General features: G+C 44.0%; 5 protein-coding genes across 5 annotated transcripts; 1 reads left to right on the plus strand and 4 right to left on the minus strand.

Moving 5' to 3' along the window:
* Positions 1–958: 958 nt before the first annotated feature.
* Positions 959–16924, minus strand: ptprnb (protein tyrosine phosphatase receptor type Nb). Its single transcript, XM_080520193.1, has 23 exons — positions 16794–16924; positions 11376–11426; positions 9258–9368; positions 8743–8839; positions 8248–8398; positions 7775–8168; positions 7074–7217; positions 6954–6988; positions 6675–6868; positions 6410–6496; positions 5348–5427; positions 5203–5267; positions 4610–4822; positions 3733–4062; positions 3510–3657; positions 3340–3413; positions 3181–3258; positions 2584–2703; positions 2351–2517; positions 1546–1599; positions 1398–1462; positions 1229–1302; positions 959–1149 (listed from the first exon to the last, which is right to left on the minus strand). The coding sequence occupies exons 1-23, from the start codon at positions 16873–16875 to the stop codon at positions 1078–1080; spliced, it is 2886 nt and encodes a 961-aa protein (XP_080376319.1). The 5' UTR covers positions 16876–16924; the 3' UTR covers positions 959–1077.
* Positions 16925–23334: 6410 nt separating this feature from the next.
* Positions 23335–25994, minus strand: LOC308147563 (tubulin alpha chain-like). The gene is made up of 4 exons (XM_080519784.1): positions 25950–25994; positions 24822–25044; positions 24593–24741; positions 23335–24512 (listed from the first exon to the last, which is right to left on the minus strand). Exons 1-4 carry the CDS (start codon positions 25950–25952, stop codon positions 23535–23537), a joined length of 1353 nt encoding a protein of 450 aa, XP_080375910.1. The 5' UTR covers positions 25953–25994; the 3' UTR covers positions 23335–23534.
* A 1149-nt stretch (positions 25995–27143) lies between these two features.
* Positions 27144–33810, minus strand: dnpep (aspartyl aminopeptidase). Its single transcript, XM_080519605.1, has 14 exons — positions 33730–33810; positions 33200–33290; positions 32504–32592; positions 32262–32375; positions 30975–31100; positions 30749–30873; positions 30384–30468; positions 29924–30031; positions 29752–29829; positions 28889–28969; positions 28493–28653; positions 28353–28392; positions 27996–28265; positions 27144–27288 (listed from the first exon to the last, which is right to left on the minus strand). Exons 1-14 carry the CDS (start codon positions 33733–33735, stop codon positions 27238–27240), a joined length of 1425 nt encoding a protein of 474 aa, XP_080375731.1. The 5' UTR covers positions 33736–33810; the 3' UTR covers positions 27144–27237.
* A 3177-nt stretch (positions 33811–36987) lies between these two features.
* Positions 36988–45567, plus strand: desmb (desmin b; the record flags this gene model as incomplete). The annotated part of the gene is made up of 9 exons (XM_080519839.1): positions 36988–37580; positions 41455–41515; positions 41602–41697; positions 42541–42702; positions 43999–44124; positions 44210–44430; positions 44621–44664; positions 44882–44970; positions 45526–45567. 9 exons carry the CDS (start codon positions 36988–36990, stop codon positions 45565–45567), a joined length of 1434 nt encoding a protein of 477 aa, XP_080375965.1.
* Positions 45568–48293: 2726 nt separating this feature from the next.
* tmem198ab (transmembrane protein 198ab) lies at positions 48294–51373 on the minus strand (the record flags this gene model as incomplete). Its single annotated transcript, XM_080519842.1, has 4 exons — positions 51128–51373; positions 49665–50246; positions 48559–48755; positions 48294–48446 (listed from the first exon to the last, which is right to left on the minus strand). Exons 1-4 carry the CDS (start codon positions 51282–51284, stop codon positions 48294–48296), a joined length of 1089 nt encoding a protein of 362 aa, XP_080375968.1. The 5' UTR covers positions 51285–51373.
* Positions 51374–60948: the final 9575 nt, after the last annotated feature.

Below are 60948 nucleotides of genomic sequence, written 5' to 3' on the forward strand. Positions count from 1 at the left end.
CTTAAGCGATTAGAATCACGAAATACTCAAAAACCTACAAGTTTAACGTACACGTTTCAGTGAAAGTGTTCATTTTCTTTCTTCATACGTTTCGGCAGGGAAAATGTTAATTTTTCTTCACATGTTTCATCTGTAAAAATTTAAATTTTCTTTCTTCACATGAAGAAATTTTTCGGCTGTAAAAATTAAAATTTTCTTTGTTCTGTGTCTTGTTCTGAGAATTTGAGTTCAACTTTCGACTCCTTCCAGCCGTTTCAGCAAGTTACCATCCTGTTTTTCCTCATGTTCAAATTAAAGCATCTTAAAATATTCCTGTCTTGTTTCTTCAGAGGTCAAAAGTACTTTGGAGTTTTAATCCACATGTTTGGTATCAACAGTTCACATTTGTAAAGAAGTGCTCCAATAACATCCTGGACACGAACACGTCTTGCAAGCGAATTTCATGACTCAAATTTAAATTTCAATATGGTTTGAGGATCCGGTTCAAACATGGACGTCAACCTTCATCGCCACAAGATTTCTATACATCTTGAACCAATTTAACTGCGGATGTAGAAAGTCACAGAGGTCACGTGAAGTGGTTGCAGCACTTGAACACTAAATGATTTATTTAAGGTCTCACATATACAAAATAGCTTTTATTTGATTATTTTTTTTCATAGCATGAATAGCATATATTTTTTTCTTTCTTTTTTTTTTTTTTTTTTAACTTGCGTGAGGTAAACGACGATATCCAGAGACTTGAAATGATCTGAATGGCACAGGGACACTTTCTGCAGAGGAAGCAGCATGGTTGGAGATTTAGCCTTCACACTTGGTTTTTTTGTTTTTTTTTCTTTTTTGAATTTACCTTGAACAGCGATTTCAACAAACTCCCACAGGAAAATACGTTTTTGCTTCAGTTTAGACTAAATTGGTGTAAATCTGATGTTTCAATAGTTTGTGGCACTTTGTTTTTTGTTTTGTTTTTTGAAATTTGGACATACTGCTTCTCCGGAAGGTCCCTGAACAGCCGTACCACTAACATGTAAACATCAGACGGGCGCTGGGGGGGGGGGGGGGGTGGGTCTTCTGGTTTCACTGAGGCAGGGCTTTGAGGATGGCGTTCACTTCCTCGGCGACCGCGGTCAACGCAAACTCAAACTGGTCCTGCGGAAGGAGAAGAAGCAACGGCGGCGTCTAAAACGGGGGCGAACCTGAAGGAGGGAGGGGGTCGTATTGCACCCACCTTTGTGCAGACCATCCCGGGCCTCTGGTCCCGGACGTGCTCCAGTGTGGCGGCGATGTCGATCTCTTTAACTCCTGGGGGAGGGGGGGGGGGGGGGGGGGGGGGGGGGACATGTCATCGTCAGACACAGCAACGCGGAAGACGGGCAAAACGCAGGTAAACCCTTCACCTTTAGCCATGCGGTTCAGAACCATGTCGATCAAGATGTACGTCCCAGTCCGGCCGGTCCCGTTGCTATGGGAACAAAAGACTTTCACGACAACATTCCCAAGCTTTTCTGCTGGTAAAAAAAAAAAAAAAACGCCGACGTACGGTACCTGCAGTGCACGATGATGGGGCAGGACCGTCCGCGGTAGCACTTGTTTACTTTCCTGAGGAGAGACGCCACAGATCACTTTGAAGGAAATAAAGAAACGTCTCGTGGGACTGAATTTGACGGACGGATAGAGGACGGGACGGCGATGGACGTCCTGCTGCAGCCACATCAGTCCGTGATCATTTTTGTGACTATGCAACTGGACCCAGAACAACTAGCTGCAAAACCACAAGAATGACACAGACAGATATGTTTACAAAATTAAAAACCAGGGGCTCCTGCTGACCTTCACCGCTCAGGGTGGGGGGGGGGCGGGGGGGATATTATTGTCACAGATGCTTTTAGATATCTTACAGTGGTAAAAGCAACCACAGTCACACATATTCCACTCCTTCATTTAGGTTCAATCTGATCTAAATGGGATCGTTTTGCTGAAAAATGATGGAAAAAAGTATTAATGCCCTTCATTATAATGTGTTGAATTGACCTGAGGGAACCAAAAATGGTTCATTCAATTTCAATTAATAGAATATTTTACTGGAATCATAGCCCGGGTTTGAAACCCTTTAATTGTGAATCTATTTCCCCTTTAATTCCCCCCTTTTTGATTACACGCTGAATCCACTGTGCAGAATTGAAGTTTCGCTGTTTTTGTTTGACCTTTACCCTCCATGTTGGAGTAATTAAAGTATACCCGGAGAGCACATTTCACACAGACAACCTACAATCACCTCGACGTTCACGTTTGCGTTGATGAAAGAAGTGTTGAAGGTGCTCCCAGTGTGAACAGAGGAGTGGTGCAGTACCTGCGGAAGTCCAGCAGGGGGCGCGTGGCGGTGGGGATGCCCTGAGCCGGCCAGCTGAGGAAGTGGAACTGGGTGAGCGTGCGGGTTTCCTGCGTCTGCACGTTCTTCAGGTAGAAGCTGCGCACCAGGAAGTCGTTGCACCAGATGTGCTCCGACACCAGGTTCACCTGCGGGAGGTGAAAGGAACCAGTTGCAGACTGATCACACACACACACATGCACACACACACACACCTCGTAGATGTGGTAGAGGGACGAGCCTTCGTCGGGCCAGTAGCGGTCACACTGCTTCTCTCCGTCCTCCACCAGGGCCGTCATCATCACGATCACCGTGCAGCCGTTCTCCCAAACCATCTACACCGCAATGCCACGCCATTTAATACAAACACACTCTGTACAGCTCGGCGCAACGTGACGACGATGAGGACGACTCCAGTGATTTTTTTTGTCCAAACATAATAAAAATCACACAGGAACGAAATAGAATTATCGGCGAAGATAATGGAAGAAGTGAACAGTTACAAGTCAAAAAAAAAATGCAGGACAAATAGAACCTACGAAACCTAAGAGAAATAATAATTAAAATACATTTGTATGCTATTTAAAAAAAAAAAGAAAAGATGATTCTGGTGCAAAGTAAAGGAAAATGTTGGGAAAAAACCCTCACATACTTGAATCTTCCACCTTCAAATTCTATATATATATATATATATATATAAATGTCAGATTAAATAACGGTCGGAAGTGATCCACTGTTTTCGAAAGCAAAAAGCAGCTTATTTTTAAACGACTTCTCGCCTCGATGACGTAACGACATCTCACTGGTCTGACCTGCCAGAAGTCGGAGATGGTGTGTGACAGGGGGCCCTGGGTGGCGATGTAGGCCGGCATGCGGGGGTCGTGCTCAATCTGCGGGGAAATCAAAAGGTCAGAGGTCAGCGCTCGCGCCCCGGGCGCTTTCCACGCTGCTTGCGGGAGCGGCGATCTCACTATGGTGCTGGCGTTGACGTAGTCCGAGCGCGAGGGGTTGATCTCCGCCTTCAGCTTCACTCTGGAGTGGTCGTCTGAAAGCGGCGAGAGAGAACAACAAAACAAAACAAAAGTTCAACACGCGCAGCCTCCTCCGTCCCGACAAACGCTGGCGAGGACGCGGGGCTCACAGGGCACCGAGTCGGCGCAGCGGTTCTTCTTGGCGTTGGCGTCGCTCTGGGCCTCGGCGACGGCGCTGGGCTCGGCCTGGTAGGAGCACAGAGCGTCCCACTCCTTCATCAGGCGGTCCTTGTTCCTCAGGTGGTCTTCCATGTACGCCTGGACGGAGAGCACAGGACACGTCAGGACGCCTCCGACGGACGTCGCCGCCGCCCGCCGCCGCCCGCGTCTCACCAGTATCATGTGTCCGGTGGAGATGTCCATGTTGGCCTGCGCCGGCTCCTCGCACCACGACGGCGTGCTGCTGTGCGAGCTCGGGCTGGGCTGCGCGCCGTCGCTGAACTGCGACGACACGCTGCTCACCCTGGAGTCGGCGCCGCCCGACGCCGCGCCGCACGCCCCCCTCCCGGCTCCGGCGGTGGTGGCTCCTCCTCCTCCTCCTCCTCCTCCTCCTCCTCCGCCTCCTCCTCCTCCGCCGCCTGTTGCTCCTCCCACAGCGCCCAGGGCGGCGGCCTCCAGGCGTCCGAAGGCGCCTTTGGAGGCCATGTGCTGGCGACACAGGTCCTGGTGAGCCAGTTATACATAAATATATATATATATATATATATATTTACATATATTTGGGGCCGCGTGTATTTATTTATTTACTGGTAGTCACGGGATGCATTTGCCTAACTTTTCCCAAGGTGAAAAGCATTTATTTATTTATTTATTTTGTCATAAGGCGGTCCGTTTTAATTCCACCGACGTCAAACCGACGGCCAAAACGTTCCGTTTTCAATTGCATATCCTCCGACATGGTGAGTGGTTTCCATGGTGACAGATGGAGGGCTTATCGGCCGTTCTCACTCAGCGACTCCAGCATCTTCCTGTGATCTTACTATTGATTTATCCTGCTTATTTCTAAGTGCCCATGTTCCGTTCTGTGCTTTACTTTAGGTCTTATACCCAGATATTCGTATATTTTTTTACTTTTATTTTTATTCTATTGTATTTTATAATATTCGTATGGACCAGATTGCTGCAACAAAACAATTTCCCTTCGGGGATGAATAAAGTAATTATCTTATCTGATCTGATCCAGCCTCCAGTGTCGCCCCCCTCGCCTCACCTGGTACTCCTGGTGGGTGTACGTCCCCCCCTCGGGGCCCAGGCCCAGCTTCTTGGCCGCCAGCCGGTGCGCGTGGTGCCGCAGACAGGCCACCGTCATGGCTGCCACCAGGACGCTGCCCATGCTGGCCATGGCCACCAGCGTGGCGAACACCCAGCGGGAGCCGGGCGGCTGGACCCTGGTCGCCAGGGGCAACGCCTTCACGTCGTCCCTCTGAGAGCGGGGGGCGACATTGAACGGCGAGGGTGAGACGTTTCCGACAAGCTCACGTATGCATTTATTTATTTAAGCGCTCGTCTTTTCCCTGGGCTTTGCTGGTTCAAAAAAAAAAAAAAAGGAACTTTAATCAATTCATCATAAGATTTATATGAACAAAGATACAAAAAACAAAGGTTTTCTTTGTTTTGGCGCAGAGCACACGCGATGAAAATGTCAAAGAAATTCCCCAAACGACTGCGGAAAATGACACCCAGACGTGAACGGAATTTTGATGACGCAATGCCGATTACGTGGAGCCCAAAACCGAGGCACGAGAACAATTACGCAAACTAATAAATGGTTTGTAATTCTTAAGCTGAACCTGCGTCGCTCACCTGTCCGCCGCCGCTCTGCAGCACCGTCAGGCCCGTGTCGGCCTCCAGGAAGCTCTTTTCGGCAACTGTTAAAGAAAATGTAAAAAAACAGTGAGAAAAACGCTTTAAAAGCGTCCCCGTGTTCCCGAAGGTCGACGGTACAAACCGGCTTTGTCGGCCACGTCTGCGGCCGTCAGGTTCTTGGCGTTGGGTTTGATCCTGAAGGAGATGGCCGGTCCGACCACGCTGCAGGAGACACAGCAGAGGAGAGGAGAGGAGAGGAGAGGAGAGGAGAGGAGAGGAGAGGAGAGGAGAGGAGAGGAGAGGAGAGGAGAGGAGAGGAGAGGAGAGGAGAGGAGAGGCGGCGGGTGAGATTCACCGTGACATAATCTGGAATAAGCTCTGATGAAAACAGCAGGATTGATGGGAAAGGCTGGAACGTTTCAAGCTTTTCAGAGCAAAAAAAATCTTGAGGACGTTTTGGACTCTTTAGTCTCATTTCCACTGTTTGGTTTTTTATTTATATTTTTGATAGATGCAATACCACAATATTTAAATATTCCACAATGTTCTTTTATTTCACTTTAAAATGATGATGCATTCCTTTTACCTTTATTATTAGTAGTAATAGTTTCAAATTAAAATACACTATTATTATTTAATATATTGTAAAATTATCACGATTGCTTTGCTGATGAATATTATGATTTTTCTTTATTTACTTTTTGTTATTATTATATTATACATTATTAGTATTATTGTTTCATTGTGTTTTAATGAAGAAAATGGTCAAAATAAAGACACACCATGATCTAATCCAATTTAATTTAATCCAATTAAATTAAATTAAATTAACTTTTGGAGTTTGAGAGATTTTACTACAGGTTTGACAAATCTATTTAAATTTAACTGAAATTGAAATGGTGTTTTTAACTTACAAACTTGTCTAAATGAGCAAAATGCGTTTAATTGTAACAATGAATAATTGTGTGCCTTCACCTTAATTCTGTGGCAAACAGTTTATAAAAAAAAGTGACTTTCATGTCAACAATAAAGTTGATGGGACTGAAGACCCGGGAGACAAAATTGACCGAAAGAGGAGATTTGTGCAGGTTGCCCAAAGGTCAAGGGGTCACTGGAGCAGAAACAAGGCGGGGAATCCAACCCGCGTGCAAGAAACGCTCCTCCGATTGATCGTCCAATCAGAGGACGGCGCCCTACGTCCTACCTGACGCTGGTGAAGGAGTCGGTGGAGAGGCCCGTCCTCCCCGCCAGCCGCTCCAGCAGTCGCACCCCGTCGTTCAGACCGAGGGGGCTGAAGACACACACACGCACACACACACACACACACACACACACACACACACACACACACACACACACACACACACACACACACACACGTCACACACACTCCAGTCTTCCACGACATTGACGACACGTCTCTCCCGCCCCCAGTCGCCCTGAACAAACAGGAAGTAAACCCGCCGCACCTCTGGTTGGTGACGATGTACCCGAACTCCCCGGCCTTGCTCGCCGCCGCCGCTGCCTCCTCCTTCTTCTTCTTCTTCTCCGGTTCCTCGGCTGCCGCGGCGGGAACCGCCTCCTTCTGAGCTCCGCCTTGTTTCGGCGGCTTGCTGGAGGAGAGCAGCGCTTCCGCTTTATAATCCATCGAACCCTCTGTCACCTGATGGAGGCGGACCAAGAGAGTCAATGTGAAACCGTCATATTTTCCTTTTTTTTTTTTTTTAATCACGTCTCACAGAACTCACCTTTTTCCCCGAGGCGGCCATATTCCCGTATTTATCTAAAATAGTAAATAAGAACAAACGATTATTCACGAAGTGAAGAAAGGAGCGAGCGTTCCCCGGCGCGGCGCGGCGCGGCCCCACCTTCGGTCTGCTTGGGCGCGTAGGAGCTCTCCAGCTGCAGCCGCTTCAGCGTGGACGGCAGGTTGTCCCTCTGCTCGGGGGACAGGTCCTTCACGTCCAGGCCGTAGTGGTCCAGCAGCAGGGCCAGCCTCTGCAGGGAGCGCTCTGGAGACGCACGGTAGAATGGACATTTTTAAACAAAAGTAATTAAAAGATGTACAAATGACTTCGGAAATAAAACAAAAATACACAAATAAAAACCAAATCCAAGCAGGAATGATGAAAACTGACCACAGACACAAAAGATAAGTACGGAAAAGACTATAAAAAAGTCAAGATTTGACAATAAAGAGATGCTAAATCCAAAAAGTAAGGTCTCAAAAAACGATTATGTTTATTATAAACATATATCTTGCTTTTATCTCGTGCTTATTTCTCCGTTCTGTGTTTTACTTTATGTCTTATACCCAGATATTTTTACATTTACTTTGATTTCTATTCTATTGTATTTTATAATATTCGTATGTACCGGATTGCTGCAACAAAACAATTTCCCTGCGGGGATGAATAAAGTAACTATCTATCTATGTAAGTGGACAAAAAGGGACTATTAAGAAGCTGCTGAATGACTGAAAAGACTCAAGAAGTGAGAGAAAATTCCCGCGAGGACGGAAACGACGAGAACTCAGGACCAAACCACACAAATAATGGAATCGTCTCACCGTCCAGCCCGGAAAGAGCGTCGTACTCCTTCTGGGCCTTCGTCTCCTCCTGCTCCTGCTCCTGCTTCTGTTTCTGCCGCTCGCCCAGCTGGGCCACCTGGGAAGCGTAGTCCTCGCCGTAATCCAGAGGGAAGTCCAGCTCCGGGAAGAACTGGGACAAGGAGGAGGAGGAGGAGGAGGAGGAGGAGGGGATCGCCCCTCTGTGACCGGACAGCGTCTGCACAGGCGAGGAAGAGGAGGAGGACGAAGGAGAGGCGAGGTAAAAGGACAGCAGGTCCTGGAGGAGCAGGCGGTCCCGGTCCAGGGGGTCCTCTCCGGGTCTGGAGCGAGTGAAGGCGGGGTTCTCGTCCAGGGAGTTGAGGGAGCGCTCCTCCTCGTCCTGGTAGCCGTACTGCTGCAGCAACAAACAGAAGATGAAGAAGAAGAAGAAGAAGAGGGGGAGGAGGAGGATAGGAGGTCTTGGTGGTTCTTGCCTTGTGGTAGGAGTACGGGTCCAGTTGGGGCTTCTGCATGTGGACCGAAGACCTGGACGGGTCCAGGACCATGTAGTCCAGGTACTGCTGCATCATCTCCGGCCCAGCTTCAGGGTCTTGACCCCGGCGGGGCTCCAGCAGCCTGGACGCCCTGGGGACGGGGGAATGTCCCGGTCATTGTCCAACTCTTTTGTTCACATTTTAGTTTTTGTCTTTCTATTTTTTTTTCCTTTTTATTTTTAAATATTATAATTTGTTTTTTTTGTTTTTTTTTTTTTTAATACATCTTTACATTTTTTAATTAATTTTTCGATTTTTTACATTTATTTTTTAATATTAAAATTTATTTTTTACATTTTTTATATTTATTTTTCAATTTATTTTTCAATGTAATTTATTTTTCAATTTTTTCAATACATTTTTTTTATTCACTTTTTTAATTTATTTAAAAAAAATAAAAATATTTTTTTTAATTTAACGTATTGTAGTTCTTACTGTTTGGGCGATCTCTCGACGGGTTTGGAGACGGTGGGAACGCGACTCAGCTCTCGGCTGATGATGGCCTGGGTCACGTCGTCCCTCCAGGTCAAACCTGGGCACACACACACACACCCACACACACACCCACACACACACCCACACACACACACACACACACACACACACACACACACACACACACGTCTACTGAGATTTATGCCGCCACACTCTCCTGCATCCACCCAGTTTTTAGTCAGTTTCAGGGCGTTTATCACTATTTTTAGCTCAACAATCAAGCTTTGTAGTCAGATTATGTTCTTTTTTTTTTTTTTTTTTTTACCGAGAACGACTACCAGTCTTAAAGGTGTAGAATATGGAGGAGTAATGGTGGAGGTGTGTTGTTTTGTTGGTAATCTGTAAATCTGCAATTTTTTTTTTCCCCACTGATTTGACTGAAGATGTCTGCTTTCTCACTTCAGTGCAACTCTGAATCGCACACCCGACACCCGGTGAAAGCGGCGGAGACTCACCCTGCACCATCAGGTCCTTGAGGACGTCCTGGAGTTTGTGCAGGACGGGTACGGACACCTGGTACTGGACGGGCTCCTGGCGGGGGGCGTGGCACTGTCCGAACAGACCGTCTGCGCAGAGAGAAAAGACGATTCCTCATCCTCCCTGAACGCAACGACTCAGTGTAGTCTGGCACTCTTCGCCTTCGCCAAGCAACGTTTTCGCAAAAAACTATTCGCCCGGATTGCAGGAAAGTCTTCAGGCATGATTCGTCATCATCCAAGGACCAATCGAATAGACGTTGGGATGATGGCGGTTAACCGTTTCCGAACAAACCCCCCAAAAAGCCGTGGGGAAAATGTCCCATACAAAGCGGATGGGAGAGGCGCCGAAAGGGGGAAATCGGCTTCTGCAAAAACTATTTACCTGAACCGCATGACAGTTTCAGGGATGAGTTGCGTTTATCCAAAGATGGTTTCATTGAAGTTTGAGAGTGATCGGGTCAAAGGTCAAGGCCCCGGGTCGCAAAAAGGTAAAAAAAAAAAAATGCATTTTCATTATAACGCGGTCAGTTTTGAACCAATTGATGTCAAACGGACACCAAAATCTCCACTTTGCAATTCCCCATCCTCTGATATGCCACATAAAGCAGTGATGTCATCACTCTGGTTAGCGGTTGGGTGGGGGGGGTCAAAGGTCATGGGGGGGGGTCACGTGGAAAATGTGTACATCAGTGTCAAACAGTGAGAACAGGAAGCAATTCAATCAACCGTGACAAATGATGGGAGGAGTGTTGTGGTTGGGTCAAATAACCTTGCAATCCGTTGGTTTCCACGGCGACAAATGTGGCGTTTGGCGAAGGTAATGCGTTCTGCCGAGTGGTTTTTCGGATTAATCTCTCTATTCCCGTAAATGTTGACCAAATGGGGTTTGTCACGCACACATTGGGGGGGAAAACAAGGGCAGACCCAGAAAACGTCTGCACAAGAAAAACACAAATGTAGAGAAACGCACGAAAACAAAACACAGAAAAAAAAACGAGAAAAAAAACAAAAAAACACTCGCATACAACAGATAAAACATTAATCTGACATGTGTGCACAAAAACTCCTTAAATCAACAGAGAGAAGACACACACCTGTGTGTGTGTGTGTGTGTGTGTGTGTGTGTGTGTGTGTGTGTGTGCGCGTGTGTGTAGGCCACGGGTGAGTCATCACCCTTGTCTCGCTCCATCCCTCATCAAACACACACACACACACACGGGAGACACACAGTCGTCAGGCAAGTGATGTCACTGTTGTCATGGAGACGGCCGGATGGAGCCGCGATTGGCCCGAGAGCAGCTGACGGAGGGAGCCCTTGTTTACGTTGCTCCCGTACTCCTTTATCCTCTCTTTTGCTTCCCGCACTCTCCTCCTTTCATCCGCCCGTCCATCATCCCTCGCACCCCCCCCCCCCCCCCCCTCTCTCTCAATCAACTCATTCTCCCTCCACCTCAGCTCACGGAGAAAAGGATCCACTCGCGTCACTTCGGTGACGTCTCACGGTAAACGGGTGGTTTCAGTCACGTACTGCTTCAGAATGTGGGATAATGATACAGAATAAAAGTACGTCAAGGCTCAAAGCTACAATTTAACCATCTCGTGTCTCGGCCAGGTGAAGCCGTCTCATTATAAAACCTGACAAGCGTGGCCCCGGGAGGAAATCAACTTCTATTCAACTTCTATTCAGAAAAGTTGTACATTTCATACCTGATTTGTTGCGGTTTTGCTCCTTTTAAGCATTTAGTTTTTGACATAATTCATATCTTAGCAGTTTTAGCCATTTGGACTGTTTTCTTCTTGTTAAGCCGTTTTATCATTTTATTTTTTTTAACAAAAAAACACAACCTGCTGCGCTCCTTTCCTTGCAAACCCGCATCAGATCACACAGTCTTCAGCGGTGCATGATGGGAAGCAGACGATGGTTCAGCGTCCCCTCCACTCCATCCGAGGGAACCAAACATCCAGGAACACGCCGCCGTCGTTATAGGCGGCGGCGCTCAGGCCACAAGCGTCAATATGAGCGTCTCGAGCCCGGAGGCCTCACGAAGCTCTATTTACCGCCACAGGTTCAGCGGCTCAGATTGCAATACTCACCGTCGTGGCACAGCTGTTCTCTCGGGCAGAGGTTCTTCTCAAACAAACAACCTGCAAACACAGAAAAACAAAGAATTTCACTTAACCTGGAGATGAACTTAAACCACGGTGCTTTAAAAGAAACCTATAGAATCTTATAGATCAGGGGTCGGCAACCTTTAATGCTCAAAGAGCCGTTTGGTCCCGTTTCCCACTGAACTCGACACCCAGAGACACGCATTTTATTTTGACAGTCCCACAGGAAGACCATGCCAGGAGGACACGACACACAAAACCTTCTTCACTGCTGGTCGACAACTTACAACTAATAAACTAAACTACATTAACTAAGCAACACTACAAACCTAATATAACCCCCAATAATTACATTTAAAACCCGACAAACAGAAACTCCCATAATGCATTGCAGCTCTCAGCTCCTTTATCACTACACATTATTAAAATGGAAGATCTGGATTGTTAGAACCATGAGTGTGATGGTGTGTCTTTAATGTCCTGTAGTTGTTGTGTGATTCACTAGAATGTTCCGTCACTCTCAACAAGTCCGCAATGAACCTCCTGGAACTGTCGGCTTTTACTGTGAAAGGTACAGGAAGCTCCCAGCTTCAGACACCAGTTGAGCCGCTGTCATGACCTGCAGCCGCAATTCTACGTTCTTCATGCCATTATTGTTGTAAAGACGTGACATCGCTGCGTCGTTCACGACCCTACATTTGACCGCTCACACGCCGCCGAGCGCCACACCAACGCCGCGTTGCCAAGGGAGTCTGCAGATGTAAGCGGGGGGGCACGCGCGTGTTTCCAGGTGACCTTTCCTCGGCTTCTAATCAGCGGCGAGGCGGTTAAGAGAGCGCTGCCCGCTCTGTTTGTTTACGTGTGTGTTTGAGCCGGGCGCTCGTCGAGGATCTATGTAACCCTGAACACTCCGTTTCCATTTGAATCGTCGACAAACTGACTTTTCCCCCCCCTCCACCTGAAGACGAGAAAAAGCGGATGGCGCTCCTGTGCGTTCTCTCCATACGCCTCGCCCGGCGTCTTTCCGACGATGACTAATCTCTCTCCTCCAGCCCACGCGTCCCTCCATCCCTCCATCCTTCACTTCGGCAAGACGTCCAATCTCCATCCGTCACGGCCACCGAAGCGTGAAAAATCCCCGGGTAATGAGGAGGAACTGGAGCGATCAAACACCTCCAGAGTGATACTTGATATGTTGAGTATTTGCACTGATATTATTATTATTATCTCGTGAAATCAAAGAGTTTTAAGCAAAGTTAGTGTCCGTATCCTGAAACCAAAAAGGAAAAAAGGAGGCCGTTTGACTGAGCTCTGACTCAGAAGATTTTTTATTTTATTTTTTTCTCATTAGCTTCACTAAACGTGGCCTCGCTCCAACGCCAAGCGCCGGATCCCTCCTCCTTCCTCCCACAGCGAGTCCAACAGGCAGCTCTCGCGCGAAACAGAGACTTAATTTTAGCTTCCCTCCTCTGCGCGGACTGACCAATTTCTGCTCATTACACCGAGGGCAAAAACAAAATCCAACCAACTTGATGACTCACATTCTCTGCCTTCGGTTTTCCTCGAAGTATCAGAAGTGCACAGTTTTCATAATGATCTTATTCGAGGGGCTTAAAAATGGAGAATCTTCCAATAATAATAAAGAAAGTAGTATTTGTGTACTTGACACTTTATTAGCGGCTGCAAACAGCATGAACACGCACCGGCAGCGCTTTAAAAGCTGGAATTAGTTGTCGGGGGTGGGGATGATTGGCGGCGGGTCACAAACCCCCCGCGGCTCGGTTCACCTTTCAACTTCCACCTTCACGCCGCCTCGCGCAAACCTCAAGGCTGTGTAATTGAGCCGATGAGACTCTACGTCCGGAAATCGATTTTTCTTCATTCCAAAGTTCAGTAAATGACAATTGTTTTTTTGTTTTTTTTTCATCGATCGTCTTCTTTAACACCAATTTTATGGAGGTAAAAGATTCACTAGACACAACTAGACAATGTAATAATGGCCTAGAATGTGAAGAATTACACCATTTTAGATACAATAAAGCCAATAATAAGTGTAAATTTATATTTGATTGAGGATTTCCCAGGTCTGCTCTGAGCCATGCTGTCAGCATGTAAAAACATTCACCGTATTTTGCACCATTAAAATCAGCTTTATGTTGTCATTATAGTCATTTTCATCAATAATTGTGTTTTTGTTGCCAAAATGCATCAATTTTCATCACATTTTAAATCTAAAAGGTTCTCCTGACACTATTTTAGCAGTCCAGCTCACTCAACGTGACATTTCAGCTGGACTGAGAGAGAGAGAGAGAGAGAGAGCAGGGGAGAGAGGGAAGGAGAGAGAGAGAGGGAAGGAGAGAGAGATAAATAGAGATAGATAAATAGAGAGATGGAGAGAACAAGAGATAGAGAGAGAGATAGAGAGCGAGAGAAAGAGGGAAAGAGAGCGAGAAAGAGAGATAGCGAGAGAGGGAGAGAGAGAGATAGAGAGAGAGCGATGGAGAGAAAGAGAGAGATAAATAGAGAGGGAGATGAGAGAGATAGAGATAGAGAGAAATAGAGAGAGAGAGAGCAAGAAATAGAGAGAGAGAGAGAAAGGGGGATAGAGAGCGAGAAAGAGAGATAGCGAGAGAGGGAGAGAGAGAGAGATAGAGAGCGATATAGAGAAAGAGAGAGAGATAAATAGAGAGGGAGATGAGAGAGATAGAGATAGAGAGAAATAGAGAGAGAGAGAGAGAGCGAGAAATAGAGAGAGAGAGAAAGAGGGATAGAGAGCGAGAAAGAGAGAGATAGCGAGAGGGAGAGAGAGAGATAGAGAGAGAGCGATATAGAGAAAGAGAGAGATAAATAGAGAGGGAGATGAGAGAGATAGAGATAGAGAGAAATAGAGAGAGAGAGAGAAATAGAGAGAGAGAGAGTGAGCAGGAGAGAGGGAAGGAGAGAGAGAGCAGGAGAGAGTGGGAGAGAGTGGGAGAAAGAGGGAAAGAGGGATAGAGAGAGAGAGAAATAGAGAGAGCGAGAAGGCTAGAGAGGGAGGGAGAGAGAGATAGATAAATAGACATAGATAGAGAGATGGAGAGAGAGAACGAAGGATAGAGAGCGAGAAAGAGAGAGATAGTGAGAGAGAGAGATAGAGATAGAGAGCGATATAGAGAAAGAGAGAGAGATAAATAGAGAGGGAGACAGAGAGAGAGATAGAGACAGAGAGAGAGATAGAGACAGAGAGAGAGATAGAGACAGAGAGAGAGATAGAGACAGAGAGAGAGATAGAGAGCGAGAGAGCGAGAGAGCGAGAGAGAGAGAGAGAGAGAGAGAGAGAGAGATCCAGTCGCTGTCCGTGGTGCTGAAGCGTCCTCCGGTGTGAAGCTCAGCTGGTCTCATCACTAAAAGCCAAAGGGGTCAAGTCCTGAGTCCCGACCGGGAGCAGTGACACGTTTCACCGCTCTCTGTTCCCAGCAGGGATCCTGTTCACGGCCCCTCCTGCGACGCCATGTTGGGCGAGCGGCGTGCGAGCGGCCTCGCCGCCGCTCGCCTCTGAAGCAACCAGGGCCGAGGCGTCACTGGAGGTCTGGACCGTCGTCACGGCCACTGGGATTGCTTTGTGTTTACATCCGACATTTTCTGCTCAATACTCCAGATTTTCCAACCTTGTTTTCTTCTTCGCTCTACATTACGTTGGCGTCTCAGATATTTTGCACCTTTGTTTTTGTGGATTCCGTCCCTGTTTTTGTTTCTCATTTCTCACTTTGCGTCTCTTTTAGCACTTTATTTTCCACCCGTTAAATCCATTTTGCAAGTCTAACGCATCCATTTCTTACTGATTGTATTGATTCTCTTTGTTGCTTTTATGCGATCACTAATTACGGCAAATGTCTTTTCCCTTGGTTTTGACCCCAGTATTCTTGTGTGTCATACTTCTATTAACTTGTCCTTCCTTCCCGGCGGCTGGATGTTTCTCCCTCGGTTCTGTCTTTCCCTTCTCAGCTTTATTTTCGCGTCTCATTTCAACTCTCTTTTGAGGGGCTTTTGTCGGCCACTTCAAAGCGAGTCAAAAGATCAGACACATAATCCCTTTACGGGGGAAACCTGCAGGAGAAACGGGGGGATTTTTTCTGTCTGTATGACGCGGCACAATATTGTGCTTGGTTAAGAAATACTGTTTGACACCCCTTGGCTTTGAATTGACATGTTTGTTAAGTAATCTGGGCCGTCTTTGATGTAGACTTTCAACTGAATGCCTAGAGCAGCACATACATACACCCACATGGGTAACTGACTTTTTTTTTTTTTCCTTTATTGTTTATATTTGCATAGCAGCTTTGGCAAGATCTTGTAGGATCTTTAGGGATTCGGGGATAACTCATATGAGTTCAAACTTTTGGAGGAGTTTGAGAGCACTGCAGTATTTAATATAAATTTAAATATATATTTTATCTCTGGCATATGTTTATTTTAAACTTTTCTCTTTCCAAATATAGACGACTATATATAATAATATAATAAAACAATGCATATGCTAAAAATAATGAGGGGGAAAAACATATGTGTATATTTTTCTAAACATACAACAGTATAACAATATTAATATGGAGTAGGGGGAAGCAAAATGCTGATCTCGCCCCATCTGTATTATCTATCTCGATTAGGGAAAATTCAACAACAAATCAGTCACAACGCTGCTTTAATTGCAATTGTTAAAGTCCCTATTTCTAGTAGACATTACAAACAGTAGAGCGCTTTAGAAGACGCTTGCTTCTCCGAGAATCATGATTATGATGCTACTGGTCTATAATTTCCCCTCTTCATATCACTGTCCAGTGGATTGCGCTGCAGGAGAAGGTATATTCCGCTACTTTCTGCTCCCGTGCAGGCGCAGATCTTGCACACTCAACAACACTATGATTCATTCAGGCAGGCGACCTGCGGTCACAACGCTTGCGTCAGTGACGCAATTTGGCACGGATGCAAACTGATCAGAGGAATATATATATATATATATATATATATATATATATATATATAGTGCTCAATAATGGAGTAATTTCATTATTGCGCACTTCCCGCACACATTATAACAACTGGTTTCCAGTTTTTTTCCCCCCCAACGCTGTCACAGCACACAATACAGTGTAGAAACTTCATTTTACAGGCGTATTTTTCAGCTTCAGCAACTTTGACGCACGGGAATAAAAATGCGCGCTCACTTGCAGAATGGTGCGCGAGAGATCGGCGACTTGTTCGAAGCAGACAGGTTGAGGAGAAAGTGTCGCTGCCGCGGGCGTTCGTCGCTCGGAAAGTCGTGATTTACGCGCCGCGCCTCTCCGCAGTTCATTATCAGGGGGGGGTGAGGAGGGTTGGGGGGGGGTGGAAAAGTGCGTCCGTCTCGGCCGGCGGCTTCCTTACCGTGTCGGGCGGCCGCGCACAGCCGGCAGGAGGCGGTGAGGAGGAGGAGGCACAGAGCCGCCCAGAGCCGCGGAGACTTCATGGTTCATCCAACCATCCGACCAGCCGCTGCTGCTGCGCTTCTACCAGCTCTCCATGACCGAGCTGAGGGGAGGCTGCTGGAGCACTGAGGAGAGAGGGAGGGAGGGAGGGAGGGAGGGAAAGAGAGAGAGAGAGAGAGAGAGAAGGGAGGTGAGTGTTAGATTTGGACCACAGGAGGCGCTATAGAGTCAGACCTCCATGAAGACGTATACAATATTGGCACACATGCAATCTAATAATGTGGAATATTTCCTGAAATAACTTTGTTTTTATTATTATTATTATTTTTAAAGCAAATAAAAACAATCCCCCCCAAAAAAACAACCCAACTTTGGAACTGTCGAACCTCACTGTTGCCGCTCACAAACTGTCTGCGGCTCTCGAGTCTCTCTGCTCGGTGAGCATGCGCACTACGGTTGGTTCAGGGACCGTTTGCGGAAGACGTAAATGTAAAGAATGTCAACTCTGAAAAGGAAAACATAGAATTTGGGATCTATCCTGGGACCTCTTTTGTTTATTGTTTCCGTGATTGTCTTTGTACATTGTTCTACTGACATGGGAAATTGTGGATAAATACATAAATAAATAAAATAAGGTTAAAAGGTCAGCCCTCATCTTGACTCCATATCATTCAGGACATCAGACAGAAATCTGGCTGCAATTATGGAATAGAAACAAACACACTCGCTTCTGTAAAAAAATCCAGATATAAAACATTATTTGCGTGGGCTTTTGAATAATCAAGACTTATTTTAATACCTTCATCTTATTTATTCAAATTTGTATGCTGTTTTCAATCCCTTCAAAACACATTTGGAACTGGGATTCACTTGCAGATTGCTCCGTGAACGTAATCGGGTTAATTTCTTGAAGTGATGCGGTGAAGCGCTGCTGCTCATGTAGAAATGAATCACATCCATGTCGGATATGTGGAGCAAACAAGGGACCAGCTTTCATATGTGACCGTCTCAAGTAAGTCAAAAATCTTTTTTTTTCTTGGGCAAGTCAAGTCAAGACTCCACAAACACAACACAACACTTACAAATTCTAAAGTGTCCCAATCACAGCTGTACAAATCTTATTCTACAAGTCTCAGATTAAAAAAAAACTGACATTGTTGCTCCGATTGTTGCGGTTTATTTTGGTGCAAAACATATTTTGTGTGCCTGAATCAAACATTTGAAGTTGTGGACAAAATCTGAATTGAACTCTGGATGACTCATATATATATATATATATATATATGCATACATAGTTGCTCCACATAGAAAACATTTTTAATATGAATAGAATAGTATATTAAGATATTCAATAAGTAAGAATACAATATGAAATAAGTAAATACAAAGTAATATTTACAAATGGCAAATAAATATATACACAGTAAAGGGCTGGACAGTAAAAACTACTTACAAAGAAACGATCAGCTGATCCCTGTAATCAAGCTGGAGCTTCATTTCGTGCCAGGTCTGAGAAAAACAGCATGTTGGACAGAATAGAGGAAAACTCATCAACATACGAGTAAGTCTTACCTTAAACTTGTTAATAAAAGATACTTGTGGACCAAAAAACACTTAATAATCACCTCCGACTGAAAGTTCCGTTTTTAAATAGTTTGATCTTGGATATATAATCCTCCACTGTGGAGAAATAAATGTTTTTAAACAGATTCGTCTCGCAGCTTCTTCCTCTGCAGCTGCAGCGCGAGGGCGTCTGGACTCACGCGCGCCCCCTACCGTCAGGCGAAAGAACAGACGGCCTCATCTATGTTATTAAACTAACAGCAGCAGAGACAACGATTCGATGCCGGTTATATTTTTAGCCACATTAATGAATTAACTCGACAACTCTGACATATTTCCGAGAGGGGTCTGGCTACGTGTCTACGTGTTATTGTAAAGCTAAGTAATGCTAACGGTAGCTATCAATAAAGCAGCCAAAGTATCAACATGTAATGTAAAACAACATGACGTATTACTGTAGTTTATATTAGTATCTAAAGTTGTTAAAATAGCTCAACCTTAATCAGTTGTAGTAAAGAAATTAACAAATCAAATGCAGGAGTAATACTAATCCAGCAGCGATTGATAAAAGTGGCTGCTTTTAATTTTCTCTTTTATTTTAATGTATATTGTATATGGGTGTGTTTACATTTGCCATGTATTCCATAGGGGGGAAAGCATTTTTGTGGTTGATCTCTGTGACGTGCCAACCAGCAGCCTGCAACACACTGAAAACTTTACCTGTAAGGACACCATGTCATACTGAGTTTCAATAAAATTATAATTCTTTAAGCATTTTAAACTGTTTTCATTCAAATTATTATTATTATATTAGAGCGATGCTACAATCAAAGATGCCATTGTGGCTCCTGTGTAGAAACCTGCTCACTCCCTGCTTTCTGTAACATGCAACTTTTACAGGTAAACATTATCAAATGTTCATTAAAAGAATATACATTTTATACAAGTTGTGTTGTCTTGGGCTGTTTTGTTGTCTTGTTCTTTCACACAATGTTGAGTTCAAATGTCTGTCAGGTTTTGAAGCCAACAATGAATCATTGTTGAAATGACTAATATAATGTCAGTGTGGACTAATTAAAAACCCTCAGTGTCTTGATGTGTTTGAATATTGAAATATGTGTGTTTGTATGTTTTAAGAAGAGCAGTGCACTAATGTTTCTTCCAGACTGGACGTCACTAAACAGGTGGAGACGACAGAGGAAGACCAGTCTCTGGTGGTCAAAGACTATTGATGCAGCGTTGGAAAGATCATTTTTCTGTCTTTTCCAGAGGAAACATGTGAATCAAGGATTGTTGGAGACTGAAGACGAACAGTCCCTTCTGTACTGGACATGGAGGAACAGGCCCTTCAGTACTGGACATGGAGGAACAGGACCTTCAGTACTGGACACGAGGGAACAGGCCCTTCAGTACTGGACACAAGGGAACAGGCCCTTCAGTACTGGACATGGAGGAACAGGACCTTCAGTACTGGACATGGAGGAACAGGCCCTTCAGTACTGGACATGGAGGAACAGGCCCTTCACTACTGGACACGAGGGAACAGGCCCTTCAGTACTGGACACGAGGGAACAGGCCCTTCAGTACTGGACACGAGGGAACAGGCCCTTCAGTACTGGACACGAGGGAACAGGCCCTTCAGTACTGGACATGAGGGAACAGGCCCTTCAGTACTGGACATGAGGGAACAGGCCCTTCAGTACTGGACACGAGGGAACAGGCCCTTCAGTACTGGACATGGAGGATCAGGCCCTTCAGTACTGGACATGGAGGAACAGGCTCTTCAGTACTGGACATGGAGGAACAGGCTCTTCAGTACTGGACATGGAGGAACAGGTACTTCAGTACTGGACATGGAGGAACAGGCCCTTCAGTACTGGACATGGAGGAACAGGACCTTCAGTACTGGACATGGGGGAACAGGCCCTTCAGTACTGGACATGGAGGAACAGGACCTTCAGTACTGGACATGGAGGAACAGGACCTTCAGTACTGGACATGAGGGAACAGGACCTTCAGTACTGGACATGGAGGAACAGGACCTTCAGTACTGGACATGGAGGAACAGGCCCTTCAGTACTGGACATGAGGGAACAGGCCCTTCAGTACTGGACATGGAGGAACAGGCCCTTCAGTACTGGACATGGAGGGACAGGCCCTTCAGTACTGGACATGAGGGAGAAGTAACAGGCCCTTCAGTACTGGACATGGGGGAACAGGACCTTCAGTACTGGACATGGAGGAACAGGACCTTCAGTACTGGACATGGAGGAACAGGTACTTCAGTACTGGACATGGAGGAACAGGCCCTTCAGTACTGGACACGAGGGAACAGGCCCTTCAGTACTGGACATGAGGGAGAAGTAACAGGCTGGTCTGCAGTACAAAGTCTCGTGTAGAGAATTAATACTGGATGAGTTGGAAAATTAATCACTTTTTGAGCCACTTCAACAAAAAATCTATAATATTGGAGATGTGAACATTTTGTAAAGAAATCGTTGACAAAAGACTTAATCAAGGATATTTCAAATGCCACACAGATGACTGAATAAAGAACAATAAACTGTTTTGCGGTCGTCTCTTGTTCTCCATGGTTGTCCTTTTCTCCTGGCAGCCACAAAGATATCAGCCGGCTTCGCAGCCTCCAATGCCGACTGGGTCACGTTCTCTGATCCAGACCTGAAGCTCAGGGGACAACAACCTCAAGTATTGTTCGAGTACAATTATCTCTCCAACCTCCAGGATGGATTCACCTTCTGGCTGGATCCACATCCCATATAGTTCCCTGAGCCTCACGTACAATTCCTTCCGGCTTCAATCAGGGTTGACCTCTAGGGAACTTTGACAAAATGGCTGATTCTACCAGGTGACAGTCAAGAGAGTCATCAATGTCAATATGAGCATATTGCAGTTCTCGCTCTGCCAGTGAGCAGTGGGATTAAATGAAAAACCTGACGTCTGCCAACGACAGGCTGCGGCAATGCGTTCAAATGTTGTAAGAAAATGTTCAACGTCATCATCCTCTGTTAATTTTTTCCAATCTGGGCTCGTGGCGTGAGTGAGACTGACCAGCTGGGATTAGGCTAAAGCCTATATCCGGAGGACCTCGCCCTGGAGATGTTCTGGTTTCACCTTCTGACTGCAGGATGCTGAAGTGCTTTAAACCGATGTCATTGTTTTACTGTTACCTCTTTTATTGGTGCTTCTCGGGCCTCCTGCTGCTCTCTGCGAGTCCTGGTCGTTGTTGGCATGAGCGTCTCTGGTCTGTTGCCCCGCCTTTGTCCCTGCAAGGCGACTCCCATCAGCACAGTAACTCAAAATAGAAATACAGAATTAATACAAAAGAAATGCGACAGCGATAGCCTTTCAGTGTGAAAATGTGTGCACTTCATTTAAACGGCGCAAGACTAGAAAAATCCATTAGAAATATAGGGAATAAATCAAGTGTGGTGTGAAAATGAAATGTTTGGGGTGTGGCTGTCTGCAAACAAGGCAGTGAGGTGAGGCGAGGGAATGCATGACCTTCAGCCTTTACTGCGTGGACTTGTCCGTCACATTGTGCATGTTTGAAATAAACAATGTAATTTATAAAATGTTAAACTCTAAAACGCTGGAGTATAGATCTATGATTTTTCACATCGTAATAATAAACCGTTCAAATCACGAGCTCTGCAGGGTTTTTATCATATCAAATATACTGCATGGAAGCTTTTAATGTCGTGTTGTTGACTAATTAACGCATTCTGAATTTGCCACGAGCATTTCGGGATTTCATTATGTCCCATTTTATTTTGAATTGTCGCATTTTATTTTGATTGAGCACGTCCTGCAAGACAGCCTCGACATTTCCCGTTTCGCTAACCCGCCTCCCTCTCCTGATTGGCTGTGGGACAAACTCCCGTCTTCTGATTGGCCGTGCGACAAAAGCCTCTCAGAGATAACATGACTGACAGTTATACGTCACACACGTCACTGTGGCATGTAACTGCTTGCTTTTATGCTTTTATGCAAAAACATAAGCCCTCACCCAGCTAAATTACATTACCTTCTTTTCTCACCGTCTGTTTATGTGACATAAAATGCAGTCAGCGTCAACATATTTACATCATATTTCCGAGCAGTAGAAAAACCTGGGACTTACCTTCTGCTTCCCCCTGGTGGTCAAACGACTGAATGAACATTTGTTGTAAATTGTGCAAAAATAACTCCAATGAAAACCTTATTTGATGAGTAGCTATATTTTACTCAAACATGGTAACTTATCTGCATTAAAATACAGATAAATTACCCATTTCACATACATTTAAGTACAATTTACTTTAAAGTTGCACATGCTTCACAACCAAATAGATGGTGAATCAAACCAAAATGGAGAAAAAAGGTTTGTCATTAATCAGAAGAACCATCAATTTTGTAGTCAACGTAGTTTTGAGACAACCAAACCCTGTTAGGCTTCCAAACCCAATCAGGAAGGGCAGCAATCTTTCTTTTTTTTTTTATTATGAATTCACTAGACTTCAACTGCCATATTTCTAAATGAAAGTTCAAGGTATGTTGACACTGACTGGGCACTCTACAACTTCAGGTGATATTTGATCACTTTAATGCTCTTCAGCTTCAACTTGTCCAGTCTACTTAGGAGGGGCGTTGTCCTGGCAACAGTTGGGAGCTTTGTTGTTCACAAATACAGTTGGGCGCCCATGGTGGGCGTGTTTGCTCTTTTTAAAGTTTGTTAATCCCTTGTACTGCAAAAACTGTATGAAAAGTCCTTTAGAAGTATGATTTGGAAATTTAAAACTTCACAAATTTTAGCTTGCAAGACGTGTTCGTGTCCAGGATGTTATTGGAGCACTTCTTTACAAATGTGAACTGTTGATACCAAACGTGTGGATTTTACACTCCAAAGTACTTTTGCCCTCTGAAGAAACAAGACAGGAATATTTTAAGATGCTTTAATTTGAACATGAGGAACAGGATGTAACTTGCCAAAACAGCTGGGAGTCAAAAGTTGAACTTAAAATTCTCACAAGAGACAGAACAAACAAAACATTTTGACAGATGAAACAAGAAAAATGAACATTCTCACTGCTGAAACATGAAGAAAAATGAACATTTTGACAGCTGAAATGTGTACGTTCTAGTACTCCTCCCCCTCTTCGTCCTCATCTCCCACGCTGTCGGTGCCCACCTCTTCATAATCCTTCTCCAGAGCCGCCATGTCCTCCCTGGCCTCGGAGAACTCTCCCTCCTCCATGCCCTCCCCGACGTACCAGTGGACGAAGGCCCTCTTGGCGTACATCAGGTCGAACTTGTGGTCCAGGCGAGCCCAGGCCTCGGCGATGGCGGTGGTGTTGCTCAGCATGCACACGGCCCTCTGCACCTTGGCCAGGTCTCCTCCTGGAACCACGGTGGGAGGCTGGTAGTTGATGCCCACCTTGAAGCCCGTTGGACACCAGTCCACGAACTGGATGGTGCGCTTCGTCTTGATTGTGGCGATGGCGGAGTTGACGTCTTTGGGTACCACGTCGCCACGGTACAGCAGGCAGCAGGCCATGTACTTCCCGTGGCGAGGGTCACATTTCACCATCTGGTTGGCAGGCTCGAAGCAGGCGTTTGTGATGTCGGCCACGGAGAGCTGCTCGTGATAGGCCTTCTCTGCAGAGATGACCGGGGCGTAGGTGGCCAGTGGGAAGTGGATGCGAGGGTAGGGCACCAGGTTGGTCTGGAACTCCGTCAGGTCCACGTTCAGGGCTCCGTCGAAGCGCAGGGAGGCGGTGATGGAGGAGACGATCTGTCCGATCAGCCTGTTGAGGTTGGTGTAGGTGGGACGCTCGATGTCCAGGTTCCTGCGGCAGATGTCGTAGATGGCCTCGTTGTCCACCATGAAGGCACAGTCGGAGTGCTCCAGGGTGGTGTGGGTGGTCAGGATGGAGTTGTAGGGCTCCACCACAGCAGTGGACACCTGAGGGGCGGGGTAAACGGCAAACTCCAGCTTTGACTTCTTGCCGTAGTCCACCGAGAGACGCTCCATGAGCAGGGAGGTGAAGCCAGAGCCGGTTCCCCCTCCAAAGGAATGGAAAATAAGGAAACCCTGGAGCCCGGTGCACTGGTCAGCCTGCAGGAGGTAAAAACAACTTTAATGTGTCGTCCTTATCTGGAACTGAAATGTAAAAACAACATCGTTTACAAACTCACCAGTTTACGGATCCTGTCGAGAACCACATCAATGATCTCCTTTCCAATAGTGTAGTGACCCCTCGCATAATTGTTGGCAGCGTCCTCCTTTCCGGTAATCAGCTGCTCAGGGTGAAACAGCTGACGGTAGGTTCCTGAACGGACCTCATCTGTAATCAAAATAATAGTCATGACTCATCAAACTCATTGTGATTCAGCGTTGTGGTTCATCAGTGAATCCTGATCTCACCAATGACTGTGGGCTCCAGGTCCACAAATACGGCTCTGGGAACGTGCTTCCCAGCTCCAGTCTCACTGAAGAAGGTGTTAAAGGAGTCGTCTCCTCCTCCGATGGTCTTGTCACTGGGCATCTGACCATCCGGCTGGATGCCGTGCTCCAGACAATACAGTTCCCAGCAGGCATTGCCCATCTGGACACCGGCCTGGCCAACATGAACAGAGATGCACTCCCTCTGCAGGAAGAAGAAGGCCAGAGGTCAGACATCGGCTTCATTTCAGTGACAAATGTTGATTCTGGGAGGTTTATGAAGGCCCGCGCCCACCCTCCCCCCTGCGGCTTAACGTCTGTGTAACGTTCACTGACGGAGAATAACTTAAATAAAAAAAATAAATAAATAAAAAAAAAAAACGTCAAACGTAACGCTCGTCACAGACGTTAAATCCAACCAGATTAAACTGTGTGCCTGATGCACGGTGCCGCCCAGTATCTCCTCCATTTTGTTTTTTTCCCCCTCCTTTCTTCTCCCACTGAAATCCCACCCGCCATGACCGGCTAATTTTTCCAGTTTTCGTTTCACGGATACGTTTAGCCTAACCCTTAATGAAACCCGTGGGACAATTTTCTAGAGCTTTCCACAGGCTTTTAATGTGCTTCGTGCTCGCGCCTCCAACGTCTTTTCGACGCGTAACTGAAAATCTGGCGGAAGCTAAAGTCAAATGAAGCGGGCCTCGCCCCTTAATGCTGCAGGGACACTAAAGATACAGTAGAAAACTGGTTTTCCCCTCAAAAACGAGGCTTATTTAAACTGGAAAGCCGTTAGTTACGCCACGTTTCGCGCGCTTTCTGGCTCCCCTTTGATCGGACCGAAAAGGAGTTTGACTAACAGCCGTTGAATAAACCGCTACCTACGCACTTTAGTTAACCAATACGTGGTTTAAAAGTTACAAGACAGAGTTATACAACATTCGGACCGAATCACACATAAAAGCACGGCGTGGTTAACTATAAAAATATAAAATTTGTCGATTTAATTTTTCTAAACTTAACGCTTTGATGCCAAACATGCTCCAACTTTAAACTGAACTGCCTTTCGATGTGTGTGTGAGGTTTTCTTTGTCACATTTTGTCCTTACTCACCATTTTCAAGTAGTATCCTTCTTCACGACGTCGAAGTATCGCTGGTTGAAGACGGTAATGGAGCTGGAAGCCGCAGCCCGCTCATTTTATAGTCGCCTGAGGGGGCGGGGCCAGTGTGACGGTTTTTGAACGTGTAACGTCCGTGAGCGCGTCAGACGTTGGGTCGTGGTGCATTCAGGGTGCTGCCGTAAAATTTATACTCTACTTACGTCAGGAAAATTTAAACATCTATATTACTCTAATTAAGAAAAGATCAATATCTACTCAACTAGTCCGTTAGATAATCAGTCCAGTTTATCTTATAGAATCAGTTCTCGTAAAGAAAGAAAAACGCCTTCAAATAATCTCTGTGACGACGAGTTCAGTCACGTGACTGCTACTAATTCCTCAGATTGTGTTGCATTCAAGGGAGGCTCACTTTTTTTGAGGCGTTTTTTAAGGCGTTTTTTGAGCCATTTCATGTGGTTCTTCCATTTATTTAGCGTGAGACCGTTTTGTGAGGAAACCATGCAATAATGCAAAAATAATGCAATAATTTATCAGGTGAGAATCATCAAACTAGTTTGCCTGACAATTATGTGCAGGGTGCACCGTTTTATTCAAATGTTTGAAGTAAAATCGAAAAATGAAGTTGTAAACCTGAAAGTAACTCAACAGGAATAGACGTTGATTTCCCCTCATGCATTTGGTTCTCTACTATTGAAGGCAGCTGAACTGAAATGAGGATGTAAACACAGAGGTTCCACTATGAGCAGGCCTCACAACATGCCCATTCATTCAGGTCCCTTTACTTATAAACCATGACTAAGTTATGTCAACTTCAGTCATTTAAAATAAATAAATAAATAACTGACCTGTGTGAGCAAACAGATTTCCATGAAAAAGCTACAAGTGATCACCTTTAATTCATTCATTAGTGACGAAGCTGAAATAGGCTCCATTCGAGGATGTTATCAGTTAAACAAGATTGAACTAAAAGCAGAATGGGGTGAGTTTCTTCTCTCGATTCATCAAGAAGTCAAGCCCATCTCGTCCGGCTTGGCAGAGCTTCACATCTGGCTCCTCACTGCGTTTTACATTAAAAAAAAAAAAAAGAAGAAGCAGTAGAGGCTAAATTAAACTACTGCAGGATGACGCCGTCCACCCTGATGTGGTGACTCAGCAAAAAAATAAAGGACATCACCAAAGGCTTTTCAGTGTTTTATTTTTTTTTTCTCAATTCATAGAAACAAAATGTTTCTATGAATGCCCTTAATGCCCTTATTGCTCCCCCATTGTTGTGCAGGGTCTAGTCGACAGTCAGTGTGCTCCTGACGGAGGGGAACAACTCAAAGAAACCCTGCAGGGAGGAGAAAAACACACACAATGGTTTAAAACACTTCAAACGGTAGAATCGGTTGGCTTGTCCCAGTCCGTACCACAACTATCCTGAAATATCTCATCTTTTGCTCGTGTTCTGGTTTTACACTAATACATTTTACAATAACATTCACATCTTATATCAGTTTAAATCTACCGATGACAGACTGAAGTCAACAGAAACAAGAGGCTTTGCAGTGATAATAATCAACATTCAGAGTCATTTGAGACTCATTTTTGATATCCGTGTAATATTGTGGACTTTCTTTAAGTTTAACTATCCCCCCCAAAAAACATAACCTGGGTAAAATACATGTAAGGTGAGATGGTAGGAATAAAGTCCTGAAACTGATGTTTTTTTAGAAAAACACTCATTTATAAGCTTGGATAATCAAATAATTGTTATATTTATGTAGTTGAATTATCGCAAAAGTGAAAAATGGGTACAAATTAAATCAGAAGAGACTGAAACTGATGAAAAAGAAAGGGACACGTACAGAAAACTAAAGAAAAATATGCCAAATATCCCAGTTATTCTATATTAAAGCTTTGAAACCTACAACGAGACACATTAGTGTCTCCAAACTTCCCCAAAAAAATCAAATGTCCCCCCCAAGTTTAAAGTGTCGCAAAACTAGGATCGCTGGCGTTTTGTCGTCAGGCGGGCGTGACGGTTCCTGGACGGACCTTGAAGAGGGCGGTGCTCTGCAGCACGCTGGAGGTGCAGCACATCTCCCGGATGGAGTGCATGGAGAGCTGCGGCGCGCCCACGTCCGCCACGGGGATCCCCAGCCGGGCGGCCAGGATGGGGCCGATGGTGGTCCCGCAGGGGCTGTCGTTGCGCACCATCACGTCCTGCAGCGGCACGCCCACCTGGCCGGCCACCTCTCGGACCACGGCGGCGGTGACGGCGGTGGTGGCGTAGCGCTGGTTGCTGTTGAACTTGATCACGGGGCCCTGGTGGAGGGGGATCGAAACACAGGAAGTGGTTTTAATGTGACGCGCCGACGACGACGACGACGGACTCGGTTTGGACGCACTCGCCTTGTGGAAAGACGGCCGGTGGTTCTCCTCGTGCTTCTCCCTAAGAGGGAACAACATGTTGAATAATCCCAAAATATAGAAAACGTTCTCGAAATAGATCAAACGTTATGTTAAGATGCTGAAGCGCGGTCGACACTGACTGGTAGTTGGGGTGGACGGCGTGCGCCATGTCGGCGCTGATCATGAAGGAGAGCGGCGCCGCCTGCTGGAAGGCGGTGAGGTTGGAGGAGGAGGCGGCCAGGCGGGTCAGGATGAGCTCCGTCAGGTTGGACTGGGCGCCCTGGGCGCTCTCCGACCCCACCTGCACACACGGACCAAACGTGAGGCGGCGCGCGGCGGGGTGGGGAGGACAGGAGGGTCACTGTGAGGGCAGGGCGCCGGAGGAGAAGAAGTCTGGCGGCGGGGAGCTCGTTTAAAAACCCAGAAACGAGCCGCGCCAGTGTTTAAGCCACAGGGTTCAAAGCGTGTGGGGGGGGTTAGGTTAGGTTAGGTTAAGGTTGGGGGGGGGGCGGGGTATTCCATCTGTGTGCACTCACTTCCTCGTTGTCGTACAGAGTGACCATGCGGACGTTGGGATCTTTGTCCAGAGAGTCTCCAGAGCAGGACTCCATCAGGCCCTGAGAGAGAGAGAGAGAGAGAGAGACAGAGAGACAGAAATAGGGATAGAGAGATAGAGATAGATAGAGAAAGAGGGATAGAGAGATTGATAGAGATAGATAGATAGAGAGAGGGAGAGATAAATAGAGAGAGAGAGATAGATAAATAGAGAGGGATAGAGGTAGAGAGAGAGAGAGGGAGAGAGATAGAGTGATACAGAGAAAGAGAGACAGATAGATAAATAGAGAGAGAGAGAGAAAGAGGGATAGAGAGCGAAATAGAGAGAGAGAAAGAGGGATAGACAGAGAGATGGAGAGAGAGAGAGATAGAGAGAGAGAGTGATATAGAGAAAGAGAGAGAGATAGATAAATAGAGAGAGAGACAGAAAGAGAGATAGAGAAAGAGGGATAGAGAGATAGAGATAGAGAGAAAGAGGGATAGAGAGTGAGAGAGGGAGAGATAAATAGAGATGAGAGGGATAGAGAGAGAGAGATAAATAGAGAGAGAGAGAGAGAGAGAGCAATATAGATAAATAGAGAGATAAATAGAGAGAGAGAAAGAGGGATAGAGAGAGAGAGAGAGAGAGAGAGAGAGAGAGAGAGAGAGAGAAATAGAGAGGGATAGAGAGAGAGAGAGATAAATAGAGAGGGATAGAGAGAGAGAGAGATAGATAGATAAATAGAGAGGGATAGAGAGAGAGAGAGATAAATAGAGAGGGATAGAGAGAGAGAGAGATAAATAGAGAGAGAGAGACTAACGAAGAAAAGCCCTAGAAAGGTGAAGTTCCTGTTAGCCAGCAGACCTGCAGGGCGCAGTAGCAGCTGTGCAGGTTGTCCAGACGGGGAGAGTAAATAAACTCCTCATACACTCCGCCTAAAGCCTGGAAAGCAGGAAAAACGAGCTTCAACATGACATCTGGCTGCTTCCGATCGTCAACAGTTATTATTATTATTATTTTTAATTGACGGACTCACGGCGGGCTGCGTGTCGGCCAGACACAGCTCAAAGTCCAGCAGCTCTTCAGGCGTGACGCTGAGTTGAGAACACAGGGCCTTCACCAGCACCGGGTGGTGTTTCTCCGCCTGGGGGAAGAAAAAACAAACAAAAAACAAACCAAAAAACTGTTAAATTTGACATTTCACGTGGCTGATCTTAAGAATTCATCCTGTAAGTCTCTTGATGATTTATCTCGCGTAAAAGAAAAGCGGAATTCGTACAAATTGTTGCCACAGCCTGCAAAAAGCCAGGATTTTTTTTCGCATTTTAGTAAAAGACAGTTCAATCGACGATAAACCTCCTAAGAACCAAACACATTTTGTATCGTGGTCTCGACAACGCATGACGATGTCCACATGTGTGGATGCCAGATCTGATCCTTCTTATAACTCTGCATTATATTCTCATTTTTAAAATAAAGCCGATGTCGTGTTTTACAGTGTTGGCGGCGCAGGAGGCGTCGCCGGACGCCGCGCAGCCCGTCTCCAGCTCCTCCTGGACCACGGTGGCGATGATGGGCACCCTGCGAGGGAAACGGGCAGACGGAAATGCGTTGAGGTCGGGGAACGTAAAGAGCAGCTTGGGACAACAAAGACAACGACATATTTGTCAAATTTAAATAAATCTTTGCAACAGAAAATGGAAAGCAGTGTCTTTGATTCCTTTTATATTCTATATTTGTAACAGCATGGCTTCGTGCTTCTTGTTACACTGCCCCCTACAGGTTACTCATAGTAGCGCGGAATCGGGTGAATATGTAAAAAGAAGAATCTTTTAAATATCCATTTATGGCGAGTACTGACAGGTGGTTCTCCTTGTTGGGGCCGAAGGAGTCGTTGACGTCGCGCTGCAGGTGGATGGCGAGGTGGGGGATTCTGAGCAGAGGCCCGGGGACGTGAACCAGACGCTGCGCCAGCTTCCCGCCGCTCTGCGGGAACGACAAGCGCTTGAATCGCCGATCGCAACGACCACGATGACACGAGAGGGGGGGGGGGGGGGGGGGGGGGGGAACAGCCGCCGCCGCCGTACCTTCACCATGACGCGGCCGGCGATGGTCAGGTCGCGGTCGAACCAGGTGTTCCAGATGCCGCCGCCGTAGCACTCCACGCCGACCTGCACGCAGCCCTGCTTGGTCCGCTTTGACCTCGGCTTCACCTGGAAACAGTCGGCGAGCTTTAGGAGCAACTGGAGGACCCGGCGGATGACTGGAACGCTAATCAACATTTAGGCTGCGTCTCAATTCTCCCCCTTAGCCCTTCATCTTACCCCTAACCCTTTGAAATGCGCATTCACAAGAGTCTGAGGGGTGAGGGGAAGGGCTATTCTACGGTGGCCCTGAAGTGCAAACCCCAACAACAAATCACTAAACACAACAACAAATTGGAAAAACAACTGCAAATTCAAAAACACAACAGCAAATGAAAAAACACAACAACAAATTAAAAACACAACTGCAAATTCAAAAACACAACCACAAATTGAAAGACACAACAACCAATTGAAAAACACAACAACAAATGAAAAAACACAACAACCAATTGAAAAACACAACACAAATTGAAGAACACAACACAAATGAAAAAAAACAACAACCAATTGAAAAACACAACACAAATTGAAGAACACAACACAAATGAAAAAACACAACAACCAATTGAAAAACACAACAGCAAATGTGTTTTTCATTTTGTTGTTGTGCTTTTTCATTTGTGGTTGTGTTTTGGAATTTGCAGTTGTGTTTTTCAAATTGTGTTGTGTTTTTCAATTGGTTGTTGTGTTTCTTCATTTGTTGTTGTGTTTTTTCATTTGTTGTTGTGTTTTTCAATTGGTTGTTGTGTTTCTTCATTTGTTGTTGTGTTTTTCAATTTGTTGTTGTGTTTTTCAATTTGTTGTTGTGTTTTTCAATTTGCAGTTGTTGTGGTTTGCACTTCAGGGCCACCGTACTATTCACCCCCCTAAATGGAGCGTTTACAGATGCACACTTTAAACAGAGGGGTAGGAGGACACGGCGCCGAAGGACTCGCATTTCACATACATACACTTCTAAAGTTATATAAACCTGTTGTGTTTTACACTAGCAAGAGCGGCAGCAGCAAACTGCCTTTGCCCTCGTTTTGGAGGCGGAGGGCTAAGGGGTAGGCGGAGGGGTAAGAATAGAATTGGCGATTGGCCTTAACTCTGTTGGGGATGAGACCTTTAAAGTTTATGAAGATATCGTACACAGTCAAATCCTTATTTATCCAACAATGACGACCGTTTAACCGCCGTCAATTCCAGATGTTCCTCGCGCCGGACGAAGGAAGTGCGAGCGCTCACCCGGAGGCAGGGGCTGTCGGTGTGCGCGCCGATCATGGAGAAACCGTTTCCCGGCAGGTAGCGCCCGCCCACGGCGAAGGCGATGACGCTGGAGAAGTTCCTGGTGACGAAGTACTGCAAGGGGAAAACAGTCTCGATAGCGGTCATTTTTTTTTATAGGACGTGCAAAAGTTGAGTTTTGCCGACCCGTCTTTTCTCGCGGGTGAGAATGAAGTGTTGACACGCCGCCGCCGTCGACTCACCTTCCTCGCAGGCTTGATGTCCCATTGCTCCGACTCCTTTAACTCGATGAATCCAGCAGCTAACAGGCGCTTCTTGCATTCGTCAACCACTGCCGGGGAGCGACAACGAGCAGAGGCGAAGTGTAATACCAGTGTTTCACTTACATCTTGCTCAAAACGCTGCATAAAAGTGCACTAAAAACTACAATCGTCACCACATATATAGGGTACCGAGCTCAGCGTCATTACTTCTACGTGATTTATTCATTTGGAGGCAAAGTTTGAAAGCGGTCAGAGTGTAAAGGCCAGCATGAATTATCTGTCTCATCTTATCTGGAGCTCAAAGGTGTCGCTCCTCTTGAGCTGACACCTCTTTTTTTTTTTCCCCCCCTTTACTGCTTCCATGTTAATGACAGACACTTTAAGCTCATGTTTTATACGTTTCTGCTTATTTCCCTCGCCTGCAATAAATGTCTTATTTATAGCTTTACCCATATAGGCCGATTTTGTGTGTTTTCTACGGTAAACCTGGTTTGTAAAGGGTTTATGCTCGTCAGGATGCTACGACAACTGGTTTATAACCAATCTGTTAAGCTTGAAGTTCTCAAACCAGCTTTAGATGAAGACATTTAGAGAAAACGCAGGAGAAAAACACAGTATTAAGGTCTGGATTGACACACACGAGCAGGTCTCATAGGATTATAATGGTTTATTTACCATGAAATGGAGAAACTCCTCTGTTGACAAATTGCAGGAACTCTTTGGCTGCTGCCTGCACGGCCTCTTTGGAGCTCTTCATGATCAGAGCCTGAAGAAAATAAACAAAACAAACAAATCAAGAGAAAATCAAGACTTCGCCAAAGACGGAGCGCAAAACTCGTGACAACCAGCAGCCGGCGGCAGGTTCCAATATCGGACGCCCAAATCAATACTCCCTATTCTTCTTGCGTATGAAAATGAATGAGGCATACTCGGAAGCAACGGGTTAAGCGTGCATAGATGATCACGAAAACGGAGGATACTTCGTTATTTTTAATTCTTACGTGAAAAAACGATCCTGGTGTGAAGCTGCTCTGTCCGATAAAGGATGCACAGCCAGAGAGCTAACACTCGCTAGCTCACCTGAATGGGGCACCGTGTTATTTCTGTCCCTACGCTCCTCGTTCCACCGAGTCAAAGCAGCTCTCCGTGAGGGAGACACGCCTCCACAATAACTCAGCGTTCGCACTCATGTTTACGACTCTTACCTGCATTAATTGGACTTTGAAAGTGTGACTGTCACCGTGGTGAGCGGACAGAAGGAGCTTGGATCCGCCGACGGCAGCACGGAGCCGCCGGGAGCGCATCAGCGACACCCGGCGGCCAGGAGGAAGAACTGCAACCACTTCGTCGCAGGGACCTCAGCGTTTTTAATATGAAATACTCAATATAAAACGAAATAAGTCATATTTCTGTTGTTTAAAAATTTGCATTGAATTCCATTAATTATTTTACATATATTATGGCTCAGGCATGACTGTACAAATCAATTGATAAGTGGGAACAATTACTAAAAAAAAACAGTTTATATGCACAGTGGTGTAATAATAATGGTCCCATATTAGAATTTAGCGGCAAATTATCTGAATTATCATGTCACGAATGTGAACCAATTCTACATTAGTAGTTAATTACAAATTCTTATTACCTAATATCCAGTCCAACTCTGCTTGGACTGCTGCCTCCGCGACCCGGCCCCGGATAAAGCGGTAGCCAATGGATGGATGGATGGATGGATATTACCTAATAAATTACTGGGAAGGGAAGCTGAATATTTATGACAAGAAAAAACCCCACAGTAAATTATTTTTACTTGTCCCACATAGGGTGAAATCACATTGTTCCATCCTCAAATGTATGGTAAATAAAAGAGTACAGGGACATTATTTACATTCTTATATGATATTGTTGATAGTGAGTGATTGATTGGTAATAATACAAGATTGTTATCTTTGCAAAGAATAAATGATTTATACTTTTATATTGCACCCAAGAGAAAACTAATGGACATTAAAAAGTGCTATACAGGGTTACACAGTTGCTTTTTTTTTTTTTTTTACTTCAACTCGTGTCCTCTGCTCCCAAACACCTCTGTGTTTATTCTCCACTGCCACCCTCCATGCAGATATCCATCATTGTGTCACCACAGGAACCTGCCTTATATAGCCCTGAACTCTGAGGGGGAGGAGGAGGAGGAGGAGGTGGGATGAAGCATCGGGAGACGGCGAGGAGGAGAGTCAGAAAGTGACAGAGATGTTTACTTCAGCTGTCGGCTCACACGCTCTCTTTTGCGCTTGAGGAAGCCCAGAGGGATGAGACACACGTTAGCGTGCAGTCCCTATTAATAGACGTGAGAGCAACAGGCTGCGGACGAACCGTTTCGAACGCACGGGGGATCGTGTACGATTATGCAAATACGGCACACGAGGTGTGCAGGACAATAAACAAAATAAAAGAATGCGTGGGCATTGGCAGCTGTTATTTAGACAGTTCTGAAGTAAACCTATAAAGACTGAACCGCATCACTCCTACTTTCACTTGTTAGTTCTAAAGAGGCCTGGTTGGCAGAGTCGATGCTGGCAGGAGGAAATGTGTGAGGAAATCAGCCTCACACATCCCAATGATTAAAATCACGAATGATAAATATTGCTAATGAACGTGGGTCTTCTCCTGCTCTGGTCGTGCCTGCAGACACACACAGTTCCTCTCAGTAAGGATAGTTTTCCTTTTTAAGGCAGGTTCAGTCTGGCCCCCCCGTCATTAACAACCTGCTCCGTCTCACCATGTGTGGACGACACAGAGATTCAAAAAGCCACCGTGTCCTTTACATCTTCACATCGCTATGGGATGAGATCACACAGGCTGAGAAGGAGGATTTTCTCATTAAACAGGGTGTGCAGCGAGTGATATTCAACAGATCCTCTCCACAAACTGACTGAACGCGTCACACAACGGGCTCAGTGAATTACACAATACTAATGTCAGATTTAGGCACAGATATTTGTACTTAAAGGCATTGGAAATGACTAAAAATAATGCAAGTTGGCATTATCGTCTAATATAACAGGCAAAAAAACCCCACATAACAATCAAAACAATTATAAATAGTACCACTAATAAGCAAAGGAGTAACAAAGAAAGCGAAAACTGCTAAGAAAGTTAACAAAAGTACGATAACCCTAAATTTAATTAAAAAAAACCAAAAAAATCCTTGAAAAAATGACCAATAAAAGGTCCAAAGTGAGACAAAGACTTAAAGAAAACAAGAACACATACAAAAAAAACACAATCTCAAAACATTTACAAATATATACCGTCTTATTTGATATTTTAACTTTCTATTCCATTTATTATAATTCATCCCAAAAAAGTAAGAATATAAAAGTATTTCTATTTTATACTAAATAGTCTCAAAAGTACCATAATTGAGATAAAAAGTAAACAAGACACTCACCAAAAATGGCTAATAAAGCTAAAATAACCAGAAAGTGTCTCAAGATGAGCATAGATTAAATGAAAAAAAATTTAAAACAAAAAAAAATACATGAAAAATGATCCATAAGTGGTTTAAAGCAAGATAGAAACTCGAAGAAGCACCCCCCAAAAATATGAAAAAATAAACAAAATTTACACACTACAAGACTCCATTACTTTAAACAAAATTTAAAACTGAGGAAAATGACAGTAAAAAAAAAATAAAAAACGGCATACAAAGAACCAAAATTAGAAATGAAAGAAACACAAAATGTAACAACTAAATCTTTAAACAATGAGGAAAAACATCAAACATCAAGATAGGATGGATGGATGGATGGATGGATGGATGGATGGATGGATGGATGGATGGATGGATGGATGGATGGATGGATGGATGGATGGATGGATGGATGGATGGATGGATGGATGGATGGATGGATGGATGGATAGATAGATAGATAGATAGATAGATAGATAGATAGATAGATAGATAGATAGATAGATAGATAGATAGATAGATAGATAGATAGATAGATAGATAGATAGATAGATAGATGGATGGATGGATGGATGGATGGATGGATGGATGGATGGATGGATGGATGGATGGATGGACGGATGGATAGACGACGGACGGATGGACGGATGGACGGATAGATGGATAGACGGATAGATGGATGGATGGATGGATAGATGGATATATGGATATATGGATAGATGGATAGATGGATAGATAGATAGATAGATAGATAGACTGCAAGAGGGAAAAGGTCAACTAGATAGGTCAAGAGTGACGAAGAGGGGAAAGAGGGAGGAGGGAAGAGAGGAATCTGAAGAGAAGTCATGAGAGAGGGAGGGAGAGAGAGAGAGAGAGAGAGAGAGAGTGAAGGAAGGTGGGGGCAGTCCACAGGGAGGAGGGGGTAACTACAAATATCCGAGGGCAGCAGGTTCCCCCTCAGTGCTCCTCTGAGCGGCGTCCTCCTCCAGCCATGACCTCCTTCAGCTCCTCCGCTCAGTCCGCCTCCTCCTACCGCCGCGCCTTCGGCCACGGCGCCTACGCCTCGCCCTCCCTGAACCGCGCCTTCCTGGGCCACGGCGGCCACGGCGGCGGCGGCAGCGGCAGCGGCAGCCACGTCACCTCCAGGGTGTATGAAGTGAGCCGCTCCAGCTCGGCGCCGGCCTACCGCGTCTCCTCCGGCCACTACGGCCGGCCGGCGGCCGCCTCCAGGGCCTCGGCCGGCCGCTGCTACGCCGGCATGGGCGAGACGCTGGACTTCAACCTGGCGGAGGCCCTCAACCAGGAGTTCCTGACCACGAGGACCAACGAGAAGGCCGAGCTGCAGCACCTGAACGACCGCTTCGCCAGCTACATCGAGAAGGTGCGCTTCCTGGAGCAGCAGAACCAGGCGCTGGCCGTGGAGGTGGAGCGGCTGCGGGGCCGCGAGCCCACGCGCATCGCCGACCTGTACGAGGAGGAGCTGGGCGAGCTGAGGAGGCAGGTGGAGGTCCTGACCAATCAGAGGTCGCGCGTGGAGGTGGAGCGGGACAACCTGGTGGACGACCTGGACAAGCTCAAGCTCAGGTGGGAGGAGAGGGAACGCTTGGCCGAGAGAAAATAAGCAAAATCAGCCAAATTTTTTTTTAAATAACTCGGAAATTATTTAAAAAAAACAGGTAAGAAATTCAAAATAACCAGAAAGCGACTGAAGGTGAGCATAAATTAAATTAAATTAACAAAAAATACATACATATGACTAATAAGAGGCTGAACGCAAAAGAAACCAACAAAAAAAGAAGTGTATTCTGCCTTATTTTATATTTTATCTTGCTTTTCTACTTATTATATTCCATCCTGTGTGGAGTAACGCTCAAAAGGAATTGCCCTTTGGAATTAATAAAATATTTGTATTCAATTTCATTCCAAATAGTCTCAATAGTACGGAAAAGAACAGAAAGAAAAGTGACCAAAAAACGTCTCAGAACATTAAAATAAGGAGAAAGTGTCTCAAGATAAGCATAAATTGAAGTAAAACAACACGAAAAAATTACCAGGAAAAAAACCCTACAAATTTAAGTCTGTCTTATTTGATATTTTAGCTTTTGTATTGAGTTGAGTCCATTTCATGCATTGTGGAGCGACATTGTAAAGGGATTTCTGTTTCAGATTCATAAAAACATTCTATTCTATTCTAGTCTCTGTTGTCTCAAAAGTACCACAGATGAGCAAAAAAGTTACTAAGAAAGTAAAAAACGACTCCTAAGAAACGGAAAATAAGAAAATGTCTTAACATAAACATAAATTGAAGTAAAATAACAAAAAAAAGAAGAAAAATTAACAATAAGAGGCTCAAAGTAAGACAGAGACTTAAAAACATGCAAAATGTGCAAAAAAAACCCAACTACACACCTCAACACGACATTAATGACATAAAAAAACTAGGAAAATACCACAAAAACAATATTTAAAAACAGGTAGAGATTGAAACTGTTGAAATATAGAGAAAACAAGGATTTATTGATATTCAACTTTAAGTTCATGTACTCGTCAGCTCTTTATCCTAACTAGTAGAACAACGGTCTTACTAGTATTCTCCTTTCTACTACTAGAAGTGACACTTTTGGTCTACAAGTACACAATCAAACAAACCCACTAGTAGTACTAGTAAGGTATGTTCTATACTACTATCAAGGCTCAAAATGTCTACTAATTGTACTAGTGGACATTTTGGGCCTCACTACTAGTAAAAGCCAGGTCTAAAATACTAGTAGTAATACAAGCAATACTACTAGTGGTTACATTTGGATTTCACGGGGAGTACAATATTTTCGCTCTCACTAGTAGTACCAGTCAGGTCAAAAACACCTCACTAGTAGTACTAGTAAAGTAAAAAAAAGACAAAAAACCTCACTAGTAGTACTTGTAAGGTAAAGTATATAAAAAAAACACCTCACTAGCAGTACTAGTAAGGACATTGGACCGTACTAGTAGTGATGTCAAAAAGATAGATAGTATTACTCGTAGGAACTTTACAAGTTTTTTGGTATTACTGATAATGTAAATAAAACATCTTACTAGTACTACTCGCAATGTAAAAAAATATCTTACTACTATTCCTAATAATGTAAAAACATCTTACTAGTATTACTGGTCATGTAAAAAGATATCTTACTAGTACTACTAATAGTGTAAAAACATTTTACTAGTATTGCTGGTAATGTAAAAAAAAATCTTACTAGTATTACTAGTAATGTAAAAAGATATCTTACTAGTACTACCAATAATGTAAAAACATCTTACTGGTAATACTAGTAATGTAAAAAGATACCTTTCTGGTACTACTAATAATGTAAAAACATATTATGAATATTACTGGTAATGTAAAAAGATACCTTACTAGTACTACTAATAATGTAAAAACATCTTACTGGTATTACTCGTAATGTAAAAAGATATCTTACTAGTACTACTAATAATGTAAAAACATCTTACTAGTATTGCTGGTAATGTAAAATGATCTTACTAGTATTACTAGTAATGTAAAAAGATACCTTACTAGTACTACTAATAATGTAAAAACATCTTATGAATATTACTGGTAATGTAAAAATGATCTTACTAGTATTACTAGTAATGTAAAAAGATACCTTACTAGTACTACTAATAATGTAAAAACATCTTATGAATATGACTGGTAATGTAAAAATGATCTTACTAGTATTACTAGTAATGTAAAAATATACCTTCCTAGCACTACTAATAATGTAAAAACATCTTATGAATATTACTGGTAATGTAAAATGATATTACTAGTATTACTAGTAATGTAAAAAGATACGTTACTAGTACTACTAATAGTGCAAAAACACATGAGTATTACTGGTAATGTAAAAAACATCTTACTAGTTTAATTGGCTGGTCGGTAGTGGTACTAGTGAGGTCAAAAAGATGCACTAGTATTACTTGCAGACATTTTGACACTTACTAGCACTACTAGTAACATTAAAAAAAACATTATTTTGCACTACTAGCAGTCCAGAAAGAAGAAAAAGAATACTAGAAGAGAAAGTCATTCCACTAGTGACTGAAATGTCTTATTGGTACACGGACCAATAAGAAATTGGTATTTAATGAATGTTTAAATGGATTTCCACACACACAACTCAAGGTGTGTCAAAACTGCTGATTCATGCATGAAATGAAAATGGATCGACGAGGACAAATACACTGAACAGTCAAACTCAAGTTTAGTGAGAACCTGCACTGCGAGTTGCTCGTTCTCTATATAAGGAGAGGAAAGTCCTCGCGCACATCTGGACGACCTGCAATGATCTGGCCTTTGTCCTGCGGTTTACGTTCGAAGTGCCGCTTCAATAAAGACCCAGAGACACGATGCTGCTACTGAAACTTTTACAGGGAGTTTTCTCTGACAGGGACATAAAAATGGAAGCTGTGGTTGGGAATTGTTCCAGCTGTTGTTTTATTCACTGCACCATTTTCCCCCCTCGTCCTATTAACTTGATTTAAAGACATTTTTGGGGCTTAAAAAGTGCATTAGGAGGAAGATTACGGCAGCGTCTGGTTTAAATGCAAAGCATTTCTTTTTCAAAACAACGTGTAATTGATTTTTCTCTCTGTATTTTATCTTTACGGTAACATTTTATTCTTGTTTTTAAGAAAGCCGCAAACTTTAATTATATGGGAATTAAAAATTCCACACATATTTTACTGGGCTATTACTGCTTAAAATGTTTTTCTTTAGCAAAGAATGAGCTGTTGACCATCTATAAAATTATAATTATTCAATAAATTCCACCAGGAAAATGCTTAATTCTACATAACACATATGTTGTGTTCAGCCTCTAATTTGCAGTTTTGAGTTTTTGGGTCAGTCAAATGATTTTATAGTCATTTTCATTTAATTGAAACTAAACTAAACTAAACTAAACTAAACTAAACTAAACTAAAATAAACTAAACTAAAATAAAATAAAATAAAATAAAATAAAATAAAATAATAATTTGAAATGCAATTTTAATAAATTCTCAAATCAAATCAAATTAGATTAAATTTAATTAAAAAATAATAATTAGAAATGCAATTTTAATAAAAAAATTTATTAAATTAAATTAAATTGAAAGAATAATAATTAGAAATGCAATTTTAATACATTCTCAAATTAAATTAAATTAAATTAGATTAGATTAAATTAAAATAATTTAAATATTATAATTAGAAATGCAATTTTAATAAGAAATTAAATTAAATTAAATTAAATTAAATTAAATTAAATTAGATTAAATTAAATTAAATTGAAAGAATAATAATTAGAAATGCAATTTAAAAAACAAAATTAAAATAAATTGCATTGAATTGAATTCAATTGAATTGAATTGAATTGAATTACATTATTTATTAAAATAGGATTTCAAATTATAATTTTTCTACTATTCTCCAGACTCCAGGAGGAGATGATCCAAAAAGAGGAAGCAGAGAGCAACCTGGCTGCATTCAGAGCGGTACGTCCATCTCCGCCAGCCTCTCGTTGTACTTCATACCGTTTTCGTGTTGCTGGATATCTGACACGCCCACCAAACCGTTGCAGGATGTGGACGCGGCCACTCTGGCCCGTCTGGACCTGGAGAGACGCATCGAGACGCTGCAGGAGGAGATCGTCTTCCTGAAGAAGATCCATGAAGAGGTTTGCTCCTCCTCCTCCTCCTCCTCCTCCTCCTCCTCCTCCTCTCTGTTACAAAATCACTGCAAGTTCCATGACATGCATACAGAACAAATGAAATAAGTCATTTTATGTTTTTTTGTGCACAAAAAAACACCTGAACTCAATCAACCTTTTTGAGTAATTTGTTGTACTTGAATAGCAGAACGAAACACTATGATTTCATCTTTGAATTTGTTTGGATGCGTTACAGTCTGTGTCTCTTGTTCTGCAGTTGGTCCGACTGTTTGTCTCCCAGCATCTGCTGTTACATCTGTGTGTGTGTGTGTGTGTGACAGAGAGAGAGAGAGAGCTGGCAAATGAAAGGTTTGAGGAAGGGTACAGTTTCACTCACAAACACACTCAAAGCTTGTCTGCTGGCAGGAGGCCTGAGCTCTGAAATCTCCCCGCAGCAGATGTACGGCTAAAATTACTCGTTGACGTCCATGTCGCTCAACAGCAGCATTTGTGTGTGTGTGTGTGTGTGTGTGTTTGTGTGTGTGTGTTTGTTCAAGGCCTAGACACACTGAAGCAAAAATATGTGATCACACAAGACGATACTTAAAATGCTTCAAAACGTCACATCACACATGCCTGACTAAAGTTTAAAGTTGGAAATCGAAGACATCGTTCAGTCCGATTTCTATCCGATTGTCATTATTTGCACATACACACATGTATAAACACACACACACACACACAAAGCTAATCCCTCGAATGTCATCCCGGCTCTGCAGACAAATGCACACACACACACATGTACACACGTGGATCTCTAACCTTGGCGTAATGGAAGTACAACCTCAGATCTGGTTCCTCCCCCTGCAGGAGATCCGCGAGCTGCAGACCCAGATGCAGGAGAGCCAGGTCCAGATCCAGATGGACATGTCCAAGCCCGACCTGACGGCGGCCCTGCGGGACATCAGAGCTCAGTACGAGGGCATCGCCGCCAAGAACATCGCTGAGGCGGAAGATTGGTACAAATCCAAGGTGAACCGGAGAGAGATTGACTGAATACAGTGAGAAAAGAATTCAGGATCCCTGCTGGAGAGTAAAGTGAAGCTCAATGACAGTTTCTTTCAGACGGTGCAGCAATGAGGAAAGGCAGACACTAGTAGATTCTTGACTCTCACACTAAGTCATGATGCTGCCTCCGCCACGTATTCAATGGGGAACTATGCCAGGCTCTGAGGAACTTGTTCCGACAACCCTAACCCACTAACCCTAACCCACTAAACCTAACCCCGTAACCCTAACCCACTAACCCTAACCCACTAACCCACTAACTCTAACCCCTTAACATTTCCTAAGACAAAAACCCTAATTCCTAACCCAAACCTTAACCCTGATTCCTAATCCCAACCCAAAAAACTGACCATGACTCCTAACCCTTACTTCCTCAACACTGACTCCTAACCCCCTAACCACTGACCATGACTCCTAACCCTTACTTCCTTAACACTAACTCCTAACCCCCTAAACACTGACCATGACTCCTAACCCTTACTTCCTTAACACTGACTCCTAACCCCCTAAACACTGACCATGACTCCTAACCCTTACTTCCTTAACACTAACTCCTAACCCCCTAAACACTGACCATGACTCCTAACCCTTACTTCCTTAACACTGACTCCTAACCCCCTAAACTCTGACCATGACTCCTAACCCTTACTTCCTTAACACTGACTCCTAACCCCTTAAACTCTGACCATGACTCCTAACCCTTACTTCCTTAACACTGACTCCTAACCCCCTAAACTCTGACCATGACTCCTAACCCTTACTTCCTTAACACTGACTCCTAACCCCTTAAACTCTGACCATGACTCCTAACCCTTACTTCCTTAACACTGACTCCTATCCCCCTAAAAACTGACCATGACTCCTAACCCCCTAAACACTGACTCCTAACCCCCGAAACTCTGACCATAACCCCGATTCCTAAAGTCAATCCTCAACACTAACTCCTCCCCCTTACCCCAACACAAAAACCCTGACCCCAACCTCTGACCCCTGGCTCCTAAACCTTACCTCAACCCTAAACACTGACCACGACTGCTAACCTTAACCATGACTCCTAACCCCTGACCCCTGACCATAACCCTGGCCCCCAACCCTCTAACCCTAAACCTAACCTAACCCTGAACTATATGACATTTGACCCTATCTGTGTAACATTATAAGCCCATTGTGAGCACATCTAGAAGGCTCTCAGGATGCCTCTTGAAGTCACCCCATCAAATGGACTTGGATAAGCCTGACCTTTGAGCGTCACCGCTGCAGGTTTCCGACCTGAACCAGGCCGTGAGCAAGAACAACGAGGCGCTGAAGCAGGCCCGCCAGGACACCATGGAGTTCAGACACCAGATCCAGTCCTACACCTGCGAGATCGACTCCCTCAAGGGCACCGTACGTCTCACACCCGGCCGACAGAGATCAAACTCTCTCGGAGCTCGGGTTTCACGCGGGCCTCTCTGTCTCTCCCCGAACCAAGAACGAGTCCCTGATGAGGCAGATGCGAGACATGGAGGACCGTCACGGGCGCGAGGCCGGGGGCTTCCAGGACACCATCGCCCGGCTGGAGGCGGAGATCGCCAATATGAAGGACGAGATGGCGCGCCACCTGCGCGAGTACCAGGACCTGCTCAACATCAAGATGGCGCTGGACGTGGAGATCGCCACCTACAGGAAGCTGCTGGAAGGAGAGGAGAGCAGGTGAGTGGAGACGCTGGAAGAGTAGTGCAAGTTGGAGGCAAAAGCAGTTTTAAATCATTGGATTCAAATAGAACGTATGATGCAACTCAGCTTGAAATACTCTTTACATTATTGGATAAATGTGATCTTTAGATTCATGCCTCCAACCATGGCAACGTAAATCACAAAATTTTTCCCCTCGTCTTTGCAGGATTGCTTTACCTGTGCAGAGCTACTCCACCCTGAGTTACAGAGGTATGATGAACACACCTGCCGGTACCTGAATGCACCACCAGATGGCGCAAATTGTTTCAATCAATAGTAAAGAATCCAGTTCCTACCCTCGTTTCATTACATAATCTATACCTGGCGTGTTACGGGTGTGCGAGATTAAAGTAAACACATACGTTCTACGGAGGCTCGGTCCAAATTGAGGCTGAACTTGGAGTTTCCTCTCCCTGTGTTGGAGCAGAGACCAGTCCTGAACACCAGCAGCGCTCCTCTGAGACGCATTCCAAGAAGACCGTCCTTATCAAGACCATCGAGACCCGCGACGGAGAGGTACGCAAAACAAACAAACAAATGTAGCAGCCGATATAGAACATCATGCAACTTCAACAGCGATCAAATCTTTTTCAGTTTGGTTTTAGTTCCCCCCCCCCCCCCAACTTGACCCCCAGTGACCTTTTATCCAACCCATTGATTAGTTAAATCCCCCTCATTTGTGAACCTAAACTAATGGGCTGTATTGATTCAGACTGCGTCAGCGAGCACTTTGAGTTAATCCCGCTCCAAAAAAGACAAAGGGCTTCTGATCCCCCCCCCCGTCGTCGTCGTCAAAGTTCTCGGCTACGTCCTTGGTTGACGTCCCACCTCCAGTGGAAAAAGTGTTCCAGCCGCAGCTTCCCGGGAAAACACACGTGTCAGGCGTGTCCCGACAACATGGGAATGTCATTTCAATCTCCTCAAATTCCAGTGCCCTCACTCACAATCATCTTACTTTCCCCATCAAAAGTATATATATATATATATATATATATATATAAAAATCTAAATGCAAACATATTTGACTATTTAACATATCATCTAACCAGGCGGTGTGTTTCTCTCTTCCAGGTGGTCAGCGAGTCCACGCAGCACCAACAGGACGTCATGTAACCAACCTGGAGAAGATAAGAACAAAAAACAACGAAAAAACAGAAGTACAGGAAACACAAATAAAACCAAGCAAAGGGACTTTTGAAACTCTTCATTTTGCCCTTTTAAAAAAAAACCCAAACCCTAACCTTTTTATTATAAGGATTTATGTTAGTGCAGATTTTTTTGAGCTTCCAATGTGACACACGCACCTACATAGGTGAAGATGGGTAGAGTTACTGTTTTGCAAGTTGAAGGTCGCTGGAAATGTGTCGTTTGTCTGCAATCGAGCACTTTTGCATCTCATTTGTCAGGAATCAAACTGAAAAGGGCAGAAAGACGGCGTTCTTCTCCTGTGGTGGTTGGAAGTGTCACGGGGCGAGCCGGCATGTGTTTGCTCGTCAACAGAAACGACACGGAGGAGATGGAAGATATTAAATAGAGATGAGGGGAAAGATAAGTGTTGGGTTATGTGAGGTCCAGAAGCAGAAAAGGAGGAGGAGGAGGAGGAAGCATTTCAAGAAAAGAGATTCGACGAGACGACTCGATTGTTTACAGGCCCGAGGAAAAACATGCTTTAATAATAATAATTGTCATAATTCAGTTTATAAAAAGCATGGAGTTACTGGCCTACAGTGACGACATTGCACTCTCCTTTACAGCAATAAATAAAAATCAGCAAATAAATACATCCCACTGGAAATAAACAATTAAAGAGTCCTAAGAAAAGAAATTATTAAATTATCAAATGGTGAAAATTAAACTCCAAAAAAAAAAAAAAAAGAAGAAAAGTTGGTAAGTGCTGTGTTTTATGTACAAATTTCACATCGATGCACATGGAGGGGTGGAGGTGGAGTTCATGCACTTCAGCGGAATTTAAAAAGTACCAGACACCCCCCCACACACACACGCCTTCCTTTTAAAAAGGTAACAACAGTTAGAAAGTATTCACATTTTCACTTGTTGACCGCCCCACCCCCAAAAAAAATGAATTAAAAGTTACACAAAGAAAGTGAATGCACATGATGGAAGGAGTTGGTCTAAGTACAAGTCGTTATGGCCACTAGTTGACACGCTTCACTCGCTCTGGTGAGCCGTATGAACACTGGCACCGCGGCTTCCGGGAGGCACCCAGATTTATTTTTAAAATTTAGACCTTTGCTGCTTTCTGAGCCACGTTCCCATAGTTAACCTTTTGAAATGAGTCTGAAACCCGGTCAGGGGGCGTTTCCTGGCCTCCGACAAGGTGTTCTCTTAACTAACCCATTCCGAATTACTAGTGCAACGGTCTGAAACCCGTGGCTCTCTGGAACGCTCACAAAGTTATTTATTTAAAGTCATTTTCAAAAGGACTTTAAACTAAAAGGCCCATTGAAATGGTGTAAATGGGTAAAAATAAATGGCTGAAACTGTTTAAAAAAAACAAAAAAAAACGTGAAATGACTAGGATATGTAAACGAAAAAAATGGAGGGGGCAAGGGAACGACTGAAAACTGCTTAGAAAGAGCCAGCATTGTTTAAAATGGCAAAAATGTAAAAAAAAAAAAGTTGAAACTCTAAAATCAGGTCAAAAAATATCAATTGTCTAAAAAAGGCTAAAATCAGGTCCACAAACAGCTAAAGATGTAATGACATGTTCACCATCCTAAACTGTAATTGAAACTTCAAGCAATGCAACAGTTTATCTTCATTTATCAAAACTGCATATGAAAATGTATTCATTTTAAAAGTCAAGCGTGTGTCAGTTCAATTCCATTTGTTGGAAACATGACTAAAAGAAGGTTGCAGAGCCTTGTAGTAGTGAGTTCAAACCGGTGAAATTCAACAAATGTGTTTTCCAGCACCGAAAATCTCCGACCAAAAAAAAAGGTGCCAGTGTCAATATGGCTTTTGCTTATTCGGCGAAAAAGTGAATCCCTCCCCCTTTGCATCCAGGCATCTGTGAAGCCAACGAGCCCATTCATCTCCGTCACGCTTTAAAACCCTGCTTGTTGTAGCTCGGCGGTGGCTACACCCCCCCCCCTTACCTGAAAGAGCCTCACATTTTATGCAAGAAAAACAAAAACAAAAACAAAAAGAAAGAAAAAGCCACTGATGGGAGATCTGCCAGCAACCCCCCTCCTGATGCCGAGGAGGGGCAAGGCACCCGTTGAAACAGATTCCCGGGCCTTTTCGGGGGGGGGGGAAGCAGTTTGACGCTTGAAGTAGTGTTTTTGTTTTGTTGTTGTTGTTGTTGTTGTTGTCCAGCACCGAGGGTGACGAAGGAGTTTCCCCCTCTTCGGAAGCGACGTCGTCTTCGGGTGTGTTTTGTCGCCTGTGTTAGAACCTGAGGTGGGTTTCCGTGGAAAGCGCGATCCCTGATCGTGGACTTGACGGGGTCGGAGGCTGGGTCTGTTGTTTGGGAGGGAGGGGGGGGGGGGGGTTGCCGCGGCAACCCTTGTGTGAGATCAGTGCCTGCATGCAATTTGTGCATTTTAAAAAAACAAAACGGTGACGTCACGAAGAGAGCCGAACTCCGTCGCCCCAAAGTTGATCCGGTAAAGGGTTAACCGTGTTTGCATGATGTGGAACTCCAGCACTCAAAAACCCAGGCTTTTTGTTTGTTGTTGTTGTTGTTGTTTTTTTGCATTGAAACCCAGCGGCGGTTCGTTCTAGCGCAGGCGGGACTGTCGCCGTGTCGTCTCTCCCTGGTTTTGGCGGCGCCTCTTTTCCCGCCCTCCGGCAGGTTTTCGCAAAGGGGACGGACGTCACACCCGTAGCGACGGCCCCGCCGCCGCGGTGAGCGGCGTCGTGGAGCCGCAGTCGTAGCCCACGTCCACCACGGCGTGCGGGCCGCCCGCCAGCCGGCCGGGGAACGGCTGCTCCTGCACCTGCCGCTCCCGGAAACTCTGGATGTAGCTCTGCGAGGGGAGACATTTAACAAACAAATAAAAAAAAACAAAGAACGATTAGAACGTTTGAAAGAAGCGACCGGTAGGCTCGTTCGGAGCGGCGGACGGCGAGGCTGCTCACGGGCGAGAGGACGTCCGTGTCGTAGCGGCGGATGGGGTTGGGCTTGCGGCGGTAGGCGGGCTCGGCGTGGAGCTGCTTGGCCTGGTGGTGGGCGGAGCCGGCGGGCGGCTGCTTCTTCTTCTTCTTGTTGCGGTAGCGGTCGTCCCGCTGGCGGATCCGCATCACCTGCATCCTCCTCTGCTGCCGGCTGATGATCACTGAGGAGGTCAGAGGTCAGAGGTCAGGGTGTGGGCCGATTCATGACGACGTTTTTCGGACACTTCACTGGATCTTGCACCATAAAGTATCGTTAAAATGGGCTTCATGTTGAGATTAACAGCCACTTTCTGTAATAATTGTTTACTTTTTGTGAAAACAGACATTTTTATAAACCATATTCGCCACAACAATAAAGAAAAACTTTACATTTAAAGGTTATTATGGCACTATTTCACTGGTTTAGATGAAATCAGACTGTTCACTCATATCAAAGAGTCAAACGACTCAAACCCAGATTATAATTTCCACGTAGTTTTAGTGTTCCGTTTATTCCCAAACTTATTTTTAATGAGGAATTATCGAATTTCCTTTTTGACTCTTTAACTGTCTTTATTGCCTTTTAAATGCTATTTTTCATGTTTAAATAAATTATTATTGTCATTATTATGGGCGAATCATTTACACAGTTGTTTCATTACGAAGTAGAAATGAACTTCAAATTCAACAGGAAAGTATTAATATTCAAGTCTTAGCTTTACCAAAGTAATAATTTTTTTTTTTTTTTAATATGTCAAATAATTGTCTAATCAGATTAGAATTTATTTAACCTATTTCATTATCACATGTTTTGATTTGTAAAATTCTTAAATACTTAATAGTAGTCGAAGTTTTGTCACGTTTTAAAAGGACCATTAATTCAATGCAGCTAAAATAATGCTGGTATTCTTTAACATATACATATGGATTACTATTCCTTGTATATAAATGCATGGCATCAAACAAATACAAGTAAATTATCGATGAAAGAAGTGAAACTTGGTCCATGCGTGCATGAAATGAGTATTGGAATAAGCACACGGACTAACTTCAAGCGCGGCCATCTTGTGTTTTGGCGCCTGGTGTCTCACCCTTGGTGTGGGAGTATCCCTCGGCGGTCACCTTCCACTGGATGACGACGCCCAGCAGGGTGAGGGCGGGCCACACGCCCAGCACCACCCACGTCAGCCAGCACACGGGCTTGGCCGTCTCCGCCTTGATCCGCTCGTACATGTACAGCACGAGGGCGAAGAGCTCCACAAAGTAGTCCAGCGCCACGGTGATGACCGCCGCCCCGAACGCCGCCGTGGACAGCGTGGTGAAGAGGCGCTGCCACTGCAGCGTGAGCACGGCGAACAGCATGCCCAGGCCCAGCAGCACGCCCAGCGGCACCCAGACGGAGCGCGGCGGGCTGTCGGACAGCTCCTCCATGCCCACCAGGGTGGCCACGGCCACCAGCAGGCCCAGCAGCAGGCCCACCATGAAGAGGCCCACGCTGCGCACCAGCATGGTGACCAGGCCGCAGAGCGTCCCGATGCCCAGGCCGATGCCCACCGAGGCCTCCACGCTCAGCTGGGTGTCCAGCACGCGCTCCTTGTAGCACAGCATGAAGATGACCACCGAGCCGAACATCAGGCCCGTCAGGAACATCACGGCTTTGAAGCAGCGGTAGCCTGGAGGGGGAGAGAAGACGTCACCTTCCGACTCGGTTCACTCGTTTGGTTTGGGTTTTTGTTTTTTAACCAGAGCCGAGCTGCACGTTTTGGGGTGGGGGGGGGTAATCGCGGAAGTAAATAAGAAACACGGCTCATTGATAGGTCAAGACGTTCCGCTGCTTTAGCCCATGGTGGCTAGGCTAGTTAGCTCGTGGCTAATAGGTGGCCACAACCAGCAAGGCTATATCTCGCCTTCGGAATCGATATCGACGAGTCTTCCTCCCTACTACTGCACGTCAGCCTGCAAGATATTTTCCAACTTCGTCCTTCAGCGTCGGCCTCTTCCGACTCGGTTCACTCATTTGTTTTTTTACCAGAGCCGAGCTGTACGTTTTGGGGGTGTTATCGCGGAAGTAAATATGAAACACGGCTCACTGATTGATCCAGAAGTTCCGCTGCTTTAGCCCATGGTGGCTAGGCTAGTTAGCTTGTGGCTAATAGGTGGCCACAACTGGCAAGGCTATATCACGCCTTCGGAATCGATATCGACGAGTCTTCCTCCCTACTACTGCACGTCAGGCCGCAAGATATTTTCCAACTTCGTCCTTCAGCGTCGGCTCTTCCGACTCGATTCGCTTCGTTTGTTTACTACCCATAATTCACTGCGCTCTACGTCACACCGCCTTGCCAGAAAGTCCAAAAATGGACCAGCGTCCGCTTGTTGGATTTGGATCGGAGGTCAGGGGAACGTTCAAAGACGACAAACCTAAACCGACGTATCCAGGAAAGTGTTGGGGAGGAGAACTCTGGTCCGGATCAAACGGGGGAAATGTGAACGGACCGCGGACGCGCGGGGTCGATTTCGCGCGCCTTTTAACGACGTGGAAACACAAACTGACCGAAGAAGCAGTAGATGATGCCGAAGAGGCAGCACATGGAGCAGACCACCGAGGGCACCACCTTGTAGCGACCGCGGGCGTCCTCGCAGCCGTCCAGCCGCTCCGGGATCTGCTCCTGGTCGGGCTGGGCCAGCAGCGTCTCCAGGGTGGTCGCCATGGTGATACGGGGGAGGAGGAGACGAGGAGGAGCAGGAGGAGGTGGAGGTGGGGGGGGGGATCAGGTGGGAGGCGAGGGGCAAGGGAGGTTATGGAGCGCTGCCCAGGTGGGAGGTTTTACCTGTGAAGAGGTCACAAAAAGCAACATTTAGCGAAAGGAGCCACCAGCTGGTGTTCTCACCTATCCATTAAATTTTATTCTTAAAATGTATTACAACAATAAAAAAGAGCTCAATCTTTCTGAAATCATGAGACTTTTTTTTAGGGAAAAAAGTAATTCCCCGAACAAGTTCCCCCCCCCTCCACCATTTCTTAATAATGAGGGTTTTTAAATTGAGGAAAAGCCATCATTTTGTAGAAGATCTCAGTTTTGGTCACATGCAGACCACAGCAGTTCTTTTTAGATAAAATAGATCTTACGAACTTGGCAGCACAAATAAATACAAAGCACACTTTGTTGTCTTCTCTGAATGAAACGTGTGCAAAAAAAAAAAAAAAAGGGCCGGTGCAACTCAAGCCAATGAGTTAAATCATGAAAATCCACCGGGGATCATCCAAAGGATCAACGTCTCTGCCAGCAAACCGAAGCGACCCTGTTAATAAAGTGGCTTTTCAGATCTGCTGCAGCGATGAGACAGATTTTGTTCGCCGCGCTCACACACATACACACACATACACACAGTTTGGCATCCCCCGATGGCGGAAACGGCAGATAATAATAGCTCGGATAACAGCGGGTGTTCGGGCTTGGCGGACGAGGGCAATCAAAAAAAAAAACTCTCACTGTGTCGGATCATGAGGCATTTAAGGGGAACAAGGAGAAGATGTATGTAACACGACCTCAGGGCCAATCCAGAGCCTGAAGACACTTACGACACACATCTGATAAATGCTCATATTGTGCTGGATCCATTAAAAAAAACAACTAATTTCCAAGTTTAAGTTGGACAGTTTTTATTCAAAATTCTTTGTAATAAAGTCAACTTTATTTATATAGCACCAAATACAACAACAGTCATTCCTAGGTGCTTTTAAAACAGAAAATAATGTAATAATTTTAGCCATTTTTAACATAAAGTCAATACTGTAATAAGTCTAGACTTTTCTAAATGTAATAAGGCCAATAATATCTATAATATAATTGCCAGATAATAAAATATCGGCAATAACTCTATAAGATTTGATGTTATTGAATGTTTTATATATAAATATAATGAAATTTAAAAAGCAATAGTGTAATATGATATACATTAACATTTTCCAATCCAGTATACTAATATATATATTATACCGCTTAACATGATATCTTATTAGTTTATTGGAAAATTACTGTTGCTATAATTATAGCATTATAAAAGTCTGTTCAAAATGAAATAACTGCAACCTTAAGCCCTCAGGAAACTACAGGTGTAGTACAGTTACACAGGTTGCTATGAATGAAAGTTCCTCACATGCGACTGACAGTGGTAAGACGACAGCGAGACAAAAACAAGCAAGTCAAATCATTAAGATGGAGTGAATTAAAGAAAACAAAGTCAAAGCACAAACACTGAACACAGGCGAGACAATAAGTCGTTACAAAAAAAAAAAGCTGAAATCACCTCAAATGTCCCCATACTTGTCGGCTTTCTGCAAAAATGTGAAAACTCCTCGTCTTCATCCTCCTCGTCTTCAGTCTGCCAGCTGCCTCAGCTCTGTCCTCGACCTCCCCGTCTCTTTTCTTCCTGCCACCTCATCTGTATTCCAGTAAAGACCTCGGGTGAAACGGCTGCTAAATAAATCCGCCTCGACTTTCCCCTTCTTTATTTGCTGCTTTGATTTAAAAAAAAAAAGAGAGAGAGTCTCCTCCTCCGGTTTTTTACCGCCTGCCGGCAGCCAGGGTTCCTACTTGACCTCGCCTCGTCTCTCACCTGGTTTCCCTCTGCCTTTCTTTGTCCTCGCTCGTCCCGCTTCACCCCTCGTCCCTCTGTTTGACTCACTCAACCAACAACACATCCATAATCCCAAAGTGACACCGCTAAATGACGCATACATCGTGCTTTCTTTTATGCAAATGTACAAACCGAACGTAAATAAAAGCAATGATTTCCCTCTCCTCTTTCACCTCCTTCCCACGCCTCCTCCATCTCTCTCTCTCTCTCTCTCTCTCCCCCCTCGGGCCGTTTCCCTCCATCTCTGGGCGACTCTCCGTCCGACTGCACAGGGTTTCTGGGTCAGAGGTGCTTATGCAACTCCTGTCTGGGGAACTTCACTCTCATATTCATGAGCTTCTTTTGTGTCCTTTTCGGTTTTCTCCTCTCAGCGCCGTTCGACTTCACCTCCTCCTCCTGCCACGCCTTTCGCTTCAGCCATTTCTCACTCTCCAGGTAGTGGCCTCCCCCCGGGGGAGGAGGTGGTTGACGTCAGGGTGAGGAAGCAAAACCGCACTGGGATAACGTTTTGCATTGAAAACTTTAACATATGCAGCTCTTTGGTTTGTGACTGGTGAACTTCAACAAATTGGAAAACATTACCTCAAAAAGTTCCAAAACTCTTCTGAATGATGAGACGATTGAAAAGAGCTGTTCATCAATTTTTAACACTGTGTCTCAAATATATTGTTATTTCTTATTGTAAGCAGTGTTTTGTTTTTTTAACAGAGTTGAGACATTACGGAGGCCCAGTACGGCTAACGCCGCGACACATTAAGAAGCCACAACATAACAACAGGAAGCCACGACACAACACTAAAAGGCTACAACGCAACATTAAAAAGCTACAACGCAACATTAAAACACTACAATGCAACATTAAAACACTACAATGCAACAACGCAACATTAAAAAGCTACAACGCAACCTTAAAATGTTACAACGCAACATTAAAAAGCTACAACGCAACCTTAAAACGTTACAATGCATCATTAGAAAGCTACACCACCACAGCAAAAAGCTACAACGCAACATTAAAACACCAGAATGCAACATTAAAACACTACAACGCAACATTAAAACACTACAATGTAACATTAAAAAGCTACAATGCAACATTAAAAAGCTACAATGCAACATTAAAAAGCTACAACGCAACAGCAAAAAGCTACAACGCAACATTAAAACACTACAATGCAACATTAAAACACTACAATGCAACAACGCAACATTAAAACGCTACAACGCAACATTAAAACACTACAACGCAACATTAAAACACTACAATGCAACATTAAAAAACTACAATGCAGCATTAAAACACTACAATGCAACATTAAAAATCTACAATGCAACATTAAAACACTACAATGCAGCATTAAAACACTACAATGCAACAACGCAACATTAAAAAGCTACAACGCAACATTAAAACACTACAACGCAACATTAAAAAGCTACAATGCAACATTAAAAAGCTACAATGCAGCATTAAAACACTACAATGCAACATTAAAACGCTACAACGCAACATTAAAACACTACAACGCAACATTAAAAAGCTACAATGCAACATTAAAAAGCTACAATGCAGCATTAAAACACTACAATGCAACATTAAAAAGCTACAATGCAACATTAAAACGCTACAATGCAACATTAAAAAGCTACAACGCAACCTTAAAACGTTACAACGCAACATTAAAAAGCTACACCACCACAGCAAAAATCTACAACGCAACATTAAAACATTACAATGCAACATTAAAACACTACAATGCAACAACGCAACATTAAAAAGCTACAACGCAACATTAAAACACTACAATGCAACATTAAAACACTACAATGCAACATTAAAAAGCTACAACGCAACATTAAAACATTACAACGCAACATTAAAAAGCTACAACGCAACATTAAAACACTACAATGCAACATTAAAAAGCTACAACGCAACATTAAAACACTATAATGCAACATTAAAAAGCTACAACGCAACAATAAAAAGCAATGTGCTGTTGTGTTTTGTTTTTTGTTGTTGCGTTGTGTCAGTTGCCCATCTGGGCCACCATACAAAGTGGGTGTGATTCAATCCAGTGCGACACAACATGATGTTTGTACCTAGAATTATGTGTAAATAAACAACTCCGGTTCACTTTAAATGACTAAGAAAAGCAACTGACTGAATGCAGTGGATTATTTATGCCTTTCTTATAAATCCTATGAATAATGTAGAATATATTCAACATAGAAACAACAACCAAACAACAAAAGAAAAAAAAAAACCATGAGATGACCTTTTCTCTCATCAGTCTGAACTGTAATTATTTTGTATTTTACATCTTTTTTGGAAAGTCAGCAACAAGCTACTGGAGTTTAACTCCCTGCACAAAAATACATATATAATGTACATTAACTCAAAAAGTGTCAAATGTCAAAATGTGTCAAAGTCCAAACAATTACAGAGATTTGACTCCATTTTTGTCCGTAAAAAACTTCAAATAGACATTTAAAAAACCATATTGGTGTTAAATAAATAATATAATAACTACAACAAAGGCATGGGGGGGGGGTTAAAATGAAAAAGAATCCGGACAGACTCTGCTGTGAGCCAGTGTCTGAGACGGAGTCCTCAAGTGAACTCCTCACAAAAACAACCCAAAAAAACTGCAGAGGTATAAAGATGTGACGACAGAAGAGGTGAACCAAGGTTTCTGGATGTTTTATGGATAAATTTATGCAGAAACTGTTACGATGTCGAGGTGAAAACTGTCTCTCTCTTTTTTTTTCTTTTCACCTTTTTTGCCTTCAGCAAAGTGAAACTTTGCCGCCCAGAGTGACCTCACAGCTTATATATTGAGAACAATGCAGCAGATTTGAGGGCACGAAATGTAAGGAAAATAATAATGGTTTGTTTAGTTAGGATGAATTTAACCATTCTGACATAAATTACAGGGGGGGGGGGTGTGTTTGGTGCTGATTTGTTTGTTTGTTTGTTTGTTTTTTCTAAAAGAGAACTGCAGTTCATTTGCATTTGAATGGAGTCGTAATGGAAACGAGTCAAGAGGAAGGAGGCAAGGCATAGAAGTGCAATAAAGCCTCAGCAATCCAAAAAAAAAAAAAAAAGACTTTGGACTAATTCTCTCACTGGGTCTCACAAAGCTTACACACACACACACACACACACACACACACACACACACTGAATGAACTGACATACATGTCCTGCCCACTTTTTTTTTATCCCCATTTTTCATCCAAACATGTCATATTAATAATCATCTTTCGGCAGAGGATTAGCAGGTCACTACAGCGTTGACCCTCAACTGTCTGTGTGTGTGTGTGTGTGTGTGTGTGTGTGTGTGTGTGTGTACTAAGCCATGTACTGCAGATGAAAACGTGCAGGTTTCCTGTTTGCAGACAGGATCATCCTCTGGAAATAAACACGGTGAAAACAAATGACAGGAGTTTCTTCTTCTGTGGCGGCGGCGACAACACAGCCACCCCCCCCCCCCCCCCACCCCACCCCCACCCCCAACCCCAACCCCTCTCCCTCCTCAACTTCCTGTCTGTTGCCACGACGACGGGAGGATGCTGACAGACAGCCGGCAGTCCTTCCCGGTCCGAAAGCCTGACCAATGGAGGAGCAGCTTAAACTCCCATAGCAACAGTGTGGGAGCCAATCAATGGGCCTGTCTGTTTACTCTCCATTTGTTCCTATACGTATGTGTGTGTGTGCGTGTGTGTTACTCGCGTTGAGGAGACATCAATCTCTCCACAAAGTCAGCGAGTCGGGTGCTCGACCTCAGTCCGAGGACAGAAAGCGAGCCGCCGCCGCCGCCGCATCAATCATGACACTGCACTCATGGCGAGGTTCATCACTGCCAGCCAAGTGATGGAAACACAAGGAATCAACACCGTTTTCCAGTGTTGATTAACGGGCAGGACATGCGTGCATGCAAAACAAACTCGTGTGTTGGTTTTCTTTCACCCCAGACGCACCCGGCGCAGTCCGTCACACACACATTCACGTCTTCAGTGCAACTCGGGACGCACCGCTTTGCAAAGAAAACTGCTGCTGGGTAATAATAGATACGTTTTCTTTCTTTGGGCCAATTCCAGCTATTCTGGTTGTTTTAGCTATATTACGTTATTTAGCCGTTCTGAGCGTATTGGACAACCCCCCCCCGGTCAACCAAGACACGGAGGAGGCGGGGGTTTATCCGGGTTTCAAAACGTTTGCCGCGTCGAGTCGGCGGCAGCCAGACACACTGACACAGATGTGCAGGCTGGAAAACGAAGCCGCCTTCATGAATAAAGAAAACAAAGAGTCTATTAATACGCGGAGCGGCCCGGACGCCGCCTGAATGGAGAACCTCCAGCTCAGCTCCTGTTAAAGATTGATGCATTGTGAATTATTTGTTATTGTGTTTTTGCGACAGTTCTGTAGGGGAGGGAGAAGAAAAAAAAAAAAGGGCCTGCACTGCCGTTTTCGTATGTTTACTATCAAATTCATAAATCGGAGGATCGCAAACATCTCCCGGACCTTAGAACAATACATAAGAATATGAAACGAAGAGGAGAAGCTATTGAATCATTCAAAACACTTTCTGTTTGATAGTCAGATTTGCTGGGTGGGCGGAGGTTTTACAACCCTTCAACTGATGAAATCCGTCCTTGACGCATTTATTTTGACCACATTTAGAAGAAAAGCCCACGAAAACACGGGAGACGGGACAAATCCTGATGGATTGGTATAAACCAGAGATCTGCAACCTCTTTAGTGACTCCACAAAGAAAGAAATAAACACTTCAATCTCATTTTCTGAATAATTTGAAACTTTGGCTAAAAAGGGCTTAAAATAGGCACAATTGGGGAAAAAAAAACAGGCTAAATGGCTATAACAATGAGAAATGTGTGAAAAAGCTGCTAAAACAGCTTAAAAAAAAACAACAAAAAAAAAACTATTGTCGCAGAAAAAAGCTTAAATATGTGGGAAAACACACACGACTTGAAAACATACAGACAGACGAACAAATAAAATTGTCCAAAATAGCTAAAATATCAGAATTGTCTTTAAAAAAAAACAAATGCCAAAAACAATCCCAAATTGTCAATTGCAATGCAAACTTGTAATGCAAACTATATAAATGCAACATAAGATAGACACACAAACATATATATATATATATATATATACATATATATATATATAAAAATATCCACACCCATAAACTTTAAAAGCCATGTTGGGCCTCGTTTTAAAGGAGATGAATAATAAAGAAAGATGCATATATATATTTGTCAAAAATGACTAAAACTCCCATGCAGTTTGCTGCTTTATGGTTTCTAGTATTAAAAACTGCTGCTCCCAATGCAAACTGGCCCAACGGTCGACGGCGTCGCGTGACGAGATTCCGACAAAATAACAAACGAGTGAAGAAACAAACGGCGCGTGCCGCAGTGGTGACTCACGCCGAGGACGATGCCAAACAGCGGAATGAGTGTTTCGTGGGCCTGTTGATGCTCCTTAAAGTTAAAAAAACAACAACAAAAAACACGTCAGTCCAACTTCTGGTTGAAGAAGCAACTCAAACTGAACTAAATAAAAAAATGTGTCAGGAGCCGCAAAACATGAAGATTCTCTAAAATTTAACTTGCATTCTTAAAGTGTCAAAGGTACAATTTAGATCTGTTCTTCTCTGTATTAGAGATATTTTTCTCCGTGTATTTTCTAGCTTTAGCTGTTTTTTTTTTTTTTTTTATCTTGCCTATTTTATCCACTTTATAGCTATTTAACGATTTAAAGCCATGCTGTACGTTTCATAGTGGTCAGAGCAGTTTAAAGCCCTATTTCCCAAAACATTTCTTTTTCTGAAGAAAAAACCCTTCTGTTCTAGCAATTTTATTTATTTCAGTTTATCCAATTGTGCTGCAGTTATTCACATATGTATTTAAATATATCCATCTACAGTGGCGCTGAATGTCGCAGACCAACGATCTAATTAATTATCTGAACCGGTTTCTGAAACTAATCCACATGCGTGGCTTAATCACCTCGAGTCCTTCCCACTCAAGAGTCCTTCGTCTTTACTCCGCGGCGATAACGCACAGCGATTTATTGAATTCAGTGATCTGGTAGCATGAGACCCTGAAAGGTAAAAAAAAAAAAAAAAAAAAACCCGGTTGAGTGAAAATAAGAGTGAAGGAAGGAGAGAAGGGAAAACAAAACAAAACAAAAAAAAAAAAACCACGGGTGGCCTTCCCACCATGTTGTGTTGCATAACAGCCTCGTAATGTATTACTCACTCCACCTCGGGTCCCTTCCAGATTTGCGTTGGCAAAGCTTTCCCATGATTCATAGTGGGGAAAAGAAAAAAAACCAAAAAATACCAACAGACAAACGACGTCGAAACAGGTGCAACATGGGAGGACAAACAACAACAAAAAAACACTGATCCCATTCACAAAAAAAACATTTTATCTGCAAGATCAGAATAAATGAGCGAAGATGTAGGTCAAATATCTGCTATTTGTAGGATTACTGAATCCCGAGACAGCGTTCTCTGTCGTTGTACTGCTTTGAACTGGATGACCGATACGCAACAGACCAAGTTCAAGCATATTAGAAGAGACTTTAATATCCTGCTACTTCCTGCAACTAGAATTCCCAGATCATTCATGGCACTTTATTCCAATAGGTTGCATGAAATTCTCCATTTTATCTTATAAACTGGTCTATAGTATCCTGGTAATTCTGTTTAAATCTGCTTCAAATGTGCTAGTTCTGAGGTTGTGTCGTGATCTCCTTTTTTTCTGGATAAATAAAGGCTAAAAAAATGTAAACAATAAAATACCTGGAAAAAAAAAACAACCAGATAGGAGAGAAATAAGAAAATGGAAAAAAAAAAAAAAAATTAAAAAGAAATCTGAAAATGAAAAAATAGAAACAATAAAATACCTGGGGAAAAAATAAATAAAAAATACCAGAAAGGAGAAAAATAAGAAAATGGCAAAAATAAAAAATATGAAATACCTGGAAAATTAAAAAAAACAAAAAAACAAAAAGAAATCTGAAAATGAAAAAAATAGAAACAATAAAATACCTGGAAAAAAAAATAATCTGAAAAATGAAAAAATAAAAATACCTGGGGAAAAAAAAAAAAAAAAAAACTACCACAAAGGAGAGAAATCTGAAAATTTAAAAATTTTAAACAATAAAATACCCCGAAAATTTAAAAAAATAAAACTACCAGAAAGGCGAGAAATATGAAAATGAAATGCAGCGACTTGTACGATATAACTATCCTATCACAAACTTGATCCGCCAAACCTCAGAAACACAGAAACATTGAATAAAGTTAACGTTTCCATGTAGAAACACTCCATAACAATCTGGACATGCTGTATTACAGATGATTTTGGCAGTAAATCAGACTAAATAAGGTAAAAACCGAGTGGAGGTTGATGTGAAAACACAATAAAGTTAAATGAGAAAACCCCGACGTATCCGACTTGCCTCGCATCCGGAGTTTAACTGACAAAGCGGCCGAGAGCGCGTCTCCATCCTGTGAGATCTGCCCGTCCGGCCACATGTTCTCATTCACAGCTCCTCTCCGCTGCTCGCCGACGTCTGAATGCCGGCGCTTCAGCGATGCACACAGAGCCCTTCTCTGTCTCACGGTGTTGTTGGCGAGCCGTCCGCGGTAACAGGCTGCTGTGGAGAGCTGCCAGCGACGCGGCCCCGTCCA

This window comes from Blennius ocellaris (assembly GCF_963422515.1).
Source record: "Blennius ocellaris genome assembly, chromosome: 24".
NCBI lineage: Eukaryota > Metazoa > Chordata > Actinopteri > Blenniiformes > Blenniidae > Blennius > Blennius ocellaris.

Excerpts from the sequence above, each read along its gene's own strand:
- LOC308147563 (XM_080519784.1), bottom strand. Across the intron at positions 24,742-24,821 it reads CCTGGAGCCCACAGTCATTG|ATGAGGTCCGTTCAGGAACC; the intron begins GTGAGATCAGGA and ends TTTTGATTACAG. Across the intron at positions 24,513-24,592 it reads TCGACAGGATCCGTAAACTG|GCTGACCAGTGCACCGGGCT; the intron begins GTGAGTTTGTAA and ends TACCTCCTGCAG.
- dnpep (XM_080519605.1), bottom strand. Across the intron at positions 28,654-28,888 it reads CTCTGTACGACAACGAGGAA|GTGGGGTCGGAGAGCGCCCA; the intron begins GTGAGTGCACAC and ends CCGTGTGTGCAG. Across the intron at positions 27,289-27,995 it reads AGAGCACCGCCCTCTTCAAG|GGTTTCTTTGAGTTGTTCCC; the intron begins GTCCGTCCAGGA and ends TCCTCCCTGCAG.
- ptprnb (XM_080520193.1), bottom strand. The coding sequence starts at position 16,875 with ATGAAGTCTCCGCGGCTCTGGGCGGCTCTGTGCCTCCTCCTCCTCACC. Across the intron at positions 6,869-6,953 it reads TGGCCGCCTCGGGGAAAAAG|GTGACAGAGGGTTCGATGGA; the intron begins GTGAGTTCTGTG and ends CGCCTCCATCAG. Across the intron at positions 2,704-3,180 it reads CCATCTCCGACTTCTGGCAG|ATGGTTTGGGAGAACGGCTG; the intron begins GTCAGACCAGTG and ends ATTGCGGTGTAG.